The following is a 69,512-nucleotide window of genomic DNA, read 5'->3' as shown; positions in this document are numbered from 1 at the left end:
AGAAACAATGCATCATTTTGGCCCCAGCGAGGGTTTGTAATATAAATTTAATTCTTAAGTATCTAGGGACGAAACAATTATGCGTGGGCGGAAAACTTATCCTGCTATCCGTTAAAATTATTTTGCATGTTTCGTTTGTTAAAAGCAAGTGCTGGTTTGTTAATTTTCCGGCTTACTCATTTGACCTTCCACGAGCCGGAAAACCTTTGGCCGGAAACGCTCGCCTGCGGTGACGAAGCCCAATGGCGTCCGTCCATAACCGCGGAAACAAGCCCCCAGCCTAGGTGCCGGAAGTCGCTACCAGAAATCCACGAGTTCGCAACGAAAAAAATTTCCACCAGAAAACTTAAGCTTACGTCCTAGGGGACGATTTTGAAAATCACAACTTTCATACACGCCTAGGCGGAAACATCCAGCTCTGCGGTTTTAGTCGGAAAAACATACACGATCTAAAATGAACAAGTAAGGGAGGTAAATGACTCAAAGAGTGAACCATAAGCTTTATTTCATTGATCATGTATAACTATTACAGAGTTTGTAACTCGGAAAAAATATGCTAAGTGTAGAAAGGACGTAGCTGTGCGATGTTCCAAGGGCGGTCTGTCTCGTCGTAGATGTCATCCGGATCCTCACGCTTGCGTTTCCGGTGCCAATTAGCAGGTCTATCCTTCAGCTCACGGAAATCAACAAGGTAGTACGACCAGTTATGAAGCACTTTGCTAACGATGAAGGGTCCTTCCCAGGGAGATTGCAGCTTATGGTCTTTCACCTGTCGAAGGCGGAGGACCAGGTCTCCTGCCATGAAGGAACGATTCCGAACTCGATGACTGTGATAGCGTCGGAGCTTCTGCTGGTAAATGGCGGAGCGCTGGTCAGCTAAGTTCCGAGCTTCCTCGATCAGGTCCACAGATAGCTGTCTGGCCTCGTCAGCTGTTTCTTCATTGTAAGCGGAAACTCGCGGTGAATCGTGGATGATGTCGGAGGGAAGCACGGCTTCGGATCCGTATACCAGGAAAAATGGGGTGAACCCTGTTGATCTGTTAGGGGTAGTTCGTAAACTCCACAAAACAGCTTCCAACTCATCAGCCCAGGCTCCAGCTGCTCGTCGCAGCGGTTCTTCAAGGCGCGGTTTAATTCCTGATAATATTAGGCCGTTAGCCCTTTCAACCTGACCATTGGATTGTGGGTGAGCCACAGAGGCAAGGTCCAGCCGAATCCCTACTGTCTCACAATAATCCCTCAACTCTCCCTGAGCGAAGTTTGTGCCATTATCTGTGATTATGCTGTGTGGGATGCCGAATCTCATCACGAGGCTGCAGACAAATTTTAGTGCCGTAGCACCATCGGCTTTTCTCACTGGCTTTGCCTCGATCCACTTGCTGAATTTGTCAACAGCGACCAAAAGGTATTCAAAACCGCCAGGAGATGATCTTTTTAACTTACCAACCATATCGAGCCCCCAGACCGCAAATGGCCAGGTGATAGGTATGGTCTTCAGCTCTTGGGCTGGAGCGTTTGGTTGAGTAGCGTAGTACTGACAACCTCGGCAGGTCTTGACTATTTTGTCAGCATCTTCTTTAGCTGTGAGCCAGTAAAAACCTAGCCGAAAAGCTTTTGCAACGAGTGACCTGGGGGCGGCATGATGCCCGCAATCTCCTGCGTGGATTTCTCTGAGGATTTCAATGCCATCTTGATTAGAGACGCATTTGAGAAATACCCCTGTTGCGCTTCGTTTGTAGAGCTGTCCATCACCAATTGTGTAGGATCTTGCTCGTCTGACGATCTGTCGCGCGAGGACCTCGTCCTCTGGCAACTTCTGATCGATGAGGTAGTCCAGGAAAGGCTGTGTCCAAGCCGGAATGATAGCCATCACTTCCCTAGCCGGAGATACTGCCACTTCTGGGTTTTCCGGGTTAGCGCCCTTAACTGAGGGTATCCGAAGATGCTCCAGGAAAATGCCAGGCGGAATTTGCTTCCTGCCGGATCCGAGCTTGGATAGCATGTCTGCCGCTGTGTTATCGTCTCTCCTGACGTACTTGACTTCGTATCCGAGGAAGCACTTGGCGATCTCGTCAACTTCGTCTCTGTAGGCCGCCATGACGGAGTTTCTGGCGTTCCAGGTTCCGGCTACTTGTTGTGCCACCAGGTCGGAGTCTCCACAGCATATGATGTGCTTGATCCCGATTTCCTTAGCGATGCGCAGACCGTGTAGTAGAGCCTCGTATTCCGCCATGTTGTTTGTAGCTTCGAAGTGGATCTGCAGAACATACTGCAGTTCTTCTCCGGTAGGGGACTTCAGGGTGACTCCGGCTCCTGAGCCTTGATGCTGCTTGGATCCATCGAAGTGCATGACCCATGTTTCTGGTTCCGGCTCCAGACTTGCATCCGGAGCTTCTGTCCAATCTGCGACGAAATCTGCCAAGACTTGGGATTTAACCGCAGTCCTAGGCTTGTAAGCGATGTCGAAGGCGGATAGTTCGATGCCCCATTTAGCCGTACGCCCTGTTGCGTCAGCGTTGTTGAGAATTGTTGACAGCGGAGCCTTGCTCACAACTGTTACTGGGTGCTCTTGGAAGTAATGTCTCAGCTTCCGGCTGCCTAGGAACACTCCATAAGCTAGCTTCTGAAAGTGAGGGTATCTTTGCTTTGACTCCGTCAGTACCTCGCTAATGTAATAGACAGGTCTTTGGACGTCGTATTCATGACCTTCTTCCTTTCGCTCCACCACGATGACGAGGCTGATGACTTTGTTAGTGGCTGCCAGATAAAGGAGCATCGGCTCTGACTCTGCTGGGGCTGCCAAGATAGGTGGGGAGGTGAGTATTTCCTTCAACCCCCGAAGAGCTGCGTCGGCTGCGTCGTCCCTGCATTTAATTTGTCTGTTTTCTTCAGCAACTTGTACAGAGGTAGCGCCTTCTCGCCAAGACGGCTAACAAACCTACTGATTGCTGCGACGCAACCAGTTAGCCATTGCACATCTTTAAGACAAGTTGGCCGTTTGATACACAGGATTGCCTTGATTTTTTCCGGGTTAACCTCAATGCCTCTGTGAGAGACTATGAAGCCAAGGAGTTTTCCGGCTGGCACGCCAAAGACGCACTTCAGCGGATTCAACATCATCTTGTACCTGCGGAGGTTGTCGAAGGTTTCTGTGAGGTCGCTGATCAAGTCGGATCCTTTCCGGGTCATGATCGCGATGTCGTCGACGTAAGCGTGCACGTTCCGGCCGATTTGGTCCTTCAGGCACCGCTGCATCGTACGTTGGTAGGTAGCACCTGCGTTTTTTAAACCAAAAGGCATAGTAACATAGCAGTAAGTACCAAACGGGGTAATGAATGAAGTTGCCTTTTGGTCGGATTCCTTCATCCGGATCTGATGATACCCGGAATACGCATCAAGAAAACACAGGAGTTCCGCCCCCGCCGTCGAATCAATGACTTGGTCAATGCGCGGCAAGGGGAACGGGTCCTTCGGGCAGTGCTTGTTCAAGCCGGAGTAATCGATGCACATTCTTAGTATTTCAGTGTTCTTTTTGGGTACAAGGACGGGATTTGCGACCCAATCGGTGTGGATAACTTATATTACAAAACCTGCCTCTAGTAACTTAGCTAGTTCCATTCCTATGGCGCGGCGCTTCTTATCTCCAAAGTGTCGCATAGCTTGCTTCACCGGTTTAGCCCCCGGATTTATGTTGAGGTAGTGCTCGGCGAGTTCCCTAGGTACTCCGGACATGTCAGAAGGTTGCCATGCGAAGATATCCATGTTAGCGCGGAGGAACTCGACGAGCGCGTCTTCCTATTTGGGGTCCATGTTGGCTCCGACTGAAACCTGCTTTGAAGGGTCGCCTTTGATGAGGTCGTGCTTCTTGGTTTCTATCGCGGCCTTGAAGGAAGTCTTCTGTTCGGAGATCTGCTTTTTGGTGGTCTGCATCTCAGTCGGATCCACCGCGGCTCTATAGCCTTTCAGCTCTTCTCCAGATATCACAGACTCTGCGAAGGCGGCTTCGCCTAACTCGCACTCATGAGCCTTTTTGTAGTCTCCGGATATGGTAATCATACCCTTAGGACCCGGAATCTTGAGCTTGTTGTAGATGTAGCATGCTCTCGCATGGAACTTGTGGTAGGTGGGCCTGCCGAAGATGACGTGGTAGGAGCTCTTGAAGGGCACAACTTCAAACGTGATCTTCTCTTCGCGGAAATTATGAACATCGCCAAAAGCCACGGGAAGTGTGATGCTGCCGAGGGAATTCGCCTTCTTACCCGGAACCACGCCATGAAACTCAGTGTTGCTGTGTTTGAGCTGTTCCTTGGTGAGGTTCATCCGCTCTAGAGTCTCCAGGTACATGATGTTCAAGCTGGCTCCACCATCCATGAGGCACTTGGAGAAGTCATACCCGTCTATGCGGGGACTTACAACCAAGGCGTAACATTCTTTTGGCACAATGGCAGGGTGATCCTCCCTATCAAATGTGCACGGGATTTCCGACCACCTGACATATCATGCGGCACACCGGAATCGTGGCGTTCAGGATCCGGGTAGCTGACTTGGCAGCGCGGACTGTTGGGGTTCCGAGGAAAGTGTGGTAAGCCCCCACGCTCTTTTTCTCGAATGGGTTGGATTTACCTGCGGATCCTACCTTGGGATCCGGCGAGTTATCATCCTCGTCCATCGCCTCGGAACTATCTTCCTCTTTGTCCTTGTTCTTGCCCTTGCCTCCCTTGCCGCGTGGGCGGTGCATCCGGGCTCGCTTGTATCCTGCCTCCGGGTCGTTCTTTAGATCATTGACCCACTTGCAGTTGCGGTTGGTGTGAGTGGACTTCCCTGTAACCGGATCCAGATGGGCCAGGCAGGGCATGTCTCTGTACTCCTCGTAGGTTTGCGGGGCGGGATCCGCCACCGGTGACCTCAGTGGCATGCTGCTGACCCCTGCCGGCTCCGCCTCCACGGCCGCGTCCTCTTCCGCCTCCTGAACCTCCGCGTTGAAACGCCATGGCGACCATCTCGGATCCGCCACTCTTCTGGTCATCAGGGTTCTTGCGCTTATGGCTACTGCTGTTACCGTTATCACGGTTCTTCTTTTGTTGATGTAGGGGGATTGCTGTAGCTGCGAGATCACCGCCTGCGTCGTCATCGGCGGCAGTATGATCACTGGCAATGGAGATCATCTCATCCAAAGTCAGCTTGTTTGAGTTAGCCAACCGAGTGAGCGTATGCCTCAGCAATCCTCCCCTCTGCAGTCCACCAATGAAAGCGTACATGGCGGTGGTGTGATCGACGTTTTCGCACTCGTTCGCATGCCAACCATCGTGTGAGGTAGTTTCTTGAGGTTTCTCCCTTCTTACGGATGGAGGCTTGCGGTGTCGCTTGCCGTGGCAGGTCTTTTGTAGGTGCCTCTGAAGTGTTTCTCGAAAGCGGTCTTCAGGTCGAACCAGCAAAAGATGGAGTTCTTCTCGAGGTCATCGAGCCGAGATCCATGCGGACCTACAAGGTACACTGGAGCATGCGGTGCGATGTTAGGGGTTCCTCCGACAAAGGTTAATGTATTATAGTAATCCTCAATCCAGGTATCCGGCCTTTCGGTGCCATCATAATGCTTCGGGTTTCCGGGTAGCTTGAGGTTCATCCTTGGCTTTGGTTCCTCTCGAATCATCCCCGCCAAAGCACTTCGGACCAATGTAGTCGGTTCTGTATTCGTTAAGGCGATCCCGCGCGTCGCGCGGGCCGTGGCGAGGAGATTGTGAGCGAGAGCGAGATCTCCGGCCGTCGCCTCCGCCTCCACCTCCGCCGCCACCGCTAGGTGGTGGTGAGGGAGACCTGCGAGGTAGTCGGTCCGATTTCTTGCTTCCGCCGTCCGATTCTCCTCGGCCTTCCTAGTGCTGGCCCCGGCTTCTGTGGCTGGCTTCGCCATGGCGCTGGCTGCCCTGGTCGTTCCGGCTCCGGCGAGGTTCCGGGTCGCGGCTCCGGCGAGGCTCTGGGACGCGCTCTTCATTCCGACTCCTCCTGGGCTCGGGCTCACGATCGTTGTTCTGGTTCCGGCGAGGTTCCGGCGAGCGCTCCCTGTTTCTGTTTCTTGGCAGCACGTTGTCGCGGATAACAATCCCACCATGCCCTGGGGGCCTGGTGTTTCCGGCTGGACTACGGCGGCGAGGGGGTCGCGGGTAACCATTAGGTAGAGGAGAGGGGTTGCGATATTTGTCTCGTCCAGAGTACATTGCATCCTTTCCCTTTCTTGGATCTGACGAAGGCGTCTTTGACGGAACGGGGATCGGATTTGGGTGTTCCCTGGTTCTTCTTCTGCGCTCCGAGGATCCGGTGTGTGATTCATCATCGGGATGCCGATCGGCGCGAGCGTCCTTCTGCGCGGTGGATACACAGTTATCCGGATTGGATTCTAACCTGCGCGAAGTATTCGCCTTGCTTTGCTGCTGCATTGCTGAAGCGACAAGTTTGCGGAGGTAGTTGATATCAACTTCTTCGTCCTTCTTCTTCAACAGCTCCGCATCTTTTAGCATGTTGTCCTTTGGGGTTTCCAGCGGCTGCTGCTCTGCGGGCGTGGCGAAGTTGATTCTGCGAGGCGGAATTGCTTCTCTAACAATTCGATCGGCCTCCGCCTGCGCATAGGTCATCTTTACTTCCCACTCTTGCGCCATGCTCTTGACATGCTCGAGTGTGGCAGCAATTTCGCGATCCTGTTTGTCGAATTGGTCCACCAAACCTGCAGTTTCTGCCCTTTCATCCCTTAATGCGGCTGCGGCATCGGCGAGCTTCTTGGCTGTGGCCAGCATTTCCTTTCTAGTGGCCTCTAGAGCCTCCGGATCTGCGGCGTCGCCCGGGGTTATAGGTTTGTTAAGAACTGCTCGTGCAACCATCTCTTCAGCTGACAGGAGTTCCTCCGAGGAAGAATCCCTGCGGGGTCGCTCCCGTGATAGTGGAGATCCTTGGCGGGATGGCTGAGGGTCAGATTGGTTGGTTGCCTCTTCTGATCCAGGTTGCCCCAGCGCTGCTACGGTTGCGAGAACACGCTTAGGGCCGGGCGGAGTCGACTTCAGGCTGGTCACCGAAACCGTACTCCCCTAGCTTGCGGTTAAACTCGTCAGTATCCATGGAGGGGGTATCTCCGGAAATTGGGCTCAGGTTGCCCAAAATCGACTCTTCAACCGGAGTTTCGCTTTCTCCGACAGGCTCAGTCTGATCCGGATCCGCGTCGTTTTCCGGTGCCTCTGCCTGCTCAGGACCAGCTCCGTCTTCTTGAGGGGCGGTTCCGGCGGTATGGGCCAAGAAGTGTACGAAGTGGCACCTCTGCTTTTCTAACACCTGGGAGACCCAGGCGGATCTGCATTGGTCTTCCACCGTTGTTTCCTGCTCAGGGGCGGATTGGGTGGGCTTTGAAAATTCCAGATCCGAGGCGGAATCTTCCTTGGGAAGCTCCTGCATTTCAGATCGGATCTTCGCGACAGCGTCCAGCTCTGCAGCGGTCGCGTCTGCGTTACTTACCAGTGGGTTTCCGTCGGAATCGACGGTTTCCCCGATGAAGATGTGTATGCCGCCAATTGGGACGATGGAGAGGTTGACGGGGTTCGTCCTAGCCGGAATCCAACACTCATCCGGAGGGACGATCGGCAGATTTCCGGCGTAGAGGACGCGCCCCACAGCGATGGTGTCGTCGTAGCTTCCCATGGCGGAACCCTCCCGGTTCCGGCCTCCAGACGCCACAGGCCCCACGGTGGGCGCCAACTGTCGTTGCCTATTCGACGGTACCTCGGAGGAGGGATCCTCACGAGGGGGAGAAGAAGTAGGGGCCATAGGGCGGAGTGCTCACGGGACGGTGGTACGCGAGTTACCCAGCTTCGGAACACCTGCACGATGACAGGGCCTACTGCTGCTTGTCTGGAATTATCTGGGCGCTTTCGCGTTGTTACAATGAGTTGTGGTTGTGCCTCTAGGGCTCCCGGGATCCGGCTTATATAGGCGCACGGATCTAGGGTTTACATGGAGAGTCCTAGCCGGAATACAAGTTGCCTAACTACGGTACAATGTCTTGCCGTGTACGTAAAGGATCCGCCTTCCTTCTAGGCCGTGCTGGATCCGGATACTTCATGGGCTGTCACGGATCCGGCCTCCTTCGTAGGTCGGTTGAGATCCGGCTTCCTGTTCCTGGGCTGGACTTCATCCTTCATGATCTACAACAACTGGGCCGCCCGATGGGTCACATGCCTCACCACCATCTATGGGCCACCCAGACTTGCCGGATCTAGACCATGCCGTTGATATACCCATAAAGTATACCCACAACACTGATGTTTGAAACACAGGATATAAGTTTCTATAGATTTTGGAAATAATCAGGTTAACCAAGGCAACATATACTTGTCACGCCGGAAAATCTAATTTTAAATTATATTCCCAGTTTGAGAGAAAAATCATGCTATGCATGGTAGTTATTTCGAGTTGGGCTATGAATCCGGTCTGTTCACACTACCACAACCACAATCTGCTATTTTCATTTCTGGAGACACGAGTTGATTTTGTATTTAAAATTTTGTAACAGGAAGACACTACCTCGCTCATGGCACAATTTAGCCCAGATGCCACGCAAAGGCACGCTCTGCCACTACCTTATGGTCATGTGGATGGAGTCGGAGGACAAAAGTTCGCCGTGTGGATTCTGCCGCTGCCACACCGATAACACTCGGACCGATCAAGAGAAAGCACACTCCACCCGCTTAATCGGCGTTGCTAGGAGAACACCATTGAGATGGAGGTATTCGCCACTGGAACGCCATTGTCGCCACCACAGCTGCGCCCTCACATAAATCTAACTATAGCTTAGCGACTCGTCGAGAACGATGCACCGGGGCTCTCTGTTGAGCAGCAGCTGAAGGGGAGGAGAACCCGTGGGGTTGCATACGGTAGATGGAGAGAAGATCTTCTCCTTGCTCTTTGCATGTCTCGAGAAGAAAGGGGAAATGTAACATTTATAGTATCGACAACTACCACGAGGATAACATTTTGGTTCCCGTGTGTACTTGCACGTGGATGGACAGTTGAAATATTAACACATTACTTAAAAACCCGTTATTAGTTTATGTGCCTGGAAAGTTTGACAAAATAATAATAAAGCAGGTCTTTGGACGAAAAGTGACTTTGGCACATGAGCACCAAGATTTTCGGTTTTTTTAAAAACATACTTCTAGCATTCCAAAAAAATCTAAAATTAAATATGCACATACATATAAATGTTTCAAAGGTACACTAGAAATTTTGGAGGAAAGTATGTTGTTCGGGCTATACAACAAAGACAAATTTCTGAAAAAATCTGAGTTTTTCATCCCTATACATAGCCACAAATTTGTTCTTTTTCTGTAGCTTAAAATACAATCCAATTTCTGTCAAAACTTCACACGAGTATTCAGGACACATGTATGTATTCATAGAATAAATTTTATTATTTTTTAAAACATAAAAATATAATTTTCAAATATTCTAAAAATCTGGAGCACGCGGTGCACCAACCTGCTCTTGTCTTTGGAAAGCAATTTTCAAAACAACGGTTTTTTTTTAATCAGGCCATTGAGTTATTATTTTTTGATAAGAATTTACATAAGTACATGGAACTTGGACATGAGCATTCATTTTTTTGCAATAATAACAAACCTTCACTCGAAAAGCAAATGCACCAATTTTGAATTTCCTGAATTCTCATTCATTTTTTGTAGGGGGGTAGCAACTGTCATTATTTTGCGGGTTTGGTTTTGCAACTGATACGACAAAGTTTTCTTTCAGTTGGCCCATTTTTGCAAAAAGACTCACAGGGCCCAGAAAAAGCCCAAATAAATCCCATCGTCTTCCACCTCCCATCCCGTAGACTGTTCGCACAGCTACTCCCAAACCCTCGCTCGCCGGCGCAGATGGCAGCAAACAGCACCACCGCTCCCGCCGTTGCTCGATTTGCAGCTCGCGGGGAAAGAACTTGGTAGATCCTCTCTGCGCCCACGCTCCCCTCACTGATAGTACAGATTTATAATCTCTGCTCCTCCGCTCCGATCTGCAGACTCGGCGCCCCTCGTTTCCACGGACGGGGATGGAGGGTGCACTGATGAGAGGCGAACCTATTTCCAAGGTCACCGACGACATCCTCGCCGACATCATCTCCCGCGTGCCCTACAAGTCCACCTGCTGCTGCAAGTGTGTCTCCACACGCTGGCGTGACCTCATCTCCCACCCCGACCACCGCAAGAAGATGCCCCAGCCCCTCGTCGGCTTCTTCCACGAAAGCTACAACAAGAACCGGTTCCCCAAGTGTGCTCGATATTTCACCAACGTTTCAGGGGAAGGTGAACCTCTCGTCGATCCTTCACTATCCTTTCTGCCCAAATACAATGGCCTTGACATTTTGGACTGCTGCAATGGCCTCCTTCTCTGCCGTTGTTGGAAGGCGACTGATCCTAAGACATTGGACTATATCGTGTGCAATCCGGCCACTGAAAGATGGGTTGTTGTGCCTGCCACCGATTGGTCCAGCAAGGTGAATGTCGTTCGCCTCGGGTTTGAGCCGACGGTATCCTCTCACTTTCATGTGTTTGAGTTCATTGATGAGGAGACCTGGGGTATAGATGAGTCTGAGTTGAGTGATTGTGATGGCTGCATTGAAACATTGGCGATATACTCGTCTAAAGCAGGAGTTTGGAAGCATCGAAGCCTGGACATTATGTTTGCAATACCAACGAGTTCAAGAGGCGTTTTTTTAAATGGCGCCCTACATTTGGCTACCTCTAATAATTTTATAGTTGTTGTCGGCGTGGAAGGAAATAATTGGCGTCTCATTGATATTCCTATGCCACCATACTATGATGATGCTCCTATTGTTGGTGTTTTGCTATCACAAAGGCAGTTGTATTTCACAAATTGTTATTCTGGTTCTGATGGTGAAGAATTATCAGTATGGGCTCTTGAGGACTGCTATAGTGAAAAATGGACCTTGAAACACAATGTCAGCCACTTGGAGTTGTTTGGAGCATCGTATTCATCATTTGGTAATTTTTACAATGTCATCTCATTCCACCCTGGACGCAATATGATTTTCATAATTTGTGGGTATGAGAACATGTTGATGTCATATGACATGGATCGCAGAAAGCTGTGTTTTATATGTCAACTTGGACGGGATTGTCAAATTGGGTGGGACAAGACTCTTTGTATTCCATATGTTCCATTGTACTCGGAGCCATTGGCAGATGGGCACTAAATGTCTTGTGTAGTGCAGCTTCGCAGGTATCTACATTTCTGATGTTATTAGAGTTTACTTTTGACTTCAGTGACCGGGGTTAACGTTTTTGCTGTTGTGATAGGGTCATGTTGGTGCTTGAATGCACTCATGTCCTCACTTTATGTAGCTCTGTATTGCAGTTAACTTAGTGGCTGAGCTTGCGTTTGTGTACTTTTATGTAGTCATGGCGGCTAGCTTCCCATGCAGTTGTGTAACACCCTACTATTTTAATCGTGGATATGATGATCGTCGTATTGAACCACTATTAATGTTTAACATCTGAATTATGTTCTCTGCTTATTTATCTCTTTGGTCTATGTTGTGTATGCTGCAACTTTTGCATCTGGATCTCCTTTTGCTTTTTCATGCTACTGAATGTCATTTCCTGTTAGATATTTTTTATTTAATTGCGCAATTTATTTTTTTACCATACACATTTGTAGTGAATGATGGGCTTGGTTGCACCTGAAGTATTAGACTTTCGATAGCAAATGCTTTTCTATTGGTTTTAAGTAGACTATTTCTTTGTGTGGTACCTGCTGTATTTTCAAGAATTTAGACGTATACTAGCATGTTGGTATAAGTTGATTTTCAGTTTTCCCTATAGAGGATGTCTAACTTGTACCTGCTCCTTGATTGGAACAGTGCTGACTACTATCCAGGCAAGGAGCAATGTAATGTTTGATCATTTTACCATTGGGCTGTTTGCCTTTTGACTGCTGTTTTACTTTTGTCTATTGTTGTGTTACACCAATCATCAATTCTGTCATTGGATCATCCTATCATATTTTCAACCTGGTGTGAGCAAGCAGCGACAGTGATTTTCTTGGCAGTTTTCTGCTCTGCATATGATGAACTTTGTATGGTGCCTCCCCTATTTCCAAGAATTTATTTTTATGACTGGTCTGCTGTGTTCAACGGGTCAGTCACCTAGACCGCTGAAACAACTGAAATTGATTTATGCACTGAATAATACTAGGTACAAGTTAACTCCCGAGTTCCCCTTACAAATATGTCGACACTACATTTGTGCTTTCCTGCCCTTTCTATCTGAACAGTGTTGACCAGCTAGCTAAGCAGGAATATAGAGCATGTTTGGTTTGAGGCCTGGCAAAGATTTGCCTGGCCTGGAAACTCCCTGAGACTAGCCTGGAGATTGTTTGGTTATAATGTTTGATCATTACACCATTCTTCTGTTTGGTTTTTTTGCCTGTTGTTTATTTATTTTTATCTATCGTTGGGTATTATCATTGTATGGACTAAAGCCGACTACAAGGCCATAATGCCATAACTTCCACCTAAGGACAATGGCTCATTTGAAGATACTTTTATCCAATATCATATCTTGCAGGACACTGAAGGGTTACTTTGATCTTCTTAATCTCTAGCCACGATGTCTAAAATCTAGCTCCGCCTGGAAAAGCCATATTGCATTGAAGCTAGCAACCGGTAGAACTCAGTGGCATGAATTTAACTGCGCTTGTTTATTTTTTCCAGTGGAACTGCCGTGTTTTATTCTGTTGTTGTATATTCACAGACACTACCCTCTCCAATGCTGCACATCTTTGGAAGTCTGGCTTTTGGGAGAGGAGTACATGGGAGTGGTTCAGCAAATCAACAATAGAGTTTCATCTGCACAATAACAAAGCGTTAATTCAGGGGAAACACATATGTCGGTCTTCCATTCTTCATGTTGCCATTTGAAACTAGATCATTAAGAAGAGGATTTAGATATTATTTGGCCCAAACCAGTTCAATGGATGACATGAAGTGGTTTTGCACATCGCAACACACTCGTTTTTTTCAAAGAAATCCAAATAACGTAAAATAAGGAAAAATTAATTGAAAGAAATTCATGAATGGATAATTAATTAATTGAAAGTTGCTACCAAATTATATTAGGGAAAAGGAAAAACATAAACAAAACAAAAATTACCAACTAAAATTCTATATAAATTACTAGTCTTGTAAATGTAGTAAAATGCGACGAGCTGATCTGCGAGAGGGAGGCAAGTCAATGTAAAATCCTAGTGTGTACGACATGACGTGTGTGTACCTGATCCGTGCGGTAAAATTGGGGCTTATAACAATTAAATATTTTGCAATTTACCAGCATATAAGCTGAACAGATACGTGAAAAGAACACTTGTCAAGAAAATGGAACTTACCTTCAAACTATCAATTGTACTCTTTTCCATTCATATTTACATATGCTTGCATAACTACATAACACACTGTTATGCTAGCTACCAATATGATGCCGACAATGAACACACTATACTATGATACATAAGACGGGGCACAAAACGCCGAATGCAACAAATACTAGGCCAAGGTGTCCAGCACAACATAAATAATCACACGTAGCTCTTGATGGCAGAGCTGTATCCACTACGATCGTCGTAGTACTTAGACCACAACATGACGCCACCGTACTTGGGCGAGCCCTTGATGAGCGGCAACACACGTGACGTGAGCTCATCGGCAGGGATGAATCCCGTGCCCGCCGCGTCTTTGGAGCTAGAAGCTGGCAGTCCCAAAAAGATCTTACCTGCTGGCACCGACACCCACTTATTCCACGCATCCATGAAGGCAGCACGCCCCGCGTCGAACTGACACTCCTGGTTGTTGTAGAACTGCACCCAGACATAATCAAACAATCCAGTGCTGATTGCGCCGCCGTCCCATTCATCAGGGAAGGGGCATTGCGGTGCCGCGCTCAGCAGGACTGTCTTCCCACCGTTCTTACCCAATTTCTTGAGGTCCGTAGCAAGGTTGTTCCAGAATTTAGCACCGCCGATCTCGATGTCAAAGTCGATGCCATCGAGTATGGCATCGCCAAGGGGGCGGGACGAGGATGTGCCGCCCAAGAAGTTGTTCCATAGGTACATGGCAACCTGGCTGGCGTCACCGGGGGAGGAGAGGCCGTAGCTTCCATCCGCGCCGCCGATGGAAAGAAGAACCTTCACGCCACGGTTCTGGCATGAGGTGATGTCCTTGCTCTGGCTTCTGCAGCCACCAGATGATGGGTCACAGTGGCTTGCAAAGTCCAGCTGCGGTGTCTGTCCCTTGCCGAACTTGGGGAGGAAAGCAAGAATGACGAACTCGTAGTTTCCAGATGCACATGTTTTCGCAAGCGACGCCTCACCGTCATTCTGGCCCCAGTAGATGGCGATGCTGCCTGCGTGGCATGTGGCAAGAAGTGCCACGAGGAGGGAGGCAGTGAGCTGAAAGGTAGTGAAACCTCGGCTTGCCATGGCTGGGCTTAATTGGAGAAGGCTTAGCTTTGAGCTGTGGTGCTAAGGACGATGGAGATTGGAGAGCACTAAGGTGTGTGCTTTGTGCTTTGAATTGAGATGTCTATGGCAAACATGGATTTTTATAGTGGTTCGGTGGTGTTACAAGTAGCAATACGAGCGCCGTGGGGGATTTCTAGTAGCTTTCGTGCCGTACTGGTCATCCACATGCACTTGAATATGAACTGAATTTACCAAGAGTGATCGCGGTTATTAAGTAGAATCAGAACTAAAATTACTACTCGGACTGACGGGCATATTCAAATGTTGAACGCTCAGAGGTTACTCAACTGAATCATTAAACAATATACGTGCACCCAAAAAAAAGAATGCTTATTCAGTGCCGGACAAATCATTCGCACGTTATCAGCGACAGGTGTAACGGACGGGAGACGCCGCGCGGTGATTATATTTACGACGCGTGGTTCAGATGTTATACTGTACGTACGTACTTCACCAGTCAAATAAAATCTATTTTGATTACACTTTTTTATATACCTTCGATGTGTTTAGGTCGCTTGGCCCCGCCGTTTACTGGTGAGGAGTACAAAGTCATACGTTTTCAGAAGCATAGACTATATAGGAACCAATCTGCAGTTGGATGGTTAGGAGCATAGTGGCACCCTTAGCTTATTAGAGTTCAAAAACCTTAGGTTCAACACTTTAGTGTCTCATAAAAAAAGACGTAATATTCCTTTAATGGAAGATGATGTTTCTGTAAATCGAGTCGTTTATGGTGATTTCATTAATCTCAAGACCAGCTGAATCCGTTTATTAGAATCAGTCTCTAGACGATGGTCATAGGTGTATGCGTGTGTACGTTCATATGGGTAATAAGCATATATATATATATGTATGCGTGAGCCTCTGAGACCAACATTGAGCGCTAGTTGAATCGAAAGAAGAACTGCTCTTTGAATTCTCTCTCCATTCTTTGTTAGTCTACGTTCTACAAATTTTAAGATCAATAGAAAATTATTTAAAAATACTACTAATTTAATGTATGAATAACTAATCTAAGAAGCTACATCAGAAATTTTTTTTTTGCGGGTAGACCTGGAACTTTATTAAACAGGCGGGATTACAGAGCGATCAAGTTCTAGCAACTGAAGGACATCTTCAGGTCCAGAACCTAACCATATCATAGACTGGCGTTGTAATCTTGCCAAGTTTGCAAGAAAATCACTAACCCTAACCTGTATGCGTTCCACCTTTACAAAATGGCATTGACACAAAATACTAGCTAAACTTTTAATCTCATTCACCCAATGAAGAAAGGGTGATCTGTCGTGGGTTGGGGAAGAAACCGCAACAACCAATTGGGAGCAATCCGTCTCTATGATGAGTGGCAGTTGGGAGTGCTGCCTAGTCAGTTCAATACCTTCAAGACACGCGCGTAACTCAGCTTCCATTGGCGATTGGCAATCCTCCAGGAATTGGCAAGCCGAGAATATTGGCAGACCTTCTTCATCACGCAGGACCATGCCCAGACCAGCCATCCGGTCTTCCATACGGAACGATCCATCAATTGACAATTTGATCCAACCAGTAGGTGGTTTAGACCAGGGTTTATTGGGACCCTTCTTGACTGATGGAGGCTTCAGTATGGGACCAGCCTCCACCACAATACTTTTTCCTTTGATAATATCTAGTGTTGGCTTGTCCTTGATCTCCCGAATCAACTTTAAGTAGCTTAGTAAGAAGCCTTTGGAGCTTTCTATAGATGGCAATGGTTTATCATGTGTAGCTTCATTTCGTGCATACCAAGCACGCCATGCCACTAGCATTGTTGTATCCACCATGTGAACAGGGATCTTCAATAATACCTCTTGAAACCAGATGGAGGGGGATATCACCAGATCCTGGTCGGTTGGTAGACTCCATATTTTCCTCATTTCTTCCCATAGTCTACGTGCATGTGGACAGATGAACAAAGCATGTGCTTCGTCCTCGTACTCAGAATCACAAATTCTGCAACGTCCTGTCACACGTATATTCCTTCTCAATTTGTTTCTCTCCGTGGCCAAAGCTCCCGATGCTGCTTTCCATGCAAACATCTTAACCTTTGGTGGGACTGTAGACTGCCAAATTCTGGACCAACATGGGTGTTGACCATCAGGGATTGAGCTCGTCGCAGCCATATCACACTGCACAGGTTGAGCACTCAGCGCCAGTCTATAGGCACTACGCACCGAAAAAACACCAGAATTCTCAGGTTGCCAAGCAAGGACATCTTCAGAAAGGTGCCTGGATGGCTTGATCGCCAGAATAAGTTCAGAGTCAATTGGATAAAAGGAGTTACGAACCAAAATTGTTTTCCAATGACCATTTGCATCGATGAGTTCTGACACTCTTTTGATGCGTTTATTGCCTTTCGGAGTAAGGACTTTACAACACGATGTTCTGGGGATCCAGTTGTCGCGCCATATTCTGACACTTCGTCCGTTTCCGATCCTCCAAATTAAACCTTGTTTCAGAAGCTCTAAACCATACGAAATTGCTGTCCATGTCGAGGATGGATTACCAGTGAACAATGTATCAAACAGTTAGTCGTTTGGGTAGTATCTAGCTTTCAAAACCCTCGCACACAAGCTGTCCGGAAACGCTAACAGACGCCATGCCTGTCGGGCGAGAAGAGCTTGATTGAACAACCTCATATCCCGAAAGCCAAGACCGCCTTGGGATTTCGATCTGTTTAATTTGGCCCAACTAACCCAATTGGTTTTGCGCTTTCCTTGCTCAACATCCCACCAATAATCCCTGATTAGTTTGGTTAGGTCATCACAAAGCAAAGCTGGCAGTTTAAAAACACTCATAATGTAGGTCGGTATAGCCTGTGCCACTGATTTAATTAAGACTTCTTTAGCACTCTGTGACATCAAGTTGTCGCCAGAATCCATCAATCTCCGACTCAAACGGGCTTGTAAGTTATCAAATTTACCTCTATGCATTCGACCCTCAGGGGTCGGTAAACCAAGATATTTAGCTTCAAAACCTTGCTGCTCCACATGCAGTATAGACCTGATCCTTCCTTGCGCCGCTTGGGGACAAGAAGTGCTGAAAGTTATAGAGCATTTAGCTGGATTGATTAGTTGACCTGTGCATGAGGCATACACCTCCAAGGTATTCTTCACACATATGGCCTGATCCTCTGCAGCTCTGAAAAATAGTAGTGAATCATCTGCAAAAAGCAAATGAGAGATCCCAGGAGCTCTCCGGCAGACCTTGATAGGAGTGATCCTATTTTGATTCACCTCATTACTCAATAAAGTAGATAAGCCGTCAGCCACAAATAAGAAGAGGAAAGGGGACAGAGGGTCCCCCTGCCTTAAGCCACGAGTAGGAGAAAAAGCTTCCAACAAGGTTCCGTTGAATTTAACTGAATACTTCACCGTGGTGACACACGCCATAATCCACTGTACCCACCGGTGAGAAAACCCCATCTTGTGCATTGTACATCAGAATTAATAGCATCCAATAGAGATAGAAAGACTTGTTTGTTTAAACGTAAATTATTTTAGAACAGATGAAGTAGGTGACAAGCCATTCAAAAATTGAATTGTTGAGAGGAGGTATTCTATATTAACATTTGTATAGTAATCATCGTTTACACCGTGATAAACGGATCGATAGCACCATATTTAATGTCCAAAAGAAAAAAGGAAAGTAAATCCAGCTCCTCTTGAATTGAAACGGACTAATTCGTCGTCAGGCAGCATATATGTGTGATCTCTTTCTTCTTGTTTTTGTCCGATGGGGCGCTCAACGGAGGTACATACTCCGTACAACATACTCCATAGGCCGGCCACCATATAGTAGTAGGAAGCAGACAAGCAGTAGAGCGGCCAGTGGTGGATGGGTTCCTCGGATGAATTCAGACTGGTTAACGAACGGATACATGTCTACATGAAGTGTGCTCTGCCCGATCAATAGCCCGGCGGCGGGTGAAGGCTGGGGCAGTCGGGTTGGGAGTGGCCCGGCCAGCCGCAGTTACCGCAGGCGTCGTAGCCGCAGAAGGCGGCGTAGGGGTCGTCGCGGCCGCCGGTGCGGGTGGGGCAGTCAATGGGCTCGTGCCCCATCTGGCCGCAGGTCTCGCACCGGATGTGCGCCGTCTCGGCCGTGGTGCAGTCGTCGTCGGCGTGACCCGCGCCGCCGCACACGCCGCAGCGGGCCTCGGTAGAGGCTACGTCGAAGCCGGCAGGGGTGGTGCAGAGGGCCTCGAAGTGGCCGTCGCCGCCGCAGCGGGAGCACGGCGAGGCGGCGCAGTGGTTCCTGCGGTGGGTGTGGAAGTCGACATCGCTTAATCTGGTGCTTGTCTCGTGCCTTGTGTTTCTTCCTTCTCTCTAGTCTAGCTGTAAAACAATTTGCGGTTCAAAACTGACGCACAAGCTCATGTATATATATCATAGTTTCAAATAGCCGGCTATAGCCTGGCTATAGCCTCGCTATAGCTGTTTGAGCATGTTGCCGCTAAATGAAATCATGTACAAATTAGCCGCTATAGCCTCATTTAACCCGCTATAGCCTGATTTAGAGGGCTGCCGCTATTTTTCATAGCCCGCTATTTAAAACTATGATATATATGCACGGAAGCAAAGCTGACCTATGGATTCCTAGCACTGCACCGACACCAAAACTGACTCCGACTACAACACGGCCAACTCATCCAACACCACGGCAGCCATGCACTTACCTAATAAAAGGGCAGAATTATAACAAAGCTAATTAGACTCGTGCATGTAGGCAATAGGAATTAGGAAACTAGCCCAAAATTTACCTCTAGCGTTTTGGTAAGTTCCGATTATTTTCAACAGCGTTTTTTGAAGATCTTTCCATCAGCGTTTCTGTATGTAGATTGAGTAGGTCGAAGCAATTTTGGGAAGATGGAATTAATTGCAGCAAGACGTAGTTGCTGGTAATTCTTCCTACTATCTTGCTCTCCGTGAAGTATTTTAGAGCAACTCCAAGCCGCGCTATATCGTGTCCGTGCCGAAAAAAAAAAAGCCGATATAGCGCACCACGCTCGGTTTTCGCGCTCCAGCAGGTGCTGCGAATTAGTGTGCGCTGTAAATAATTTGATGTGCGTGGCAAATGCGCTATCTAAAGCCCCATATTTGGTGTGTCCACTCTAGCACACTTCACCCCTCGGTCTCGCGCGAACAACCAACCGCCACCTAGAAATTTTCCCTGTGGCCGCGCCTTCAGCTTCCCCATTTGACCACACCCATTCTGCCGCCGCTGCACCTCCACATGGCTTTCCCAGCAGCACCCCCGCGGTAAATCGATCTAGCCGTCGTCGTCGCGCCCTATTTTGTCCGCCGCTCAATTTGTCGTTTGGGCGCCGCTGGTCGATCAATTTGGTAGAGCCACGTTGAGCTCGACGGCGACAATGTCCTCCTCCAGCCAGAACGCAACTTGGTGCACCCTAGGCGCTCGTCGAAATCACATCAAGGTATGTTTCGCCGCAGGAAGCGACCTTTTTCTGATTTTAGTTGGTACTTGGTACTAAGTTCAATTATTTTACATGTCTACGATTCATCCGATGATGAACTTGATATTGAGAAAGAAGAGAACATCTAGATGCTATTGGCTTGGCGAGCCAATAAAAAGCTAAAGCGCGGCGACTCGGTTTTTGGCAGACGGAAGTTGTGGAGGGAACAGATCGAAGGCCACAATAGGTTGATGTGGATGTAATTCAACGAAAATTTGACATTCCTCGGGAACTATTTTCGCCGGCGTTTTCGGATGAGTATCAAATGGTTCGAGCACATCGCGAAGGAGGTGACCAAGTATCACTACAAGAAAACTAGCCCATAGAGGCACTATTTTGGTCACGTAGAGACACTTATATTGCCTTTACATTCCTGTAAAGGCATTTTACCCATTGTCTTAAAAGTGTCACTACGTGCAGTGTGTCTTATACCATAGAGACATTTTGAAAAATGTTTATAAATGATATATGGTCACTTCGTAAAGACACCAGGTTTTGTATGTACACACATAGAGGCATTTCAAAGATACACTTCGAAAGTGTATGTATAGGTATAGAGGCACTTTCTTGCGGCATTTAAGCTTGTCTCTAACATTAATACAAACATTTTGGTGTGGCAACGTATCCATCTCTAGAAATGTAGAGACATTGAATAAAGGCATATTGTTTTGTCTATAGAAATATATCTCACACTGTGTAGAGACATAGATTTTGTCCTTTTTGAATATCTGGTAATGGCATTTTTAGGCGCATATATAGTCCCTATAGAGGTATCTTAACAAGTCTCCAGAGCGACATCATAGAGACATTCTTTTATGCCTTTACTTAGATCAAAACATTTGCTCTCTAAAAATTACACTACCGAGATTCAATAACATAATACACATACAAATTAAATGACATAGGAACAAAATATACTTACTCTTATTCACTGGGATTTCACTAAATGTAGATAAAGACATGAGTATTACAAATAAAATATTGACACCAGAGTGTGCCAGCTAGATGCCCATTAAAAAAAAGAACTGAAGAAAAAAAATCACAACTAACTTCTCTCTGCTATACAACATCACAAAAATCAAACGACATAGTCTTAATACTACACACCATTATACCATGTGACCAAACACTATAGAGTTCCCTTCCGAGCTATTGTTGCCAACCAACATATAAAATTCAGAGACCTTGGAGCCACCGAACCAATGCCACTTTCGTCAAAGAGCCAACCGCTGATATAGAAATATGTATTCCCCCTATCACAAATTCAAAGAAATTATCATTACTATCATCAACCCGGGCACTCCATGGGCTAGCAAATCTTAGAATCGCTTAAAACAATAGTAGTAAGGATATACTCATTTCATTTGTAATGGTGCGACTTCTTAAGAAACCTGCTGTGAAGCTTCTAAACATTGATGATACCAAATATATGTTTATATTGGTAACTTATTAGCATGAAACTGAATCCAAACTGATCAAATCCTATTTACATGGATTGTCACACCATAAATAGTGCATGACTACAATATGTATAATGCTATGGTACTTTTAATCTCCAGAAATTGGTTGTGGGCCACAAACACCAAGCAACAACTAAATAATAAGTTGTTACTATGGTCTATACAAAATATTACCTTTTGTAAGCCGAAGTTGGTTGCATAGAGAAGTAAGAAACAAAGACTACGCAATAACTGGAGAAACCATGGGTGTCGAGATTGTATATATCTTACTGAACTTTCCCACTATTGATTTCAGTCTGGATGTAAATTCTTCTCTTGTAGTCTCCACGGACATTAGATGTACTAACCTGGCTATATGCTTCGTAAATTAATTCCGCAGGATAACATAGCAAAAGCTTAACTCCGCCACCCAACATAATTTTAACTCTGTTAGGAAAGAGGCAAGCATTGAGCAACCTGCTTGAGCTCCACACTTACTTGTTGGCAGCAGAGCTGAGCATAGAGTCCTGGCCAATGCTGCAACAGATGTCTAGGCAAGCTTTTCTTAATCGATGCAGTTTGGTCAAACAATTCATCAAACTGATGGTGTGCACTGATAATGGATCATTAGTTGGATCTGTGTATCTATTCATCAAAGTTCCGATCTGCACGTCATATAACTTGATGTATAATAGAGTATTTTTTTTACTATTTGGTAGAACAAAAACGGAAGTGTTAATTGGAAGGCCTTCATACTGGAGATCCAAAATAATTGGTAGGCATTGGATTACCAGAAGCTGTATGTTGGCTTCCCTAGTGAAATTGGGGATGAGCAAAGATGGACCTCACCTGCGTACATATATTGCATTACACGAATACATGATACCTTGCGCCTAACATATGAAGCTTGATCTCTAGCAGGAAATATGCACAGAGTTAGATCAGTACGGGACCATATATATACTATTGAAAATTTGGTGAGGTATAGTGCTAATCCAATTTTGCCAAGTAGAGATAGAGATGCAACCGAGCAGCCAAATCAAGTTTTGGAAATGTTAGCTTAAATACTAAGCTTAGGCATGAGGGCTTGACTACCAGATGTACTTACACGATAACAACAGATAAAAGTGGACTTAAAGCCATATGTCTCTAGAGTTTTATTATATGAATATTAGTAGCAATCAACAGAGTGAGAGCGAGAGCACTAAACTGCAGTCGAATCTGGAGCAGCTCCTCTGCGGTCGCGTGGCCGGCGACCTGAACCTGGAGCGGAGGTAGAAGAGTCCCAGCAGAACCACAACCTGAAATCCAAAAGCAAGAGAAAATTAGAGAATTTGGGGCTATAACTGAACGGGAAATTAGAGGAATAGGTTCAGGAGAGGGTAGGGATTCTAAGAGCCAGTATCCGCCCCAATAGCCCGTGGTCGTTGGCGGATGAGAGACCTGGTCAAGAAGAAACAAAGAGTTGATAGGTCAGGGGAATGTACGTGTGTGTGGAGAATAGAGTGCAATATGGTGTTCCCTCCGTAGGATAAGCCCCCGCTGCCGCCCGCGCCGGACGAGGAGGAGGTGCGGCCTCGTCGGAGAGCTCGTCCAGGAGGAGACCGACCAGCGGGGCCCGGCAGGATAGGAAGGAGGCCGACACGGCGCTGAACCGCCCCACGGAGTCACGGCGGTAGCCTCGACGGTGGAGTCGAGGAAGGCAGCCGGCTTTGGCTATGGCGCTGCCCCTTGCTGCTCTCACGGTGGCGGCGGGATACGGGTACTGCAGGATATGGGGAGGGGCGGCGGGCTGGTGGCGGATAGATCGGCAGTTCCTTCTGAGTTGAGGTTGAGGAGAAGGTGGGGCTGTGTGTGACGGGTACTGCGGACGCCCGGCCATGTGCGGGCTATGTGTTGCGGTTGCGGCTGCGGCTATTGGGCCATTGTGTTTGGTGCGGTGCTCCATCTTTCGATGTAGTAAGAGAACTTTCCAGAATTTTTTTTTTGCATATTCAAAAAATGATGTTGCTATAGATGTTTTACATTTTACATAGTCACCTATGTTCCACGATTTACGTACATAGTAAGTTTATATTTTCTACTTCATATTTGGAAACTTGTACTGTGATATATTTTGAAGCTTCTCCAACTTTGTATTAAATGATTGTCCTATAGTGGTTGTGTTATACATCTCACTTTTAAAGAATTCTACAATGTGTATCTCGAGTGTGCCAAGAGACATTATGAGGATTGTCTACAATAAAATGTTTCTACGGTTGAGTCAATCTAAAAAATGTCTCTTAGAGTGTCTTTATAAGCATGTTAAGAGACACTTTGGAGAATGTCTCTAGGTAGATGTCTCTTCCGCTAAGGCATTCTCTAAAGTGTCTCTCTTAATACCTCTATAACAAATTGCATTAGAATTTAGGAGACATAGTGGAAAGTGCCTCTAGCAAAATGTCTCTACTGCATGTTTTTGTTGTAGTGTATCATCGGTTTTTTAGAAAAGGAGGAATGCCACCGGAGAACTTGGGCATAACACCTATCAGAAGGTGACCTCCACCTTGCGTATGTTGGCATACGATATTCCGACGGATCTAGTTGATGACAACTTTGCTATGGGTGAGATTCAAGCTATCATGTGTGTAGAGCTTTGTTGTATCCATTGTGCAAGTGTTTGGCTCCGCATATTTGATAGCCCCCAATGCTGAAAACACGGCTAGGCTTTTGGAGGTGAACAAGTCTCGCGGGTTTTCAGGTATGCTTGTCTCAATTGATTCTATGCACTGGAGTTGGAAGAATTGTCATGTGACATGGCATGGACAATTCAAAGCGTAGAAAAGGATTCCGTTATAATCCTTGGAGCTGTGGCCGATCACGAGACTTGGATTTGGCATGCATTCTTCGGAATGCCCGAGTGGTGCAATGGCCTCAATGTTCTTCAACGGTCACCACTTATGACAAGGATTACATTGTGTGAAGGTCAAGGTCCACATGTGGAGTTTTAAGCAAATGGCCAGAAATACCAATATGTATACTAACTTGCCGATGACATCTACCTAAGGTGGTAAGCATTGGTGAAGCCGGTTCACAAACCCTCATGTAAGAAACAACTCAAATTTCACAATACGCAAGTGGTGGCTAGGAAAGATGTGAAGAGAGTATTTGGGATTTTGCAAGCCCAATTTAGTATTGTGAGTGGATCGGCTTGATTTTGGGATCAATAGTGCCTTTAGTACATCATGAGCGCTTGTTTCATCATGCATAACATGATCATAGAGGACGATCGTGGCAAAGATGTAGACTACTCCTACTATGACTTGATGGGGGTTTTCGTGCAAGTGTGGAGGAGAGAAGAGAGGATGTCGTGTTTCATTGCATCGTATCATTCGACCATGTGCAATGAGGTGCATGATGCATAGGCTTCAACATGATCTCATCGATGAGTGGTGGAAATGGAATGGACAACAAAATTAGTGTCTACTTATTTGTATGTTTGTTGTATTGTTGAAACACAATTTGTTGTATTGTTGAAACCCAATTTATTCTATTGTTGACCAACAAGTTTGTTGTATTTGCTTGGGATGTAATAATAACTAGAATTTTTTATTGTATCGGGGCGTCACACGCTTAATTTGCAGCGTGTGGTAAAGGGCTATCCGCTCCTTTCCGTGCGCTGCAAAATGCCGCCTTCGATGAAGGTCACGCTGGAGTTGTGCATTGTGTCGGGTTACAGCGTTCTGCAAACGCAATATAGCGCATCAGATTTATGCGTGGATGTTGGAGTTGCCCTTATGTTGGAAAATGTATCATGAGAGGGATGAGACACACCTGGCGCACGACCGTCCGTCTGGATCGTGTGACAACTTTAGTGGCTCCACTACCTACGGCCCTCTGTGCGAAAAAAATCACATCTCTACCTCTATCTTCATCTTAACCGCTCCTCTCTCCTTCTCCACTCTTCCTACTATCTCTCTGACGCAGCGCCATGGACCGCCATGGTCTCGCGCAGGTAGTGCTAACGGCATCCCAGACTCTAATCTCCGATCTATCCTTAATGGAGAAAGAATCATATAGAAAAAAAGAACCATATGTTGATATTAAATGTGATTACGAATATGATGTATCTTTTTTTTTTTTGAAATAACCAGCACGCTGGATTTCATTGATTAGCAGGGGGAAAAACTTTACAAGTGACCCATCGATGTGCAACTACACGATCGAATAGGGCAGGGAAGGCCAGAGAAAAAGGAAAAAGGAGAAAGGAGCCGCCCGGTGATCAAGGGGGCTCGAAAAGCAGCTTTCTAAGAGCCTTAGCGTTGGCGAAGCTCCATTGGCGCGCCTCATCACGGATCCAGGCAATGATCAGCTGAAAGTTTGCTGATTTGAGACGAAAAATTCTCGCATTCCGTTCCTTCCAAACGTTCCAGCATACCAGCGTGAAGAGCGAACTCAGCCCTTTCTTGTGCGTAGCGGTGGAGTGCTGCATCATGAGTTGCCAGATGTCTTGAGGCGTTGTCGCTGCTTCCCAGTATGGAGGAGCGAGGGAGGAGCAGTTCGTCCAGTTAGCCACCGCCGCCCAAATCCTCCTGGTGAAAGGGCATTCGAAAAAGAGGTGCTGTGAAGTCTCCAAGCTTCTGAGGCAAAGAGGACAGAAGTAAGCATTGGGCAAACGTCGGCGTTGGAGGCGGTCAGCACACCAAAGGCGATTGTGGAGCAACAGCCAAAGGAAAAATTTGCACTTGGCCGGGGCCCAAGGAGACCAGATCATCTCCGGCGCTGGGGAGAACGTTCTTCCCTCGAAGAGCAGACGATAGGCCGAGGCAGAGGAGTAGACGCCGTCCGCTGTGAGAATCCACCGTATGGAGTCCGGCGTGCCTGGACTCAAAACGAGAGATTGCGTGATACACCAGAGATCAACAAACTGGGTAAGCAGAGTGGCCGGGAAATTCTGGCCCAGGTCAGCAACCCAACTGTCGTTGAGGATCGCGGCTGCGACGGTTTTGTTCTTCCTCCTTGATCTGGCATAAATATTCTGAAATTGGATACGGAGGGGAGTGTCGCCATGCCACGAGGAATGCCAGAACAGCGCTCGATTCCCATCCCCTATGGTCACTCTAGTGGCCTGGTGGAAAAAATCTTGGTCCTTGGCGTCGCAAGGCGTCGGTGTGCCGACCCAAGGGCGAGTCGGCTCGCTCCACACATGCCACAACCAGCGTAGGCGTAGGGCACGGCAGAAGAGCTTCAAGTTCGGCAGCCCTAGGCCGCCCACCTCCTTGGGCGAACAGACGGTGAGCCAACGCACTTTGCACTTGCCACCAGGGTTGGTTTCTTCATCGATGTCCCAGAGGAAATTGCGCCTGATTCTGTCAAACTCGTGGATGAATTTGGGCGGAAGCTTGAGAGCCGTCATAGCGAAGATTGGAATGGCACTGAGCACGGAGGAGGCCAGGGCTTGGCGGCCGCCTGCGTTGATCCAACGTCCCTTCCATGATGCGAGATGCGAACGGGCACGATCAAGCACGTGCTGGAGGTGCACCATCCTGAGCCTACCCAAGCTCAGCGGTAAGCCCAGGTACCGAATCGGGAAGGATGTGCGCTCGCCAGAGAAAGACGACAACACATCGTCAAGGTCAATGCCATCACATCTGATAGGTGCAACGGAGCTCTTGTCGACGTTGATCCGCAGGCCCGTAGCTTGCCCAAAGGCATGCAGAATCCATAGAACCGAGTCCACCTCGGCGCGGATGGGGTTGAGGAAGAGAACGGCGTCATCAGCGTAGAGGCTGGTGCGTAGCTTGGCTTCGCGGATCGGCAACCGCGAAAGGATCCCTGCGTCGGTGGCCGCCTGAAGTATCTTTTGCAGAGGGTCGAGGGCGAGGATGAACAGCAGTGGCGAGAGTGGGTCACCCTGGCGCAAGCCGCGGCGGTGTCGGACGGGTTTGCCTTCGGTGCCGTTGAGGAGAACGGCCGAGGTGGCAGACGACAGAAGCAAGGATATCCAGTCCCGCCACCTAGCAGAGAAGCCCAGGCGCTGCAAGAGCTCGAGCAGAAACTCCCAAGAGACTGAATCGAACGCTTTGGCGAAATCAATCTTGATAAGTAACGCTGCTTTCTTCTTCCGATGGAGGGCTCGAGCTGTGTTACGGACGTAGACGAAGTTATCGTGCAGAGTCCTTCCCTTGAGGAAAGCGCTTTGCGCCGGTGAGATCATCCTCCCGATCACCGGCGAGAGGCGCCTCGTGAGCACCTTAGCGAAAAGCTTCGCCATCGAGTGGATTAGACTAATGGGGCGGAAATCAGAGACGCGCGCCGCATTTGCGGTTTTGGGCAGCAGACAGACAAAGGCGCGGTTGAGCGATGCGAAGTCGCCTCCGGCGATGTTGTAGACGTGTTGGAAGAAGGCCATGATCTCAGGTCTGATGATGCCCCAACAGCGTCTGGAGAAAACGCCGTTGAAGCCGTCGGGGCCGGGCGCCTTCTCCGCGGGTGAATCCATGATTGCATCCCAGATCTCTTTGGCCGTGAAGGGATGATCAAGGCCGTTCACCGGCAGCGTCGGAAGGTTGAGGGCCTCCCAGTCGAGGGAGCGCGTGCGAGGGACAGAAGTGCCCAAGATGGTCGAAAAGTGGTCGAAGAGGACCCGCTCCTTGTCGGGATGGGAGGTGGCGATGGTGGTGTCCGTGGCGAGGGTGTGGATGAAGTTCTTTCTTCGGCGGGAATTCATCTTGACGTGGAAGTAGCGCGTATTGGCGTCTCCCTCCCGCAGCCAAGACACGCGAGAAGCTTGGTGCCGGCGGGAGCGCTCGATCGCAGCGAGGCCCAAGACCCGAGCCTTGAGGGACTTGCGCAGGTGGAACTCGTGATCGGACAGGCCACGGCTCTCCTGGGCAAGATCCAGACGCAGGATGATTTCATTTGCGAGGTGGAGTTGGAATCGTGCGTCGCCGAAGAGCTCCTTGCTCCAGGCGCGCAGCGCCCGCGCCGTGCGGGCAAGCTTTACCTGCAGGCGAGTGAGCGGGTTCGTGGAATGAAGCTCCAGCATCCAAGCGCCCTTGACGATGTCGATGAAGCCGGGCTGCCGGGACCAGAAATTCTCGAAGCGGAACCGGGCTTTCCGCGGCTGCGCACACGTGCTGAAGAGCAGCAGAGGGCAGTGATCGGAGTGCGACGATGAAAGAGCTTGTACCGAGCAGGACGGAAAGAATGCGTCCCAGGCCACGTTGAAGAAGAAACGATCCAAATAGACCAAGGTGGGGTCAACACGCTCGTTTGACCAGGAGAAGCGCCGATTGGAACATCTAAGCTCCAAGAGCTCAGACTCATCGAGGGCGGCGCGGAACTGTCCCATGAGACGCCGACAGAGGTTGGTATTGCTTTTGTCTCTAGCTTCATAGATCATATTGAAATCGCCTACAATGAGCCAAGGTGTGCCGTTCTGTGGTTTGATGTTGATGAGCTCTTGGAGGAACGCCGGCTTGTCGGCGTCCACGGATGGACCGTAGACCACAGTGAGCGAGAAAGAGGTGCAAGTGTGTAAGATGGTCGTCGTCGCTGTGATGGAGTGGTTTCGGATGACCGCGTTCGAAATAGAGACGATCGCCGAGTTCCAGAAGATGGCGATGCCGCCGCGCGTTTCGTCGGCCGGCAGGAAGACGAAGTCCTTACGAGTGGCACCGGCAATCTCAACAGCAAGGGAGCCATCGATGTGAGCCAACTTTGTCTCCTGAAGGCAAAGGACAGCAACCTTGGCTGCAGCAGCGAGTTCTGCAACGGCGGTGCGCGCGGGCATGTTAAGGCCACGGGGGTTCCATGACAGGATGGGGCAAATGGCTTCACTCATTGGGGAACGAGGAGAGCAGCACAGCTGATGACAGGCAGAGCGGGCGACGTGGCGAAGAGCAGCAGCAAACTGAATGATAAAGGAAGAACACCACCAGAGCATACATGGGGCGGGACAACACCCAATTACACAGCCTCAAACAAGCCGTCCCGATGAAGAACGTGCCTCTAACCCAACACAAGGAACTAAAGCATCGGTTTAAGACCGATATCTGCTGCAAGAGAGCTAAGGAACCTAACATTGGAAACTAAATGGCCACCGTGGTGGCTCTCCCAGCGGCTGCCTGCTTGGCAGCACGGTGAACGGCGTCGCGGTCGATGCGGGTGAGCTTCGCGAGTCCGTCAATGTCGACCTCAGTGAGAGGCTCCTTGAAGCGTTCGACGAGGCCGGCCGCAGCAACCTCCGTGCGGCGCTCCTCGCCGCTGATGACGTGCATCTCCTTGGCCAGGCGCAGGGTGGCGCGCTGCGCCACCGGGATGGAGCACGCCGACGAGGCCTGGCGCTGGCTGCGCTTGGGCGCCGGAGATGTGGACCTAGGTGAGCCAGGCTGCACCGTCGTTGGCGATGTGGGGTTGAGCGGTGAGACCCCCAGGACCGACGCCGGCGGTGCCTTGAACAGCATCTGCAGGAAGTCGTTGACGGGCTCCTCTTGCGCCAAGGGCACAGGCGCAGGAGCGTCGACAATGTGCAGGTCGTCGACCTGCGAGGCGACGCAGGCGACCTGCTCAGGTCTATCCGTGGGGGACAGGCCAAAGTCCGCCGTCGCCCAGGGATGGGGCACCATCGGCAGGCCAGCAGAAGGGCAATCCTTGAAGGAGAGCGGCTGGCTGACGGTCGCCGCACACGCGGCCTCCATCTCAAAGCACATCGGGTCCACTCTAGAGGGCCCCCAGGTGGGGACGTCGGGGCTGACCGTGGACACCATGTCCACCAGGGGGTCCGGAGCACCTGGGCTAGCAAGATGCTCCTGTGCAGCATGGATGACGAGGGGAAGCGGGGCGTCGAGCGTTGACATGATCAGGCGCTGCGGCGGAGGGCCTGACGTGGGCAGCGGCGGCGGTGGAGGCAGCAGCTCGTCCACAATCTTGGTGGACGGAGAAGGGACACTGGTGGCGCGCTGTCGATGGCCTGCCGGAGATCGGCTGCGGTGACGAGATCCCCCGCGCCCAGCAGCGTCGGCGGCAGGCGCCCCGATGCGGGCGGGAGCAGCAGCCACGTCGCGCCAGATCTTGCGCTGGCCAGAAGAGTCGCCCTCATCGTCGCGGCGTCGGTAGGCAGGGATGTTGTGGCAGCCATCCTGGCGGCGGCCACCGTAGCTCCTCTCCTCCCCATCAGGAATTCCGAACCGCCAGGTGAATGGCTGCACCATGGGGTACGGCGGCTCCTCGGAAGAGGTGGAGGAAGGGATCCCGCTCTGCCCCGTGGAGGGGGTGCGAGATTCGCGCACCGTCCAGTCCTCCACGAGGTCGACGTGGATGAGGGAGTCGTAGCGAAGGCACTCCGGCGGCGGCGCCACCTCCCTGCGCGGAGGAGAGTAGCCGTTCATCTCGACGACGTGGCCTGCCTCCTGCGGGAAAACAGAGAAACCATGGTGCCCCGGTATGTGGTCGATGCTACGACACCACACCCAGCAGCTGAAGAGCTCGGTGTTGTCCTGCGTGTACGTGCGACTGTCGAGGCGGTCGACGAGGACATGACTGCCCAGCACCTCCTGCGCTCCCTCCCTGGACCACATGTGCATTGGCATGCGCTCGATGCAGATGCGGGCATGCAGGTTATAGACGATGTGCACGGCATGATCTGATTCGCGCCATGCTTGCAGGAGGAAGGTGGAGCCCTCGACGTGAAGACGACCATGCGCAATGGCGCGGTCGCGATGCGGCGGAGTGTCGAAGAGGACGAAGAACGCTTCTGGATGATGTCGAGTGACGCGGAGCTGGTGCGGTGGCAGCCGGAGCTCCTTCTCTAGCGCCTGACCCACCAAGTGCGGGTTGGCACAGTGCCGCGCTTCGGTGGCGGTGACGAGGACACCGCGGCTTCGCAGGTTGAAGATTTGCTGCTCGATGCTGCGGGAGGCGACGACGATGGAGTGGCTTGAGGTTGGACCGGAGCGACGGGGCGCGGGCTTGGAGGCGACGAAGCGGTCCATGGTCGGAGGTGGGGCGGGGAAGCACAGCCGGTCGCGCACCGTCTCGGGGCGAGGAGCTGCCGTCCGCTTACGCGAACAGCGAGGGCCGGCGGTGTGTCCCCAACCCCAGCAGTCGATGCACCGGACTGGATCGCGGCAGTCGGCGCGGCGGTGGTTCTTGCTGAGGCAGCGGAGGCAGCGTCCCCGGAAGCGCCTAAAAAAGGCCAGGCGAGCAGGGTCAGGGGCCGTGCCTTGGCGTCGGGGCGGCAGAGGGATGGGCCGCGGCTCGGCCGGAAGAGGAGTGGAGCGCCCATGCCGGCCGCGCCTGGAAGTCACAACCTCCCAGGGAGGGAAAGACTCATCTTCCGAGGCCTTGACCGGAGGAGCGTCGCAAACCACAATGGAACGGAGACGCGGGCGTTCCCTATCCAGCGTGGAAGCGAGGGCAGGCGACGAAAGGAGCGGCAGCGACGAGCTAGATCTACCGGATCTGGAGGGGTGCCCTGAGGGAGCAGAGTCCGGACCGCGGGTCCCCACCGCGTTGCAGGTTGCGGGGGAAGGACCGACGGATGCAGCGCGGGGGAAGGCGACCACCTCGGAGTCAAGGCCGGGGGCGGCCATGCCGCAGGGGACAGCGGCGCCGGGCGGCCGGAGGGCCCGCGGGAGAGAGCTAGAGCTTACCTTCGGGAGAGGACTATCCGAGCTGTCCTCCACGAATATGATGTATCAAGTTTATTTTGTACTTGTTTCCAAATATGATGTGACAAGCTGACCTGCTAGAGGGAGGCAAGTCAATGTAAAATCTTAGTGGGTATGATACGAAGAGTGTGTACTTGATCCGCACGGTAAAATAGAGCCTTATAACAATATAATATTTTGCAGTGTACCAGCATATAAGCTGAACATATACGGGAAAAGGAACACTTGTCAACAAAATGGAACTTAGCTTCAAACTATCAACTGCGTACTCTTTTTTATTCATATTTATATATGCTTGCATAACTATATAACACTGTTTATGCTAGCTACCAATATGATGCCGACAATGAACACACTATACTATGATACAGAAGACGCACACAACAGATACCAGGCCAAGGCGCCAAGCACAACAGAAAGAATCACACATAGCTCTTGATGGCAGAGCTGTATCCACTGCGATCATCGTAGTACTTAGACCACAACATAACGCCACCGTACTTGGGCGAACCCTTGATGAGCGGCAACACACGTGACGTGAGCTCATCGGCAGGGATGAATCCCGTGCCCGCCGCGTCTTTGGAGCTAGAAGCCGGCAATCCCAAAAAGATCTTACCTGCTGGCACCGACACCCACTTATTCCACGCATCCATGAAAGCAGCACGCCCCGCGTCAAACTGGCACTCCTGGTTGTTGTAGAACTGCACCCACACATAATCGAACAATCCAGTGCTAATTGCGCCGCCATCCCATTCGTCAGGGAAGGGGCATTGCGGTGCCGCGCTCAACAGGACTGTCTTCCCACCGTTCTTGCCCAATTTCTTGAGGTCCGTAGCAAGGTTGTTCCAGAATTTAGCGCCGCCGATCTCGATGTCAAAGTCGATGCCGTCGAGTATAGCATCGCCGAGGGGGCGGGACGAGGACGTGCCGCCCAAGAAATTGTTCCATAGGTACATGGCAACCTGGCTGGCATCACCGGGGGAGGAGAGGCCGTAGCTTCCATCCGCACCGCCGATGGAAAGGAGAACTTTCACGCCACGGTTCTGGCACGAGTTGATGTCCTTGCTCTGGCTTCTGCAGCCACCAGATGATGGGTCACAGTGGCTTGCAAGGTCCAGCTGTGGTGTCTGGCCCTTGCCAAACTTTGGGAGGAAAGCGAGAATGACGAACTCGTAATTGCCGGATGCGCATGTTTCGGCAAGCGACACCTCGCCATCGTTTTGGCCCCAGTAGATGGCAATGCTGCCGGCGTGGCATGTGGCGAGAAGTGCCAAGAGGAGGGAGGCAGCGAGGCTGAAGGTAGTGAAAGCTCGGCTTGCCATGGCTGGGCCTAATTGGAGAAGGCTTAGCTTTGAGCTGTGGTGCTAGGGGCGATGGAGATTGGAGAACACTGGTGTGTGCTTTGTGCATTGAATTGAGATGACTATGGCAAACAGGGATTTTTATAGTGGTTCGGTGGTGTTACAAGTAGCAATACGACCGCCGTAGAGGATTTCTAGCAGCTTTCGTGCCGTACTGTCTTATCCATATTTGAATCTGAACTGAATTTACCAAGAGTGGTCGTGGTTATTAAGTAGAATCAGAACTAAAATTACTCGGACTGACGGGTATATTCAAATGTCGGGCGTTCCACGGTTACTCAGCCGACACATTAAACAATATACCATATACGGGCCCCAAAAAAGAATGCTTATTCTCTGCAGTGCAGTACGGGACAAATCATTCGCACGCTATCTCAGCGAGAGACACTTTTGGGTAACGGACGGGAGACGCCGCGCGGTGATTGTATATTCGCGACGAGCAGTTCAGAATTCAGATGATTACAGATTGATGAAGGAAGCTGAGAACTAGGCAGTTCCGGTGGATTCCAGACCAAAAACGATGGATCAAATTTGTAAATATCTGAATGGGGCAGTATATTTAATCTTGAGCTTTTGCTCCTCTTATTAACAAGCTCCGAACAGCCTTCAACACTGATACACCGATATAGACAGCATACAAGAACGGCGAAACCTGCTCACATTGTATACTTTCATGGTTTCCCAGTTTTGCACACCAAGCAAGGATTGTATACCATTAAAGAGAAAATTGAAGAAAGGAAAGCATTCTTTTGGTATATGTACTGACAAAGAACTATGTAAAGAAAACCAAACAGTGTTTTTTTACTTTAGGTTATTGTTTCCTACAAACTAATACAACTTCAAAAATGAGGCCAACCAAAGCTTGTTTGACCAAGGCTAGGAGAAGTTGCGCTCAGCTCGGACCACTAGCTGACTTGGTAGATTTCCTGGATGTGCATCATGAGATGTGTTACAAGGCAACTCACATCCGCCTCCAAAAATATTTGGTCCAACATATGTGGAGTTATCATGGAAACAACTAGTCCACTAGTATTTACTTGATTTTTATTCCAATGAGTGTCATTTGTGTAAAAGTGTGTCCTATGATACTTTGTATTTGTTTTATGAACTTCGAAGCTATGATTGTGTAATAAACTATGTCCTTTTAGCTTTCCGTGTTTCAAGTAATCCTAAATGTGCAAAACTAGGTTAAAAATGGCTTTACTGTGTGAGGTCGCAAATATTTGGAAACCATCGTTGGGACCGCTGCCACCCGCAAAACCATTTCGTGTTCGTGGGCCGCCGCTATGCCGGGGGGGGGGGGGGGGGGTGTTGGAGAATCTACATAAGCATAGTTAGAAGCCGATCCCAGATAAACTGGTTTGGAAAAATATTTTTGCGTATACTGGAAAACATTTTGAGGTACGAAATTATGGTCGGGCAGAACATATACCTCAAAGTGCTAAACTTTTTTTTCCCCTTTTCTAGTATTTTGGAAAACTGCAAGTATCCGAGTTTGACCATTTTTTCGGTGTGTGCTAGAGTTGTTCTCGGTTATGTAACCTGCAATATTCAATTATTCATATAGCTTCTCAGCTTTATCCTTTTTACTCCCTCCAACCCGGTTTATAGGGCTTATGTGTATACCTAGGTTTTTAAATTTGATCATGATACTACAAGATGCATATGACAAAACATATATCATTAAAAAGCTTAGATGTTATAATTTTTAATGGTATAATTGTTGTGTTGTACAATTGATATTATGTTGCCCAAATTGATAACCTAGGACGAAGGTAGTGGATTATATGTATAAACTCATCGAGTTAAATTGAAGTCTTTGAAAGGAAGTGAACAATCGGTTAAATTACTTATGCTGCATCTCGATGAATTACACAACGTTTTGCCAACCAATTTTTGTTACTTTATTTCAAATATTATCTGTAATTCCTAATTTTGGTACAATAACTATATTTCCCACAGGATTACACGAAAAGTTCAGCAGTTCACCCATTGCAAACTAAACCTTAATTTGGCGCTTGTCTCCAAAACACCTATGCTCCTATTTCTTTGAAAATCAGACTGCTACTTGTGGCTTGCAGCTTCCTCTTCAGACGCACAAGAAATCTCGTGCGATCCCACGCCTATGCTAAAAAATATAGACAAAATAATATGGTAAGCTGAAGAGTAAAAATTATTTTATAGTTCAAGGCTAACTCAGTATTTAAACAATACAACATCAATAAGTTTCGGCGAGATGGTTTTAAAAAGGAGTTTGTATGTGCAAAAAAAAGTAGTCAACTAGCTTTTTTTTAAACCGATTGTCAAACATGTCTAGTCTTTTATTTTGTGGTTCATAATTATATCATGCATTAGATGATTTGACTCATATTTATATTAGTTAAATATCAGATACATCCATTTTTGGACAACTATTTTGAACCGGAGGGAATACATCATTTACATGATAGGACTCTATGAAAAACATATAATATGCTTAGGATTCAATTTGAATATTAAATTTAAATTTATTTGAGGTATATTATTAATATATAAATATATTTTAATTAAGAAAATCTTATAGTATATAGTCTTACTCCGATACAATTCTACGATAATATATTGCTCACAAGAAAACGATTATATCTTGTATCTCGATATTGATAACCTTGATCACCACCACTTTGCAGTGAGAGGTTACCACAAATCTTGAGAGACCACGATCTTCAGCCAGTGCTAGAGCCTCTACATGCTAACGATTTCAGGGTAGATGGATCAGTGATTCCACAACAACAACGGCACATGCACCTAGATATGTCCCATTGCAATCTCTGCAAGTACCTCCTGCAGCTTTTTTTTTTTTACCACCTGTTTCTAAAAGTTGTGCGTTTAAGTTTTGACTCACACGGCCCATTCCAGCAAAGAGAAACGGATTTCAACTTGCACGAGCGGCCCATTCCCCGTCCAATCCTCTTCACTTCCGCCGGCAGCTGCCTCCTCACACCCGAAACCATCGCTCGCTCGCTGGCAGCCAAAGCTCTCGCCGCCGCCGGCGCTCCCCTCTCCGCAGTTCCCGCACCTGGTAGATCCTCTCTTCCATCGCGCTCCCCTCACTACCGGGATGGATCTCTAACCTCTCCGTCCCCTGTTATTCGCAGATTGGCCGCTCCTCGTCTCCGCGGACGGCGATGGCGCCGGGTTCCAAGAAGAAGAAGAAGAAGGGCGTGAAGGGGAGCCCAATGGACAAGCTAACCGACGACATCCTCACCGACATAATCTCGCGCGTGCCCTACAAGTCCACCTGCTGCTGCAAGTGCGTCTCCACGCGCTGGCGCGGCCTCTTCTGGCACCCCGACCACCGCAAGAAGCTGCCCCAGCCCCTCGCCGGCTTCTTCCACGAAGGCTTCAACATGAACCGGTCACCTATGAGAGCTCGATATTTCACCAACGTTTCAGGGAAAGGCTTTGCTCTCGTCGACCCTTCACTACCCTTCCTGCCCAAATACGAGAAAGTTGACCTTTTGGACTGCTGCAATGGCCTCCTCCTCTGCCGTTGTTGGAAGGAAACTGATCCCAATACATTGGATTATGTGGTGTGCAATCCTGCCACCGAAAAATGGGTTCTTGTGCCTGCCACCAATTGGTCCAGCAAGGCAGCGATCGCTTGCCTCGGGTTCGAGCCGACGGTCTCCTCTCACTTCCATGTGTTCGAGTTCATTGATGAAGAGGCCTGGGGTTTTGATGAGTCTGAGCAATGCGAATGTGATGGACGCATTGAAACACTGGCGATATACTCGTCTAAAGCTGGAGTTTGGAAGCATCATAGCCTGGACAACTATATGTTTGCAGTACCCGATAATGCAAAAAGTGTTTTCTTTAACGGGATCCTGCATTTGGCTACCACTTATAATTTTATACTAGCTGTTGACGTGGAAGGAAATGATTGGTGGCAGATTGATACTAGTATTCCTACGCCACCACACATTGAGGATGCTCGTGACGATGCAATTTTTGTATCGCAGAGGCAGTTGTATATCACAGACAAAATTGCTGGTTCTGATTGTTCTGACCTATCAGTATGGGCCCTTGAGGACTACAATAGTGAAACCTGGACCTTGAAGCGCAAAGTCAGCAAATTGGAGCTGTTTGGAGCACGGTATTCATCATTTGCAAATAATTTCAATGTCATCTCATTCCACCCGGAACACAATATGATTTTCATAGTTGGTGGGCACGAGAACACACTAATGTCATATGACATGGATCTCAGAAAGCTGTGTATTCTATGCCAACTTGGACAGGATTGTCAAATTGCGTATGGCAGGACTCCTTATCTTCCATATGTTCCATTATTCTCGGAGGCGTTGGCAGATGGGTAAGAAATATCTTAATTGTGTAGTGCAGCTTCGCAATTGTCCATCTTTCTAATGATATTGGACTATTGGAGTTATGTCTTGAGTACCAGCAGTAGTGAGTTGGGTACATCTCTATGAAGTTGTGATGGTCTGGTGTGTGAGTGTTCTCATGGACCTGACTTTATGTGGTTAGCTATTCAGTCAACTCTTGTGTTTCTGTACTTGTGTATTCATGGCTGTTAGCACCCCATGCGTTTGTAACACCCTAGTACTTTAGTGATGGATATTGTAATCGTTTTGTTAACACATGATTAATGTCTTCAATACATTAATTCTGGTATCTGCTTATTTCTCTCTTCGTGAGTAAGTTATATGGCTTTTGGATTTTGGTCTCTGTTTGCTATGTCATTTTACTAAATGTTTGGCTCCATTTTCTTAAGAATATAACCTGCCAAGCTTTCCTTTGTCTCCAGCTATGATGAAATCATATGCGTGTAAGGTATTTCTATTGGAATTAGATAATTGTGTTAAGGATATTTCATGACATGATTACTTTACCGCAATATCAGACCTTCACATCTATTGGAATTAGATAATTGTGTTAAGGATATTTCATGACATGATTACTTTACCGCAATATCAGACCTTCACATTTGGAGTAAATGATGGTTCCGCCTGATAGATTAGGCCTTCTCTGTATGTTGGTTTAAATACAGATATCACTACTGTAGAACATGGGGGGACTTATACTAGAACGTTGAACAACTAGTATTCTTGTATGACACTAAATGAGCAATTCCGTCATTGGGTTATACTACAATATTTTATCAATGCCTCAGTTAGCTTTGTAGTAATTAGTGTCACCTGAGGAGTTGAAGATGTTTCACTTCAGGTTTGAGCAAGCAAGCAGCAGCATTGATTTTCTTAGCTAGTTTTCTGTTCTGCATTGGTGCCTGCCAATGTCCAAGAATTTCGTTTAATGACTGTCCTTCTGTGTTTGACTGCTCGGACAGCCAAAACAACTGAAATTATCCTTTACAGTATGCACTGGCATAATACTTCGTTCAAGCTGACTCTCGGGGTGTCCCTAATAAAGATGTGTACACTGTATCGTAAATCTCAAGTTGCTTACCTGCTCTTCTTATCCGAACGGTGCTGACTAGCTAGTCATGGAGGAATGTAAATGTTTGGTCGTCACCATTCGGCTGTTCACTTTTTGTCTGCTGTTGTGTACTAGTATCAGTTTGCGCAGTGATGCAGACTCCAAGGCCATAACTTAATCTGAGGAAAGTATCAGACAATGATGTTAACATTGTTAGATCAGGGAGGAATGTAACGTTTGATCATTTCACAGTTTGGCGGTTTGCTTTTTTGACCGCTGTTGATTTATTTTTATCAACTGTTGGGTAGTATCAACGTTTGCAGTGACTGCAAGCCTGTATTTTCATCCAAGGAAGTTATCAGACAGTGGCTCATCCGAAGACATTTTTATCCAATACACTCGTAGCATATCTCACGAGACACAGAATAGTGTCCTTGTTCTTAATCACTGGCCATGAAGTCAGGGGTTCTCCTGGGAATAATGGCCGAGCCTGTTGTAGCGATACTGCATTGAAGCTCACAGGTAGAAGCTGGTGTCATGCGGTGAACTGGGCTTGTTTGTTCCAGGCAATGTGCATGTTACCAGTGAGTTGTTTATACAGTACCTGATTCTGTATTGGATGCTTTGGAGTAGTGCCGACAAACCTAACCATGTGCATCGAGAAATGCTTGAGATCAATTAACCATTTTAGTTGAGTTATTTTTGTCCGCTATATCGAATGTTCTTATCGAAAAAAGAGAGACGCGGAGGAGGAACGTTCAGGTCACACTCTTTTCCATCGTTCACACTTGTTCCTACTTCCAAAGTTGCTGAACAGCAACACGATGCCCGTGTACGTCGCCGTTCATTCCGTTCGTCCGACGTGTCGCAAAAATTACCGAGTAGTAGTACTTGCATAGTAGTAGTACAGCAGCACGACAAGGAATCCTAGCTGACATACTACAAGAAGACGCTGTCGCTGACGTGGCAGGGTGTAGCCCGGACGCCACGAAAGGCACGCGCTGCCTGCCTTCCCATCCACGCCACGCTCACTGCGTTCCATCCGACCGACCGAAACACGAACAAGCTACGCTGCCGGCCCAGTCGTAGACCTTAACAAACACCGCCGGGCCCCACCTGTCAGCGACCTGCTACTGCTCGTCCAACCTTGTTCTAGGACTAGGAGCGTCGTCCCACCCGCAACCTCCCTCCGAGTTATCGTGCAGCCCCAACTCACCTCACCTCACCTCTCCTCTCCCCTCCCCATGGCGACCACGCCCAACCCACCAAACCCTAGCCCCCTCCTCGACGACGACCTGCCGCCGGAGCCTCAGCCTAAGGGCCGGGACAACAACAGCAAGACCAACAAGGTCTGGAAACCTAAGGTGCGGGACCCCCCAGAGATGCCCCCGGAGACGGATCCCGAGACGCCGGAGCAGGAACCGTCGGAGCCGGACCAGGACCCGGAGCCGCCGCTCCCCACCGACGCAATCGAGCCCACCCCGTCCGGCGGGGAGGAGGACGAGAGCGGCGACGACAACTCCGCCTCCGTCTCCTCCGTCTCATCCGCCCTCGCGGCGGCCGACCTGGCCTCCACCGCCACGGGACCATCCGGCGCCGACCGCCCCTTCCCAGCAGCCAAGGACCTGCTCCACATCTCCTTCAACCAGGACTACGGCTGCTTCGCGGCCGGCACAAAGTCCGGCTTCCGCATCTTCAACTGCGACCCCTTCCGCGAGATCTTCCGCCGCGACCTCGGCCCCACCGCCGCCCCCACCCCCACCTCCCAGCCCCAAGACACCCGGACCCCACCCCTCAGCGGCGGCGGGGGCGGGGTCGGGGTCGTCGAGATGCTCTTCCGCTGCAACATCCTCGCGCTCGTCGGCGGCGGCGACGCGCCCCACTACCCGCCCAACAAGGTGATGATCTGGGACGACCACCAGAGCCGCTGCATCGGGGAGCTCTCCTTCAAGTCGCCCGTGCGCGCCGTGCGCCTCCGCCGCGACCGCATCGTCGTCGTGCTCGACGCCAAGGTCTACGTCTACAACTTCGCCGACCTCAAGCTCGTCCACCACATCGAGACCGCGCCCAACCCCAGGGGCCTCTGCGCCGTCTCGCAGCAGCCCGGCTCCACCGTGCTCGTATGCCCCGGCGCGCAGAAGGGCCAGATCAGGGTCGAGCACTACGGCGCCCGCAAGACCAAGTTTATCAACGCCCACTCGTCCCGTGTCGCGTGCTTCGCGCTGTCGCAGGATGGGAGGCTCATCGCCACCGCCAGTACCAAGGGCACGCTTGTAAGGATCTTCAATGCCGCCGAGGGAAACCTTCTACAAGAAGTAAGTTGCTTTACTCTTTCTTACATACACAGTTCTCAAGTCATGATTAAATTTGACTGATGCAATCACAATAAGTTTGATCAAATGGAAATTAAAACACCCTGCCGACCAAATTCTGGATGTTTATGCTTGCACACAACTCAAATGCTAAAAAGGTTCGGTTTTGCACTGATATATCAGGCTTAGCTTTACTTCTGTCTGTCGAAACATTGATTAGGTTTCTCAACTGAACGTAAATTCCTCACAATTTTGCTGATGCTGGATGCTGCATTTGTTTAGCAAGTCAACAGAAGTTTGTAATCTTTCACAAGGAAGCTCCTAAACCCGAGATTTCAAAATTTATATTTTTCTCGTTTAGAAGGATCATTTGAATGACCATCCCAAGTCGAAGCTTTGATATGCATCAGTGGTTCACTTGTTTAGAAGGATTGGATGCTTTGTTCTATTTGTTCCCTAAGATCTAGTCTTTGTGTGTTCTATTTGAATAATCCACACTATGAGATAAATAGAATTTGTTCCCTTGAATCTCTGGTATTTCCTATCTTTAAAAAACATGGACCTGATTAATCAACACATCAGAAACTTCAATATAAATTATTATATCATAAAGAAAGGAAAGTACTATTGCTACTGTACTAGTTCAAGAGTGATAATCTTTACTCCTTATGGTACTCCTCCGATCCATAATAAGTATCGGGGTTTGTCAGGGTTTGTACTAAGACCCTGGCACTTATTATGGATCGGATGAAGTACAAAAGATTTGGTTTTGCACTAGTGTCAGCAGTACCATGCGACATAGGTTGCTAGGACGACGCTTGCAGGATTAGCTTTACTTTTCAGATGAATATCTGTCGAAACATAGATTAGATTTTTTTAACTGATCATAAAGTGCTACCAATTTTGCTGATGCTGGATGCTGCATATGTCCAGCAATTACAGTCGATGGAAGTTTGAAATTGCACTGTATAGATATCTTTCACAAGGAAGATTCCAAACCTGAATTTACGGAAAATTATAGTTCTCAGCTTAGAAGGATTTGAATGAGCATCCCAAATTGAAGCTTTCATATGCATCATTGTTTCACTAGTTAGAAGGATTCAATGTTTTGTTTCGTTTCTTGCTTAAGATCTATATGGGATAAATGGAATTTGTCCCCTGGGAATTCTGGCATTTCCCATGTTTTAAAACCTGGACCTGATTAATCAACACATCAGTATGCTAGTGTGTGTTAGCTGTGCTTAAAAATTCTGGCATTTTCTGTGTTTTAGAAGGACCTGATTAAACAAGTCATAATAGACGATTAAATTATGCTAGTGTGTGTCAGCTATGCTAAAATAAGCTCGGTTTTTCACTGATATATCAGCAGTACCATGCAGACATAGGTTGTTAGAATGGCGATTGCAGGCTTAGCTTTATTTTCTGTCTGTCAAAACATTGATTAGGTTTCTCAACTGAACATAAAGTGATACCAATTTTGCTGATGCTAGATGCTGCATTTGCATAGCAAGTAAATGAAAGTTCCTAATTGCATTGAGTGATTACCTGTACTGGTATCTTTGACAAGGAAGCTTCCAAACCTGAGTTTTTCGAAATTTATGCTAGCACGCAAGATTTATGCAACAAAAAGATTTCGTTTTGCACTAGTGTCAGCAGTACCATCCAATGTTGGTTGCTAGAACGACTCTTGCAGGATTAGCTTTGCTTTTTAGATGGAATATCTGTCGAAACATTGCATAGGTTTTTCAACTGAACATAATGTGCTACCAATTTTGCTGATGCCTGATGCTGCATTTGTTTAGCAATTTCAGTCAAGGAAAGTTTGAGATTGCATCAAGTGATTACTTGTGCTGATATCTTTCGCAATGAAGCTTCAAAAAGGACTTCTTGAAACTTACACTTCTCATTTTAGAAGTATTTGAATGAGCATCACAAATTGAAGCTTTGATAGTTGATATGCATCAGTGGTTGCTAGAACGACGCTTGTAGGATTAGCTTTACTTTTTAGATGGAATATCTGTTGGAACATTGCAATGTTTTTCAACTGAACATAATGTGCTACCAAGTTTGCCGATGCCTGATCCTGCATTTGTTTAGTAATTATAGTCAATGAAAGTTTGAACTCGCATCAAGTGATTATTTGGGCTGATATCTTTCACAATGAAGCTTCGAAACGAACCTTTTGAAACTCACAGTTCTCAGTTTAGAAGGATTTGAATGAGCATCCCAAATTGAAGCTTTGGTATGCATCAGTATTTCACTAGTTCAGAAGGATTTGATGTTTTGCTTTGATACAGCTTTTGTGTTCTATTTGAATATGAGATAAATAGAATTTGTTCCCTAGAAATTCATGTATTTCCTATATTTTTAAGAACCTGGACCTGATTAATCAACAAATCAGAGACTTGAATATGAATTTAATATTAAAGAAGGAAAGTACTCTTGGTTGTATACTAGTTCAAGAGTGATGATTTTAAATCCTTATGGTGCTTTCCAGTTTTAACCCATGCCAATTCAACTACAATTCGTGAATTGAAATAACCTTAGTGGTGCTATAATCAAGTGCACAACATTTACTAGGTAGTATGATGCCATCCATCTGCTGAGTAAAGTAAATACATCACAGGTATCACTGTTGACACTTGGGATCAAATGTTAGCATTGATGTACAATGAATACTTGAAAGTTGTCATGGAAGAAAATGTTAATAAGCTAACATCATTGGAAGTGTCACATTGTGATGCTTCTTTGGTGGTCCATCATGGTCGGTAGTATGTATGTTGCTTTCGTACACCACTTGGTTTGCTTTGCTTATAATCATCCATCATGATTAGCGAATTTCCCTGGTTCTGAAGATGACCATTTCTCATAATTCCCCTTGGAAATCTGAGACACAGCTTTCTCAACTTTGGAGGTTCTGTAGTCCGTTTCTGATGTTAGAAACCCTGCACACCTCAAGCATTGGTGAGGTTGGAGAGATGTACTCTGTAGATCTCTAGTGACCTAGAAGTTCCATGTCAACTGGAGAAACTGTACCTATTATTTGGTGGTGTGAAGATTGGTTCATTCTTGTATATCTTTGAAGGGAGGTTAACTTGGTATTAGCCTATATTCTTGCAGCCATAGATTAATTATCATATAGGACTGATTTACAATTGCAAGTTTTCTACCTTACTTTTATTACCAGAAAATAGTCCATTGCACCCTGACCTACCACCTACACCAATATCGCTTTTTTGTTTATTTCGCCTCCATAAGTGAAGTTCCCAATCAGATACACCCCAGGCCACCTGTTAATGCTATTTATTGTTGTTTTTATCAATTCTTGTTTCATAAAGATTTCAGAACTTGCTCTAGTGATTTGATCTCATTGCTTTTTTGCAATACATTATTTCAGTACTGATGTTGCAATCTTATACCGCAGGTACCAAATTTGTTATAATACAATTTGATCTCAAATTTATTTTCTAAGAAACTTACTATCCTTATACCTGTGGTTATAAAACTCTATGTGCATTTACTGTCAGACTATATTGCTCTACAGTATATTCACTGATGCAGCACACTGAGTTGGTAACAACATAATGACATCTAACTATAATTTGCTAACTCACTTATGGCAAATGAAGTCTCGCATTTATATCATTTAATATCTGTCTGCCTTATTCTGTTGCAGGTAAGGAGAGGAGCTGATAGAGCAGAAATATATAGCTTGGCTTTCTCAAATAATTTACAGTATTTAGCTGTATCTAGTGATAAAGGAACAATTCATGTGTTCAATTTAAAGATAAACGTGGGTTTGACGACAAATGATAAGCCTCTGCCAGCTCCAGAGCCCGATGTTCCCCATATGAGTCCATCGTTTTCTTTTATTAAGGGTAAGTTCATAATCGTTTCAGATATCCTTAGTTGCATACATCTCCTTGCTAAAAAACCATCCTTGCACGTTTATCTTGGAGAGTGGCCCACATTGTTTGACACTGCTATATTGTTCGATATGTTTACATTGTTCACAATGTGCTTAGTATACATGAATGCTCTGTAGTCTCTAATTTCCATGGTGTTCTTGTCCCTTCTTCCTTATGCAAGTTATTTTGGTACATGTCTGTTACGCTGTTGATACATTCTCTTTCTGAAGTATGGAACCGAACACAGCATGATTAGTCTATACTTGTTGGTATCTTGCATTTTTCATTATGGGCATGGGCAGTATTTTTTATAGTTGACCATGCCCAAACTACATTTAGACCTGGTTCTCAAGATGAAAGTGACGAGACACTTTCAGTTTTCCAACCAGTACTAAGCATGTCTATTTCATTGCTGGCAGGCGTGTTACCTAAATATTTCCACTCCGAGTGGTCTGTTGCTCAATTTAGGCTCCATGAGGGTGAGCAGTACATTGTTGCATTTGGCCATGAGAAGAATACTGTGGCTGTTGTTGGTATGGATGGAAGGTAATGACATGAAGTTGAACATTAGTTCTTGCAATAATCAGATTTCCAGCAATACTTTTTTTTTTTTAACTCAGACATGTACTTCTCTTTGCCTGTAGCTTCTATCGCTGCCAGTATGACCCAGTCAATGGAGGAGAAATGCAGCAGCTGGAGTGCCACAATTTCCTAAAACCATCAGACCAACCGTAGCAAAGCAGCCTCAGTTAATTATTATGTGCCTTGTACCATGGCTGTACAGTATCTCTGTATGCTCTCGCACGCCTGAGCCTTAAGAAAATGCTAATATTATTTGTAATTATTTTTCATGGTGACGATGGCATAAATGTGTTCTGTGGAGGGGTAGAAGAAAGAATCCTTGTGCAGATGAACATAATAGAATGCATCTTTATCTATGAATGCCTTGACGGTACTTTTGTGTTGAACGTTTGGCTGTCAAGTACACTCAAATCTCGTGTTCGCTTTTCTTGAGGAAACTTTTAATTCTTGTTCTTTAGTAGTGTCTTAATTTTTCTTTTGTGAGTTGTGTTGATTTGGGACATAGATTAATTTGGTGCACATGGGCACCAGTGATCCCTTTTTTAGAAAGTAATTAAAAATTACATTTCTTAGTTTTAGAAAAATCTCAAAATAAATTATGATATATTTAGTATTGTATTCCACAAACATGTAAACTTTCAGCTGGAAATAGTTTGTATTTTCGTTTGTAAGCTTTCAGCTGGAAATAGTTTGTATTTTAGGATACACAAAAATAACAAATGTGTGGATCTGAGGATGGTGATTCAATCTTCAATAAGAAATCAGATTTTTTCATTTTTATGTAGCTCAGAAAATAAAACATTTATAATTGAGATTTTGCATGTTAGTGGGATACATCATCTCCTTTTAGAATTTTGTTACATTTTTTAAAAAAACACATAAATTTAATTTTTGAATCTTTTAATACGATGAGGATACTATTGTCTAGGATTCAAAATGACTTTTCGCTCAAATGTGGATGTATCTATATACTCCCTTCTTGCCACGATGTAGTGCATATAATTTTTCTAGAAAGTCAAACAATGTTAGGTTTGATCAATTTTTTTGAGGAAAATTATCTACCTCTACCATATCAAATATAAATATACTACATTACAAAAAATCTAATGGTATTGATTTGATATTTCGGGTGTTAGCATTTTTTTCCTATATGCATGATTAAACTCATTATTTGACTTTAAAATTCTTTTACGCACTACATTTTGACGAGGAGGGAATACTATATAGTGTCTAGATAGATCTAAATTTTGACAAATTAAAGACCACTATCTTAAAACGAAGAGAGTATACAACATGAATCTAGAAAAAACGAACGTCAAATCAAAATTGATAGACACCAATGCCGATAAATTATTGTTTTTTAGATAACAACTAATGGAATTTATTGGCGAAACCGATTACAAACAACTCCAAAAATAAATAAAAATACAATATAATTCCAGACTTTTGCAAGAATGACCTCACACCCAGTGGCGGAGGGTGCCAGCTAAACTAGGAGGGGCTAATTGCTCAGCTTGATGTGTTAGCCGGAGCGAATAAGCAGTATGTCTCATTTTGGCCAATATTTCTCAACTTTTATGGGCTAAATAACCATGTTGTATTGCTAGAAGACCGGGCCACGATCCGGGATGGTCTCCAAGACCCTCCGCCAGTGCTCACACCATACTTCTGGATCCCAATCAAACCCATCGTCCTCGTCGTCACCAAACAAGTACAGAGACCGGATCCAGAGGCAGCGCATCTTCCAACACCATCGTATCACCGTCGCTGTCGTCGCCACACTGGGCTTTGAACACCGAAGGAGTGCCCACCCCGAAGGGTGAGAGCTAATAATCTTTTCCAGACCATCGAGCAGGCAGGAGATGGGGAAGAGCCACCTCTAGAAGAAGATCTCCGAGCAGTAGACCTAAGCCACCAGCAAAACGCTCCATATTTGGCAGGTTCAGGCGTCGACACGTCAAGCCACCTCCTCCCCTCGCCACCAAGGCCGACCGGAGGAAGCTGCAAGACGCTGCAGCCGCAGACCGCCAGAAGAGCACACATGACCCTAAAAAGGAGGACGGTGGTGCCATCCCCTTCCTCTCACTTGCCACCACGGCAGGCTGAGGGGAAGACAACAACATCCGCACTCTTTCGACTCCAGAATAGACTCCACAAACCCCACGGCGGGGTCGAAGATCGACCGCTCCCGGGGAGACCACCCTCTCGAGATCCACGGATCTGAGAGGAAACCTAGACAACAGCTTGCCGGCGCCGCCACAAGTGGCCTTGCCGAGATGGGGGTCGAGCTCCAGCCCTCTTATTCCGACGCGACGCCTCCTCAACCATCTTGACGACGTCCCCCGAAAATCTAGATGAAACCAAGCCGAGCCGCTACCTGGCGCAGCAGGAGAGGATCCCCCGTCGCCGCCACGCCACCGAGGCTTTGCCTGGCGGCGCCACTGACGGCGGTGGGAGGAGGAGGGTGTTGGGTGCTAGGGTTAGAGGGCAGCGGGAGGTGCAGCTTTAGTAAATTTATTTTGTTTTGTTGTGTTATTGACAAAAATGCTGTTGAATGCACCTGATCTCGTGGTACACGTGATGAGCTATCTCAGAAAAGTTGTTGAAGGGGAGAGCCGGGGACGGGTCCAGTGTCAGTCCGATCTGCAATGGCACATGCCGCCCGTCCCTCTTTCCTCATATCCCATAGCGCCCCGCTCCCTCCCACAAGTACACACCGATCCCACTCCTCCTACCCACAGAGCAATTCCTCCTCCGCGTGCTCCACGCCGACGATCTCGTCTCGAGGGCGGAAACGGAATGGACGCCTCGTCGGTGGCGCTGTACGGCCAGCTCAAGGTAATGAGGAAGCCCTTGTGCTACCGCGTGCGATATCCGGTGCGGCATTTCGTCGACCACCTTGCGTGGGTGGGTTGGTTTCGTATCTTCTCTGCTGTTTCTTCCTCCTCGCCGACGATGTTCTAGGAGCGGGCGGTTATCGTAGGAAGTTTCTGAATCCTGTTGCCATTTGCTGGTTATTTGGATTGATTGTCGGCAGGGTGTTATGTGAAGAAGCCTTGCGTGGTGCTTACCAGCAATGGTTTAAGTTTTTTTTTTAAAGATTTGGTTTGGTTTCTTAGTGACGTCATGGTAGAAGAAGCCAATTTATACGTGCATAAGTGCTGCGATTATGATGAATCACCGAGTGAAAATCGTGCTTGTCAGTATTTAGTGATTTTAACGAGGATGCTAGGCGAATGGATGTGGCGTGCAAATAGTACCACGGAGAATCGCGTGATTTAGTGATTTTAACGAGGATGCTAGGCGAATGGGCACGCTTGAGCATTGAGATGTTTTGGTATGACTGAATGGGGTTACTGTTATTGTTTATTCTGCCTGCGAGTTAAGAGAAATCTCCGTTTCTCTCTTTCTGCTCCTTTTGTGGATGAAGGAAGGTATCATACAAGGAAATAGCAGAACTGCTCTTGGATATCTTTGTGACCATGTTATTTTCTTGGTTTTCCGTTGTATGATTGATGACAGTAGTGTAAGCACATCCGGAGACCTGTCGTGTGTTACATCTATGCATGAACTGACACATCTGGTTCTTGCAACAGGCTGCTCAGCCATTCTTCCTGTTAGCCGGGCCCAATGTGATTGAATCAGAGGAGCATGTGATGAAGATGGCCAAGCACATCAAAGCCATCACAACTAAGTGAGTAACCAGTCATCATACTTTTGTTTATTCTCGGGCCAAACTAAACCTGTTTCTTTTCCTTCATGGCAGACTTGGGGTGCCTCTTGTGTTCAAATCCAGCTTTGATAAAGCAAACCGTACATCATCGAAATCCTTCCGTGGCCCTGGTCTGGAAGAAGGCCTGAAGGCATGTCAAATGATATTTGATCTTTTGAATTTCCGTCTATTTTCGTGTATAACTTTGCCACCTTGCTATGTCAGATCCTTGAAAAGGTGAAGATGGCGTATGACCTTCCAGTGGTCACTGACGTGCATGAAAGCTGGCAGGTATACATTTGGTTCTGTTAATCCTGTAGCTAGGAAATTCTCTCTGGTTGGCAAGCAATTGCTGCAGTGTCACTGTCCTAATATTTCTGCATACTTAGCAGTGTCTGGTAGTTATGCTTCCTTTCGAAATGTTATTGTACCACCGGTACCGCTATTTTTTTCATGTATTTGGATATGACATGTATATTTTCTTCCCATTTCAAGTTTGTTGCAGAAAATGGACATGAATATATGATTGTACTGAAAATATCTTTGTACTTCTGCATATCTATATTGCACCCTTTGAATTCATAGTATAGCACCCTGTGAAGACAAATGGTATCTAACTAATTCATTAAATAGTGTGAAGCTGTTGGAAGAGTTGCTGATATTATACAGATCCCAGCTTTCCTCTGTCGCCAGGTACAACTTTGATATATGCATGTTCTTTTTGTAGAGAGTTACAGTAATGATAGATATCTAAGTATGAATCTGCACTTCATTATCTCATTCTGCATGTCTAATACGAATATATTACTATGGCAACAGACTGACCTTCTAGTGGCTGCCGCTAAGACTGGGAAAATTATCAATATCAAGAAAGGACAATTCTGTGCTCCTTCAGTAAGTTGCATTTTAATCTATCATTCTTGCCAAAACTTGAATGTACTACTCCAACATAAAACTTTCATCTTATTTTCTCCATTTATTATATTTGTATTGATAAATGAAATTATGATGATATATAAGTACATTTAAATATGGATTATATGTCACTAAACATATATGTTGTTTGACTAACTATTGGTGGGCTTCTTGTACAAATAAACAGAGGTGTAGTATTGTTGCAACTAGCTACATTATTTCTGGTTCCATTGTCTGATTTAGCATTAGCCTTAAAAAGTTGTCGTCAGTTTGATCATTGTTCTAGAAACATTACATAATGTTCTTTGTTTAGGGAAAATTTTCATGTGATTTTTTATTTATGAGATTGAATTGTTAGACAAAGTGGAAGCTATTTGCAATTGTTTATGCTATTCTACTCAAGATAAATCAAACATTAGAAGCCAACATGACGTCTAAGTAATTTTGTAAGACACACTTTCAGTTTCAGTTCAGCCTGTCACCGTGTTGATTATCCAACTACCTTTTCCTGTGAGTTACCATTTCCCTTTGGAAGTTTGGCTAGACCATTTTCAAGAGGGAGTTTTATGCAGTCAGATATCAGTTATGTGCTTGTGCTACATAAGTAGATGCATATTTGGTTATTTTCAGTGGAAAATGTTGCATCAAGCATATGTGGTTCTTCTGTCTTTCCTGTTCTAGAAGTCTAGTGTTAATTCATATAGAAACGAAAGGTTGCATTTTTCGATAAGTCCTTCCTGAGATTGTCTGCAGTCAGTTTTATCAGATTCAGTTATACTACTTTTGCTGCTGCTTTCGTTATACATTTGCCGAAGGGATCCTGTACCTTTCCAGGTTATGGCGAACTCTGCCGAGAAAATTAGACTGGCTGGAAATCAAAATGTGATGGTCTGTGAGCGTGGCACCATGTTTGGCTACAGTTAAGGGCTTAAGGCATCTTTTGGCTCTCTTTCATGTGCATTGCCCACTTAAAAACAGACAAGTAAATAGGGTAAAATAAAATAAATAAGAAAAACACATAAAATCTGATCAAATTAAATGCTTTTCTATGCTATGCTATGTGATCATCAGGAAGCATATCTCCCTGACTAGAATACCCTGTTCTTTCTGGACATTCAAGTATGGTGTGGCATGATCAATAGTGATGGTTGCCATGGAGTAGCTAGATCAGAAAAAGTTGAATAAGTGACATCTGAGAAATAAATAGGTCTGGAAATATTGCTCTGGTGCCTAGGAAATTCATGGTTTGAACTCACTAATCTAGCATACTAATAGTAATGTCTGGTAGCTTGCTGTGCAGCTGCAGTACAACAATGTAACCGTTTTTTCTATTGGAGCTCAAGCTGTCTTTATCCTTATTCAGATTTCACAGGAAAATGTATATTACCTGCAATGTTCATGGTTTCCTTATAACAGATACCTAATTTAGCATTATCTTCTGATTTTTTCATTGTACACACAGATGATCTAATTGTTGACCCAAGGAACTTTGAGTGGCTGAGGGAAGCAAATTGCCCGGTTGTAAGTATTAGCATCTTACTTTTGTCCATCTGCACAACATCTATCCAGCTTATTTCTATTAGATGAACAACTCTGTTCAGGTCGTCATTGGTGTCATTGGGTAGGTCTGCAAGTCTGGCATTCATCATGGCATCATATTTGCGAAAAAACATTAACCTATTTTGGAATATTGCATCTCTTTTATGAATGAAGATATCACCTTTTTAGTGTCATTAAGTGATTAAGAATTCAGGCACATTGTCTTAGCATGGCATACATAGTCTAGCCTTTTTACTCATCGTTCTGTTGTTAGTACTCGACAATGGATTGATATGGTTAGACAGGAACCAGATGCTTTCTCTTTCTTTAGATAAATTTTAATACTTCAAACTTTCATTTTTTTTTAAATTCAAGTATCCTGTTATTTGGTAGCTAGCAATGTATCATCAACCATGACATAGATCAGTAATTGAGAAATATGCATTTTCAGGTAGCTGATGTAACACACGCTCTACAACAACCAGCTGGGAAAAAGGTATTTCTGATATGCCTCTCTTGGTTTAAGAAAATTTTCCTTGTAGTCATTTTTGCACAACCTTGAAATGAATTTTATTTTGTTTTCCATTTTTTTCATTTTAAACGAGCCATATGTCAATTCATGAAGAAAGTCAACATAAGAGAATCTCTTGTACTCCCTCTGTTATTATAGGACTTGATAGACTTGCTGTGTTATGAAAGGAATTTTTATACAAATATATAAATATGATTTCTTAACTGGTGGTCAAAATTTTAGAAGTTTGACCAAAACTATGTCCAAAATGCCATATTTTCTTAACTGGAGGACAAAAATATATGGCAATGTTCCAATCTGATCCATCATTGTATATTTCTGCAACCATGAGCCATGGTCAAAGCTCAAACCCTTGACTCATAGTCATATCTATAATACTCAAGTGTGGAATATTACCGGCAATTCAGACATTTTGGTTAATATTTTCTGTTCTTTTGTTTAGCCATCCTGTAATATTGTGATCAGCTACTAAAACATTCATGACCTAATTAAGCATCTTCCAAACTACTTCCTAATGCACATGACTGTCTTTTGAGGATTTTAATTTGTTCAGCTGACATGATTCTGTTTTGTAAGCTTGATGGTGGTGGGGTTGCAAGTGGGGGCTTACGAGAACTTATACCATGCATCGCAAGGACTTCTGTTGCAGTTGGTGTTGATGGTATTTTCATGGAGGTAGCTGAAGCTGTGATGCTGCTTTGTTCCTTCTACCTTGCGTTTTTGTTACGATCCACCACCAGGATATAATATATTCTAAGGTTATTTTGATTCACAATCCCATGATAGGTACACGATGATCCTGTGAATTCACCATGCGACGGGCCAACTCAATGGGTAACCTCTCCATCACTATCAAGAATTTCATGCTCCAGACCTTTTGGTCTCTTTTCTTCATATCTTGTAGCATTCGTGCTGCGTCATGATAAGTTCAAGTATAACTGTTCTGCACATTGTTTATAGCCATTGCGCAATCTCGAGGAGCTACTGGAGGAACTGATTGCGATTGCTGTAAGCTACATATTCTGCCTTCAGTATACTGAAGCCAAATTTCTCTTTTATCTCACCGTTCTTTTTTTCTTTGTGCGAAGCGAGTCACCAAGGGAAAGAAGCAGTTCAATATCGATCTAACTCCATTCAAGGAATGATCTGGCACGGTAGATGGCAAAAGGCTCACCTTCTCACTGCCCAATGTTGTCATATGGGGAGAGAGTCACTCTTTGTATGCCACATTTTCATCCACCAGCGGCTTCTGCTACTTTAGTTGGACTCCCTCTATTTGTTTCTTTTTGAAGCATAAGCTTTGCAGCCGTAGATCATTGTTTCCACTGCTGAATTGCTCCTAGTCAAAGACAATGTGTTATGTTTGTCGCTTCGGAAAATTTTACATAACGGAATAAAGGAGAAAGATTGCATGCTGATACCAGCTTCCTCCCTGCGTGATGGTAAAGTGACGTAGGTTTCATTAAAAAAAAAACATAAAATTGCCACTGTTTACTTTTGCAAATTTAGGTGATGATTTTGGGGTTGTATAAAGTAAAATAAATTGGAGAATCTAATTGTATTTCCAAGATGCCAGGCTTGCCCCAGCACTTTAAAAACCTACACCTTGGTTCTAATTACGAAGTTAGTGGGGGAAAATCAAATCCAGCGACCGGCGTGAAAGATCTTATCAAAACAGTAGGTTGATATCATTATTTGTCATCAAGCAACGAGTTAAATTAATGTTGGCCCACGTTGAAGCAGAGTTGTCGTTGCAACCATTGACGTGCAGGTCCGCGTTCCTTCGTTCTGCTACCTATTTCGTGCAGCCGTTTCGTGCTCTCTACGGAGATCAGCTGGAAGAACGTCCCTCTCCTGCACCCGTGTCAGGACGTCTCTTCAGAACAGTAGCAGAGCCAGGAATTGAACTAAGCCGGATCAAATAAATAAGATCTAAAAAAAATTAGGCACAAAAGCAAGTGTATTCAACAAAAGAAAGGTCCTAACAGATTTCATACAATGTTCAGAAAACCAGCAATGGTTAACTGCTCGGTCAGCTTGAGTTTAGAGATTAATCAAAAATCAGCCTATTATCTGATTTAATCGGTAAACTATTAATCTGCGAGGTTTCTTTTTAAAAAATTGTAGGCTCTAAGCATTAAAAATATGACATATTGTACATGTAAAATTTGTAAAAGAGCACAAGAGCAATATTTAATGAAGTATTACCTTTACTGTATAAGGGAGCGTGACAAAAACAACCACTATGATTTTTAACTTCTAAATCTTTATTAAAATAGCAAATGAGCAACTCATTGGCCGACCAAACTTAGGCCACACATGCAAATCAGCTAGGCAGCCACACAACAATAAATAAATATGCAAGACCATCAGGGATGAACATATTCGAAGATCAGTACAGAACAACTGCCGGACTGGACTAGTGGTTTAAGAGCATCTCCCGTCTCCCGATGAGGCCTTAGAACGCCTTTTTTTTTATCCGGATGGACGAAAACGGTTCAGCCACGTCTCCGGCTCCTCGTTTTCGCCCGGATTAGACCTTTCATCTGTCCGGAGAGACCGGGCCATCCTCGGGTTCCCGAGGCTCGGTTGGGGACTCTGGACGAAACAAAAGCGTGCGAAACGTCGAGCGGGCCCACGTTGTCGGCGACAGAGTTGGTAGTTCCCTCCATTAATTTCGTTTTCCCTCCAAAATGCGCCGCATAGAACCATTTTTCCCGCTGAATTTCGGAGGAGCTACCACCATTCTCCCCTACAGTTGCAGCTCCTCCTCTTCCCTTCCACCACCAAGCCGCCGAAGAAGCTCGCCGTCGATTGCGCGCCGAAGGCGAGAAAGCCGTGGGCGCCAAAACAGAGGCCGCCGGGCATCTCAAACGTGGAGTGGGCGGTGGATGTGGAGCGGCGGCGGAACGAAACTCGCGGCCGGGCGGAGAGGGAGAAGATGTGCAACGCGAAGAGGGTGGCGGCATCGACGGAGGAACATGCGAGGCTGACGTCCATCAACTTCGGCCAGCCGCGCATCGCCCAATTCTCCGGCCCATGGCCGACCCAAGGTATGATCGGCTCTCCTTCCTTCTCGTCGGCCACGACCATGTTCCATGACACCTACGCCACCGGCGTGGGCAGGTTTACGCCGTCACCGCCGGCGTACGACAGTGCGATTTACGAGGGCATCTCGCCTGCCTTGAGACGTAGGCCGCTCTCCTTCTCCAACCCCGGGATGCCGCCGCCGAATGAGCCTGTGATGCACGAGATGATCACGTCGGGCTCCATGGCCGTCGCGTCGAGCCCGAGTTTCACACAAGAGGAGGCAAGGGCGACGGAAGTCGTCGCGTCGCGGGGCGGCTTCAACTTGAACCTCGACCAGGACGATCACCATGATAAGAACGACGGTACCCAATACGTTGACGAAGAAGATGAGCAGACGTACGTCGACCAGGACGTCGACGAAGAGCAAAGGTATACTCACTCGCCGTGGCTCCTCCATCGACCCTACATCGCCGAGGTTTAATCTTGAATCGTCGACCTGTTTTTGCAGGTGCGGCGGGTGTTCACCATGTACGCGGACGACAACGACGGCCAGATGTTCAAGTACCTCAACGTGTTAGCCCGCATCACGGAGTGCGACAAGTGGAAGGCGGTGTGCAAGAATCTCGCCAACAAGAAGGGCGAGCAGTACAACCCCGACGATCCAGCACTAGCCGCGTCGACGGGTGATACGTCGCAAACGTATCTATAATTTTTGATGTTCCATGCTTGTTTTGCACCAATTACTATATGTTTTAAGGGATTAACCTATTAATAGTTGCAAAAGTGCACAAGTTCTTGGTTTCAACTTTGTTGTGCAGGAAATAGGCAAATATGGAAGGAAATAGCTCATTATGGTGAAATCTGGAATTTCCCGGAATCTGTCCTGCTGAACACTTTTCAAAGATCGCTTCGAAACTCAATCAAAACGACATCCAATGGAAAAGTCGTAAACTACAAAGTTGTAGATAATTTCAAACCGAATAATTTGGACATCTTATTCGTCCAGAACGGACAACAGATGCATCCGGAAGAGCAGAATTACTACGGAGGTTCGTGCAGTCTCGGGACTCCGAAAGTTGGTGAGGTATTTGACACAAACTCTTTCCGTACCTGGATATATCGGCCCAGCCACGAGTTGTGAGGCTCATGAAGGACAGAGGGGAGTCCTAGGAAGGTTCTAGAGGTTCCCAAGAGTCCTTGGATCAAAGGGGCATCCATCCATGGCCTAGATTGCATCTCCAACACTATATATTGATGGGAAACCCTATTTTTGGAGGCCCCCAAGCATTGTCACGAAAATCCTCCTCCTTGGCAGCAGCCAAGGAGGGGGAAACACTCATCTACACCAGCACCAACTCAAGGAAGAAGAAGGCTAAGGGGCGGCGCTCCCCCATGATGCCGGCGGCGGGGAAGGAGTCCCCCGCGCCGGCGCCGGCGCCGCCCACGCCTCCGCCTCCCGGCGCTCCTCGCTGAGCCCTCCAACGTCTTCACCGCCATCTCCATCACCATATCCTCCTTGTATTCAGTGGTTCATCCTCTCATAAACCTCTGTACCGTCCTATGTAAACATGGTGTTTGATGCTATAATATTTATCCTATGATCTATGTCATGTTTATGTAGTATATTTGTCTTTTGATTGCTTTGTTGAATGTCTATGGTTCATTAGAGTTGTATGTTGATATGGTACTGTCCTTTGGTGTCCATTATACTTGTGCGCGCATGGATCAACACTATAGGGTTAGTAGTATGTGCAAAGGAAGTGGGTAGTCCTGCCGGAGTGACAGAAACCTGAGGGCTCAAACCGGTTAGTTGCATGTATGGGAGTAAGAGGACCATAAACTTAAGGCTATGGTTGGGGAAACCTTAATGCATTGTTAGTATTTACGGATGTTTGCTAACAATCCAATCATATAGTACTTGTAATCCCAAGTAGTGGAGCGCTTGTATATTTAGCCTCTCCCACATTGAAAACTACATCAAAGACAATGAACTAACTGTCTTCACTAATTAATCTTGGACAAAGCCACCACTATTACCACCGCCTTTCCACACTCATGGTACTGTTAGTTTAGTTTGTTTTATTGCTGCAGCACTAACATTTATTCCGTGTATTTTATTGTTCTGCAAAGTCACCTCTCATACCCGTTATCGCTCTAGTTTTATTTCCTAGATATTGCAAACGCTTAGTGTGCGTAGAGTTGTATCAGTGGTTGATAGAACTTGAGAGAATGTTTATCCTACCTTTAGCTCCTCGTTGGGTTCGACACTCTTACTTATCGAAAAGGCTACACGCGATCCCCTATACTTGTGGGTTATCAACGGGCTGCCCCGAGCTCGGCCAGAAGAAGCTGAAAGAGCAGAAGAAGGCCGGCCATCCAGCTGACAGGTTGCATGCGTCCTTCGATAAGTGCTGGGCCGACGCGAGGGAGCACGCCGCCGGAGGGACGACAAGCACCACGTGCGGTGGAAGGCGATGCTCGACAACCAGGGCATCCGGATTGCCTTGCTCAAGGAAACCTTCGCGGCGAAGAAGAGGAACACCGACCTGGTGTTCCTGATCGGCGGCAACAACGCCAACATGGACGACGAGACGAGGGCTTGGTACGACGCCCATCGCCAAGAAATCCTCCGGCCACCGTCGACTCCTTCGTCCTCCGCTTCGACGTCTACTCCCACTGCTTCGACAACTGCAGACGCCGATGCTTCGCCGGCCGATGCCGCGCCAGACGCCGATGCTTCGCCGCCCGATGCCGTGCCAGACGCCGTTGCTCAGGACGGGACCGCCGATGTGCCTGTAATCATCTAGTTTCGATCGCCGGAATGTGGCTGATCTGATCGCCGGACTTTAGCGATACTTTTATGTAGCGGGAAGACGATATTTTGAAACTATCGCCGCTGATGGGCGAATGCCGGGGGTGCGACTGAGAAAATGTTGCCCCCCATGCCCTTTTTACATCTAATCCAGCGTTTCTTATATCCGAAGGGTTTAAAAGGCTTGAACCACGCAGGTCGGAGGAGTTCCTGGAGGCTTTGTGCAAGGAAAGGATCGACGAGCAAGGAAGCCGACGCACAGAGGAGGCGCACGCGCGGGTGGAGCATGGCGGGGGCGGGTAGTGGGTTTGCCGGGAGGGGGCGGGGGCGCGACGAGGACGGCTGGGCGGGATTGGCGGCAGCGCAGCGTGGGGAGTCAGGGAAAAGGAGCCTATACATCTCCCTCAGTAAAGCTCTTCTAGTGCTCTCAAGATCTGGGTGACGCGGCCTTGGAATTTACTCTTTCAAGCCACCGTGGTGGTGGAGAAGAAGAGGAGATTCGAGGTAGTGTTGTTCTTGGTGGATTTGCGGAGCAGCGTTCTGGAGTTGTATTTGATGGATTTCCTCGAGTGCAACATATGGCGATTGTTTTTGTCACCGTGATCTTCGGCCAAAAAGGTGGCCCTTCTTCTACCTCCATAGTGGAGGCCTATTCGTCGATCCATCGCTGGAGCTCGACGCTTCTAGGATGCAAGTGGTTCGTCCCCGTAATCCTGGAAGTGGCCAACGACTGGATTTCGTCGTCGGAAGAGAGCCTTTGATCACGCTGCTCTCGGAGCTCGGCTGTAGCGACTGGAGTTCGACGGCGACTAGCGACAGAGGCGCCATTGTCCTTGATTAATTGCTTTTCCTCGTTTTCTACTAGGATGCTTTTTGTAAAAGTGGAGGCTTTATCTTCAAATTCTAAGTTCTTTAGAGCGAGTGATGAAAAAGAGCCTTCTTGTAATTTGTATATGCCACGTGCTACTTGAATAAGCTCCCTAGACCCCTCTTTTTGTTCAAAAAAATAATGTTTGGAGTTTATTGTGTTTTTATGGAGTCACTATTGTCTTGAGATTATCATTGCACGTTTAGTCGTCTCCATGCATGAGAGCACGATCCAACAGACTACTACTATAACTAATCACAATGTATAGTATCATAGAGATGTATCATACATATGATACAACTATATATTACTATCTTCGCAATACGTAATATCATGTATTAGTATTATAGTCTCCTTATATTAATTGATTTTTATAATCTCAATAAAAATGTATGCACAAGATTGATTTGATATTAATCTCAAATTCTCAATAAAAATATATGCACAAGATTTATTTGATATTAAAATTTATAGTACCACGTGCTATGATACGGTATCTACCTATGATGTTACTATCCTCTCTCTCATCTTTAATTGCACTGTCTATTGGAGATATGCCCAAGAGGCAATAATAAAGTGGTTATTATAATATATCTTTCTGTTTATGATAAATATTTGCATACCATGCTATAATTGTATTAACCGAAACATTGATACATGTGTGTTATGTAAACAACAAGGAGTCCCTAGTAAGCCTCTTGTATAACTAGCTTGTTGATTAATAGATGATCATGGTTTCGTGATTATGAACATTGGATGTTATTAATAACAAGGTTATGTCATTGGATGAATGATATAATGGACACACACCCAAATAAGCGTAGCATAAGATCAAGTCATTAAGTTCAACTTGCTATAAGCTTTCGATACATAGTCACCTAGTCCTTCGACCATGAGGTCATGTAAATCACTTACACCGGAAGGATGCTTTGATTACATCAAACGACATTGCGTAAATATGTGGTTATAAAGATGGGATTAAGTATTCGGAAAGTGTGAGTTGAGGCATATGGATCAAGAGTGGGATTTGTCCATCAGGATGACGGATAGATATACTCGGGGCCCTCTCGGTGGAATGTCGTCTGATTAGCTTGCAAGCATGTGACTAGGTCACAAGAGATGACATACCACGATACGAGTAAAGAGTACTTATCGGTAACGAGGTTGAACTGGGTATGGAGATACCGATGATCGAACCTCAGACAAGTAAAGTATCGCGTGAGAAAGAGAATCGGTATCGTATGTAAATGGTTCAATCGATCATAAAGTTATCGCTGAATGTGATGGATCTCCAGATCCCGCTATTGGTTATTGGTCAGAGAGGAGTCTCGACCATGTCTGCATAGTTCACGAACCGTAGGGTGACGCGCTTAAGGTTCGATGTCGCATAAGTAGATTCAGAATATGAGATGGAGTCTGAAGTTTGTTCGGAGTCTCGGATGGGATTCAGGACATCACGAGAAGATCCGGAATGGTCTGGAGAATAAGATTCATATATGGGAAGTCACTTTCCGGGGTTCAGAAAAGTTCCGGTGTTTTGACCAGAGCTTCTAGAAGGTTCTAGAATGTACTAGAGGGTCATCAGTGGGCGCACCACCCCGGGAGGGGCCACATAGGCGCCACATGGCATAGTGGGTCCTGCCCACTATGACATGTAGGCCCAGACTGGCCCACCCCTAGAGATAAGATCTATCTCTAATTTAAATGGTGTAAATTTAGAGATAAAATCTATCTCCAATTTAAAGTGTTTAAATGAAGAGATAAAGGGGAAAGGCTTGGGGGGAAGAAATCCCCCCCCCCCACCCCATGCGCCGGCCAAGAAAGAGGTGGGGCCACTGGGGAAACCCTAGGCCAACCCTTCCCCCTATATAAAGAGGGGAGGGGGTGGCCGGCCACCACACCCTTTCCCAAACCCTGGCTGCCCCCTCTCTCCTCCACCATAAAGCTGTTCCGGCTTGGCGAAGCCCTGCAACTTTCCTCCTCCACCACCACCACCACGCCGTCATGCTGCTGGGATTCCGAGGGGATCTACCACACCTCCGCTGCCCGCTGAAACGGGGAGAGGATGAGCTTCATCGACACCGTACGCACGACCGAGTACGGAAGTGCTGCCGGATTGCAGCACGGATGATCGACTACATCAACAACGAGATCTAATCTCGTAGGCTTTGGAATCTTTGAGGGTTAGTCTCATGATCTTCTCGTTGCTTCGATCTTGGTAGATTAGATCTTGCTTCTTCCTAGATTGGATCTTGGTTTTTATTCATGTTCACGGTAGAATTTTTTTGTTTTCCTTCCAACGAACCCATCACTGTCACATCAGCTTTTTTGCATGCATAAAATACATGATACTATCTATGATACTTTCATTATGGGTAGTCTAACATCACCCGTTGGCTACTAACTAACATCAATAACTGGAACTATAACTGTGTTTCAATGGTGGTGTCCTCTGAAGCATTAACTTGCTACCATTAACATCACCTAGTAGCTTTGTGTTCCTATATACTACTCGCATGAGCTTCCCATTTGATCATCCGTTTTTTGGCTGTCTGAAGTAGCCTTCTCTGAGTATGTGATGCACTCTCTATCATGGTACTTACATAGTTACACTTGAAGAAAGGGAAAAGGAAATCTTGGAAGAGATATGCAATAACTATGATGGTATGGATTAATGCATAATTGGATCCAAGGAAGGTTGCAGACCATGTGGAAGGTTACCTGATCGTGGCCACCACTATGTTTATGATCACCCTCGGAGTACAGGTATGGAGTCGAGGCAATGTTTATATTGTCCTTCTCATTTCTCTCCTACACTAGACTGATGTAGGGACAAATAATCAAAAATGAATTGGCATGGTCAATGTTTCTTGCTGTATATATACATGCTTGTTGGAGGGAACAAAGATTAGTGGTACTTATTCCAGTTCTCTCTTCTCTTTGTAACTTGTTCGGAGTAGGAATGAATGAGTTAGAGGTCGAGGAAACAAAATCCGGGGGGTAGTTATGGACATTGGTCATTTCTTTTTCTTATTTATGTGATGTATGTACTAAAATAAAGTTACTATTTGCTCTATATGAATGTTTTCTGAACCAGATTTCATCCTCTCATCTACCATTAAGCTCCAACGAAGTAGACAACTTTTGGTTCTATATGGAATTAATTTGTACCTCGCGCCAAGTTCACCTACTATTTGTCTAAACATGCAACTACTTTGAAGAGCCCCAAATTTAAAACATACATAAGAATAAAATATTAACCATAAAAAACACCTAGATTTGGCCATATGGTTGAATTTACAAATCAAGCATGTTTGACCGGCCGATTTACAATATCATTGTTTTGTTGTTTTGAAAAGTTAAAATGCTAGTTAGGTGTGCATTTTTTTCCATACATGAGTTTACCTTTTGCGTGGGATTTAAGCGTAATTCCCATCCCAGATGTTTTCATTCATCATATCTCATTGTATAGTGGATAAATAGGATGAGACATTTTTATTCACTTATCATGCAGTGCTCAGCTAAATAGAATGATACAACCTCCAATAGAAAAAATACTTCAAACGTTCAACTAATCCAATAATCTTATCTTATATAAAAGGGAAAGAGGTCTCACCCTATTTATACACGTACAATAAAGGTATATTTGTTCTAAAATATTTCGTGTAGGTATCATTATCCCCCATATTCTCTTGTTATTTCAGTGAGATAGTGGTGGCATAAAAGGCAAAAAGTTCTTCTAGAACATGAGCACCAGTGATCCCTATATATTAAAAATCCAAAATTCATATTTATAGGTTTCAAAACATTAAAATAATTCTGGAATTTGTCGATGATATATGCAAGCATGCAAAATCACAATGCAATTATTTTATGGGATGAAAAAATAATGACGGCCCTAAGAGAAGCCATGAGAGAAAATTTGCATATTTGATGAGTTTAGATGTGCATCGACAATGGAGGCCGCCCCTACCTATAGCTATAAAAGGCGGGAAGCGGTGGAAAGGGCGGGAAGGAACGGGTAGGAACACGGTGGTGACGCGCATTTTCACTGCCACGTGGTCATCGATGGGACGCGGCGCTGACCGTCTCAGGAGACGAGGTGGTCTATCTCGCTGCCAGGCTTGGGCGCCTCATTTTCCAGTCCGTTCAGCGCCCCCGCGGTGCCCCCCTATGGGTTGGTTTCGGCCAGAGGCGCTTCTAATCAACGAAATTGGAGGAACCGGCTAGATGCATTTTTTGATGGCAGCACCCTGCATAGCGCTTTGGGAGGGGGGCTTTGGGTGCCCGAGTAAAGATGCTCTTATCCCGATATACTTTCCACACCTACAACTTCTATTGATGCCAGTTTGATTGAGCCAATGGAGGAGAGTTGCGCGTGCTACACTTTCCTGTAACCTTCAAGATAATCAGCAGTCCCAATTCAAGCATGCCAATTCAAGCAGTGCCATAGCGTCCATTTCTGTAACTCTTTGCGAATGCTTTGCGAGATTATTTTTGCAGTTAAGCATAAATATTTGATTCATGAATTTCTGCTTTATGACGATGAAATCGGCAAAAGCGCATGCACCTAGTGATCAATGTCCACAAGAGGGCCCTCATACTAATATGTTCAACATTCCTTGCTCGATTCTTCCGGTCACTCTCGACGATCATGTTGCGCATGATGACATAAGCATGCATCACCTTTGATATTTGATCTTGAGACCATGTAATGAGCATGATACCGAACATTAGCAAATCAAGATTGGAGCATGCCAAATGCCCGCTTGATATCCATCCCGCAACTCTCCTAGGACTCATCAAAGTGGCAACTCTTCTAACCTAGAGGCACGGTGATTGTTTTAACAAATTTGCTCATTTAGGATAGATACCATCATCGAAATAGTATCCTTTGGTATATGAGTTGCCATTGATCTCACTGTTGCATGTGGAGCATGACTTTACGCACGTTTTGCAAACACCTAGAGCGTCTGAACATGTTGATGTTATTGTGTGATCCAGCCATACCAAAAGAAATGAATGCTAAATCTGCAAGTCATGATTTGCTACAATTTCTAGTAGCACACTGCAGTGATGCCCACCGTAGAAACCTTGCCAAGCAAATAGATGGTTCTTTTACTCTTCTATGATCAGAGCATATAATCGATGCTTTCAAGCATTTGAGAAAATCTTCTTGCTGCATTTTATGCCATGATTTTAGCATTCTCTGCTTTATTTGACCATCTTAAATAGTTTTTGCCAAAATTTTCTACTTCATAATTTATATATGCATTCGATGGTAGTGAACTCACTCATGCTATACGTAGATAGTCGTTCTCTTCATATAAAATTATTCTCGTGGCAGTGGTGCATTTCTGGATGAACAAGAACCAGACGTGCGGACGGCCTTATGTGGCGTATGGTAAGTGTGCGGCGCGATGGAATGGATCGATGTGAACGAGGCCCTTTCGTCATGTGCGCGCGCTTCCATCGATTATCACGTGATGTTTCCACTACAGTATATCAGATCCGAGGCACCGTCGGTGCCCACTACACTTGGGCAAAACTCGGGCCGGGCCGGGTTTCGGACCAAGCCCGAAAAAGCCCGAACCTAAAATGTCAAGCCCGAACCCGGCCCGGCCCGACCGTCGGGCCTGTAATGTAAGCCCGAACCCGGCCCGAACGAGTAAAAAGCCCGGCCCGACCAGGCTAAAATGAGAAAAATGAAGGCCCGAGCCCGGCCCGGCCCGACGTTCGGGCTCAGATTTCAGGCCCGAGCCCGGCCCGAAGTGCAAGCCCGGCCCGGCCCGGCCCGGGATTTTCGGGCCGGGCCGTCCGGGCCGGGCTGCCCATGCCCAGATGTAGTGCCCACCCACCACGTTCTGACGTTCGTGCGGCGCGCGCCATCATCCAGACGCAGAAAAAAAAAATCCTTTGCGTGCGAGTACGAGTTTCGCCGATACTTCCAATGCCAGCCACTGGGGCCCGGCAGGTCAGTGGTGCTGGCGGTGTGAAAGCTCGTGGCTTTGACCCATACTCAGCGAGCTCGAGGTCAGCATCACATCCTCCATGGCTCCATATAAGCCAGGAGACTCAGGAAGTGAGAGAGCAACGCAGATAAGCTTAGCTATCTAGTTCAGCGAGCAACCGAGCAAGCACGGCAGTAAGCTCGAGCGAGAAGCAGCGACGAGAGATCCAGCGAGATGGCGCCGATCAAGCTGTACGGCATGGCGCTGTCGCCCAACGTGATTCGCGCGGCGGCTGTGCTCAACGAGATGGGCCTCGACTTCGAGATCGTCCCCGTCGACCTCCGCACCGGCGCACACAAGCACCCCGACTTCCTCGCCCTCAACGTAACGCACCCAGACGATCTTTCCTGCTGCTTCCTTTCCTTTGTCAGAGAGGTCTGACAGAGGTCTTTGTATTCATGGCTAATTTGTGTCGCTCTGCTTCGGTTTCTTTGCAGCCTTTCGGCCAGATCCCCGCGCTGCAGGACGGAGACGAAGTTCTCTACGGTAATTCACTGCCCTGCTCGTTTCGTCAGTTGCTCTGTTCACCCAGATCCGGTCTGGGCTGGTGGATCCATAGATTTAGTTCCACATACTTACCTTTCTGCAACAATCTATCTATCTCTCTCAGAGGCAGATCTGCTAGCAAATTAACCAGTCCCCCAAATTAACGAACATACCCTGCCATTTGCGTCTGCAGAATCCCGCGCCATCAACCGGTACATCGCCACCAAGTACAAGTCGCAGGGGCCGGACCTCGTCCCGACGCCGTCGGCGAAGCTGGAGACGTGGCTGGAAGTCGAGTCGCACCACTTCTACCCGGCCGTCTCCCCGCTGGTCTTCCAGCTCCTCATCAAGCCCATGCTCGGCGGCGCCCCTGACGCGGAGGTGGTCGACAAGAACGCCGCCGACCTCGCCAAGGTGCTCGACGTCTACGAGGCCCACCTCGCCAAGGGCAACAAGTACCTCGCCGGCGACGCCTACACGCTCGCCGACGCCAACCACCTGAGCTACATGTTCTTGCTCACCAAAACGGCCAAGGCGGAGCTTGTAGCGTCCAGGCCCCATGTCAAGGCGTGGTGGGATGATATTTCTGCCCGCCCAGCGTGGCTCAAGACCGTCGCCGCCATCCCGCTCCCACCTAGCGCTTGAGGGCCGTCCGACGTGCGCTTGCTGGTGCGATGTGGGTTTGCTTGTTTAGCCGCGGGAGTTGAATAAAATCGAGATGCTACTCTGTATGAAATGAACAATCCGTTTTAGTGCATGTCAGTGAATCTTGCCTCGCAATGTCAGTGATTCAGTGAATGCAAGTCGCCATGTTGCTGACGCACGTTTATCCAGTTTCTGACTAGCCGACAGGCTAGACTCTCAGAAATCCCTTACCATCTTGCCCTCCCACCCTCGTGACGGCCTCCCGCGAGCCAGATCTGCACTGCAACCACCCCTCACTGTTGTTGGCTGGTAGTGTCTGATAGAACCCCTACGCCGCCGAATACACCTTTCCACTCCCCCACTCTACCGCGCCACCCATCACACCGTCATCCCTCTGCTAAGTCGCCTCCCATTCACCGTCCCCACCTGGCGTCCACTTTTGCACGCGAGGTGTTCAGCGGTTTGCTAAAGCGATGGACTCTGATGACGAGGAGGTGCTCGCTGCTTAGATGGACGAGGAAGTCGTTGTCGCCGTTGCGGCGAGGGAAGCCGTCAGCGACGAGGAGCATCTAACTATCCTCGTTGCCCTCTTGGCCATGATCGGCGAAGAGGATAAGACGATGATTGGTGGTTCTGCATCGGGCCGCCACAAGAGCAAGCCGAGGCAGATGATGAAAGGCTTTGAATGCTCTATGCCGACTACCTCGCCGATGGTCCATTGCACGACGATGTCATTTTTTGCCGCCGTTTCAGGATGAGTAGGAAGATCTTTTTGAAGATTGTCGAGAATCTGAGGGAGATCGACTAATTCAAAGTGAACAGAGACGCCTTGGCTTGCTTGGTTTCTCCACTATTCAGAAATGCACGGCTGCCCTCCAGATGCTTGCCTATGGAATGCCTGGAGATACATAGAATGGCCACTTGTGCATGGCCGAGTCTATCGCCATTGATTGCATGTACAAATTCTGCAGAGAAATTATTGCAGTGTTTGAAAAAAACTACCTGCACACAACCAATGCAGAAGACACAACTCAGATCTTGACACATAATGCAGATAGAGGGTTTCCTAGAATGCTTGGAAGCATTGACTGTATGCAGTGAGCATGGAAGAACTGTCCACTTGCACACCAAGACATGTATAAAGGTAATAAAGGATCATACACTGTGGTGCTTGAGGCAGCGCGGCAGATCAAGATCTCTAGATTTGGCATGTTTTCTACGGTATGACAGGATCACAGAGTAACATCAATGTGTTGCACTGCTTGAATGTGTTTCAAACGCTTGTTGAAGGCAGTTCTCCTCGTGTGCAGTTCGAGATCAATGACCATCAGTATGACAAGAGATACTATCTAGTTGATGGCATATATCCAAGATGGCCAACATTTGTTAAGACAATCTCAAAGCCAGTGCGTGGAGGGCATAAAGTTTGGTTTTCTCAGCAGTAAAAGGCTTGCAGAAAGGACGTGAGAGGTCATGACTGCCTACGTGATATTGCACAACATGATCATTGAGAGCGAGCGGAAATTTCTAGTGTTATTTGACACCGAACCGTATGAACGGACGGGACCTCTTGCAAATGCTGATCACGACGTGCCGCCGGCCTTTGCAGTTTTTCTCGCCAGGTGTCAAGAAGTTTGAGACACAAATATTCATCACCAACTGCAAGATGATCTTGTGAAGCATTTGTAGATCCGCAAAGTTACCGCCTAGTTTATTTATATATTTTCACTGTGATCCAAACTTGTTATATAATTTGTGTTCTTTGTTGAACTTATACTATTTGTTTTCTATGCTGAACTTATTTGTAATAAATTCTTGTAGTATATTTGTTGTTTCAAATTCGAATTATAGAATTTTTTTAATCTATTGGGGCTCCTCATAATCGCTGAACGGCTGGGTGCCTCCCCATAATCGCTCCCCCCATTCAGACTAAAAAAGGGTGACGACGGACGCTGCATTAGGGTGGGGGAGTGGAGATGCTCTTAGGAGGAGATTTTAACATTATAACAGGACAAGAATAGAAAAAATAATGGCTCAACTAATTTCACTTAGGAGGAGGTTTTAACATTATAACATGACATTTTTTTCTAGTCGGGCTCACACCCTTTTCCATAAATTGCTCAAAGGAAATAATTGTCTTACAAAGTGTAAGGGTATATTTCCCCTATGTGTGGTTTTGGTAATTGGTGACAACCCCCTATGGACTAATGTTTTCATTCAGTTTATATGAAGAAATATTCCATAGGTACTACTTATATTCCATGTGTTGGATTCAAGTATGGATGCCATGAAGATAAAGATATACCTTGTGTATTGGCATCAAGATCATTGATTTGAAGATATATATGTGATATGATCAAGAAGAAGAAATGAAGATGGAGTTCTTATGTGGAACTCAATATTAGCCTTGCTCTAGCTTATGTGATAAGCAATGAATGATCAAGATCTTGAGTGATTGATTCCAAGTGAAGAATTCAAGTTATGGCTCTAAATCGGTGTCATGATAGTCTCATGAGTTGAGCTATGGTTGACTAAGATTTAGAGCATGCAAATAAATGAAGAATAATTTATACACCTCAAGATAGTATGATAGAGCATGAGAAGATACAAGGTTGACCAATGCAAAGAGTGAAGAATAGATTCAAGTTTGGTCAACACATGAAGCATGAAGAATGTGCCATGAGAAGTCATGTGGTATGGTAAGTGATACGTCTCCAACGTATCGATAATTTCTTATGTTCCATGCCACATTATTGATGTTATCTACATGTTTTATGCACACTTTATGTCATATTCGTGCATTTTCTGGAACTAACCTATTAACAAGATGCCGAAGTGCCAGTTCCTGTTTTCTGCTGTTTTTGGTTTCAGAAATCCTAGTAACGAAATATTCTCGGAATCGGACGAAATCAACGCCCAAGTTCCTATTTTCATCGGAAGCATCCAGAACACCCGGGAAGGACCAGAGGGGAGCCCTGGGGGCCCCACACCACACCCCGGCGCGGCCAGGGGGGGGCCGCGCCCCCCTATAGTGTGGGCCCCCCAGAGACCCTCCGACTCCGATTCTTCGCCTATTTAAGCCGTCGTGACCTAAAACTTCGACACCGATTGACGAAACTCCAGAAAGACTCCAGGGGCGCCGCCACCGTCGCGAAACTCCAATTCGGGGGACAGAACTCTCTGTTCCGGCACCCTGCCGGACGGGGAATTGCCCCCGGA

The 69,512-nt window shown here is 46.8% G+C and overlaps 7 protein-coding genes and 1 long non-coding RNA gene across 10 annotated transcripts; 5 read left to right on the top strand and 3 right to left on the bottom strand.

The window, feature by feature from the left end:
- The first annotated feature begins 9,832 nt into the window (after positions 1-9,832).
- On the top strand, positions 9,833-12,581 carry LOC127345535 (F-box protein At5g07610-like). Of its 2 annotated transcripts, XM_051372021.2 has the most exons (3): positions 9,833-9,973; positions 10,052-11,271; positions 11,912-12,581. In XM_051372021.2, exon 2 carries the CDS (start codon positions 10,082-10,084, stop codon positions 11,243-11,245), a length of 1,164 nt encoding a protein of 387 aa, XP_051227981.1. In that variant the 5' UTR covers positions 9,833-9,973; positions 10,052-10,081; the 3' UTR covers positions 11,246-11,271; positions 11,912-12,581. The 2 variants fall into 2 exon arrangements, with proteins under 2 accessions (XP_051227981.1, XP_051227980.1); XM_051372020.2 differs by lacking the exon at positions 11,912-12,581 and having other exon boundaries at positions 10,052-11,566.
- Positions 12,582-13,520: 939 nt separating this feature from the next.
- LOC127338844 (acidic endochitinase SE2) lies at positions 13,521-14,597 on the bottom strand. Its single transcript, XM_051364810.2, has one exon. The coding sequence runs from the start codon at positions 14,521-14,523 to the stop codon at positions 13,624-13,626; it is 900 nt and encodes a 299-aa protein (XP_051220770.1). The 5' UTR covers positions 14,524-14,597; the 3' UTR covers positions 13,521-13,623.
- A 6,380-nt stretch (positions 14,598-20,977) lies between these two features.
- Positions 20,978-23,399, bottom strand: LOC139838628 (uncharacterized). Of its 2 annotated transcripts, XR_011756236.1 has the most exons (3): positions 22,980-23,399; positions 22,703-22,793; positions 20,978-22,406 (listed from the first exon to the last, which is right to left on the bottom strand). It is a non-coding gene; the product is annotated as an uncharacterized lncRNA (long non-coding RNA). The 2 variants fall into 2 exon arrangements; XR_011756235.1 differs by having other exon boundaries at positions 22,703-23,399.
- Positions 23,400-32,461: 9,062 nt separating this feature from the next.
- LOC127345534 (acidic endochitinase SE2-like) lies at positions 32,462-33,532 on the bottom strand. The gene has a single exon (XM_051372019.2). The coding sequence runs from the start codon at positions 33,464-33,466 to the stop codon at positions 32,567-32,569; it is 900 nt and encodes a 299-aa protein (XP_051227979.1). The 5' UTR covers positions 33,467-33,532; the 3' UTR covers positions 32,462-32,566.
- A 2,887-nt stretch (positions 33,533-36,419) lies between these two features.
- On the top strand, positions 36,420-38,179 carry LOC127345532 (F-box protein At5g07610). Its single transcript, XM_051372018.1, has 2 exons — positions 36,420-36,566; positions 36,643-38,179. Exon 2 carries the CDS (start codon positions 36,673-36,675, stop codon positions 37,861-37,863), a length of 1,191 nt encoding a protein of 396 aa, XP_051227978.1. The 5' UTR covers positions 36,420-36,566; positions 36,643-36,672; the 3' UTR covers positions 37,864-38,179.
- A 1,931-nt stretch (positions 38,180-40,110) lies between these two features.
- LOC127345531 (autophagy-related protein 18a) lies at positions 40,111-46,129 on the top strand. Its single transcript, XM_051372017.2, has 4 exons — positions 40,111-41,256; positions 44,930-45,131; positions 45,581-45,707; positions 45,806-46,129. Exons 1-4 carry the CDS (start codon positions 40,186-40,188, stop codon positions 45,894-45,896), a joined length of 1,491 nt encoding a protein of 496 aa, XP_051227977.1. The 5' UTR covers positions 40,111-40,185; the 3' UTR covers positions 45,897-46,129.
- A 2,251-nt stretch (positions 46,130-48,380) lies between these two features.
- Positions 48,381-53,805, top strand: LOC127345530 (2-dehydro-3-deoxyphosphooctonate aldolase). The gene is made up of 13 exons (XM_051372016.2): positions 48,381-48,581; positions 49,340-49,437; positions 49,510-49,606; positions 49,681-49,746; positions 50,089-50,148; positions 50,275-50,349; positions 51,205-51,289; positions 51,833-51,891; positions 52,361-52,405; positions 53,018-53,116; positions 53,228-53,275; positions 53,402-53,449; positions 53,530-53,805. The coding sequence occupies exons 1-13, from the start codon at positions 48,399-48,401 to the stop codon at positions 53,584-53,586; spliced, it is 1,020 nt and encodes a 339-aa protein (XP_051227976.1). The 5' UTR covers positions 48,381-48,398; the 3' UTR covers positions 53,587-53,805.
- An 11,417-nt stretch (positions 53,806-65,222) lies between these two features.
- Positions 65,223-66,405, top strand: LOC139829914 (glutathione S-transferase 3-like). Its single transcript, XM_051372014.2, has 3 exons — positions 65,223-65,486; positions 65,600-65,648; positions 65,842-66,405. The coding sequence occupies exons 1-3, from the start codon at positions 65,337-65,339 to the stop codon at positions 66,291-66,293; spliced, it is 651 nt and encodes a 216-aa protein (XP_051227974.2). The 5' UTR covers positions 65,223-65,336; the 3' UTR covers positions 66,294-66,405.
- Positions 66,406-69,512: the final 3,107 nt, after the last annotated feature.

Source organism: Lolium perenne, chromosome 3, assembly GCF_019359855.2.
Source record: "Lolium perenne isolate Kyuss_39 chromosome 3, Kyuss_2.0, whole genome shotgun sequence".
Taxonomy (NCBI): Eukaryota; Viridiplantae; Streptophyta; class Magnoliopsida; order Poales; family Poaceae; genus Lolium; species Lolium perenne.
The sequence above is the reverse complement of the archived record's forward strand: the minus strand, read 5'-3'. Positions and strand labels throughout refer to the sequence as shown.

Excerpts from the sequence above, each read along its gene's own strand:
- LOC127345535 (XM_051372021.2), top strand. The coding sequence starts at position 10,082 with ATGGAGGGTGCACTGATGAGAGGCGAACCTATTTCCAAGGTCACCGAC.
- LOC127338844 (XM_051364810.2), bottom strand. The coding sequence starts at position 14,523 with ATGGCAAGCCGAGGTTTCACTACCTTTCAGCTCACTGCCTCCCTCCTC.
- LOC127345534 (XM_051372019.2), bottom strand. The coding sequence starts at position 33,466 with ATGGCAAGCCGAGCTTTCACTACCTTCAGCCTCGCTGCCTCCCTCCTC.
- LOC127345532 (XM_051372018.1), top strand. The coding sequence starts at position 36,673 with ATGGCGCCGGGTTCCAAGAAGAAGAAGAAGAAGGGCGTGAAGGGGAGC.
- LOC127345531 (XM_051372017.2), top strand. The coding sequence starts at position 40,186 with ATGGCGACCACGCCCAACCCACCAAACCCTAGCCCCCTCCTCGACGAC. Across the intron at positions 41,257-44,929 it reads AGGGAAACCTTCTACAAGAA|GTAAGGAGAGGAGCTGATAG; the intron begins GTAAGTTGCTTT and ends ATTCTGTTGCAG. Across the intron at positions 45,132-45,580 it reads ATCGTTTTCTTTTATTAAGG|GCGTGTTACCTAAATATTTC; the intron begins GTAAGTTCATAA and ends CATTGCTGGCAG.
- LOC127345530 (XM_051372016.2), top strand. The coding sequence starts at position 48,399 with ATGCCGCCCGTCCCTCTTTCCTCATATCCCATAGCGCCCCGCTCCCTC. Across the intron at positions 50,149-50,274 it reads CAGCTTTCCTCTGTCGCCAG|ACTGACCTTCTAGTGGCTGC; the intron begins GTACAACTTTGA and ends CTATGGCAACAG. Across the intron at positions 52,406-53,017 it reads AACAACCAGCTGGGAAAAAG|CTTGATGGTGGTGGGGTTGC; the intron begins GTATTTCTGATA and ends CTGTTTTGTAAG.
- LOC139829914 (XM_051372014.2), top strand. The coding sequence starts at position 65,337 with ATGGCGCCGATCAAGCTGTACGGCATGGCGCTGTCGCCCAACGTGATT. Across the intron at positions 65,487-65,599 it reads CCGACTTCCTCGCCCTCAAC|CCTTTCGGCCAGATCCCCGC; the intron begins GTAACGCACCCA and ends GTTTCTTTGCAG. Across the intron at positions 65,649-65,841 it reads CGGAGACGAAGTTCTCTACG|AATCCCGCGCCATCAACCGG; the intron begins GTAATTCACTGC and ends TTGCGTCTGCAG.